At 40.8% G+C, this 71118-nt stretch overlaps 5 protein-coding genes across 8 annotated transcripts; 4 read left to right on the top strand and 1 right to left on the bottom strand.

Annotated features, from left to right (window-relative positions):
* The first annotated feature begins 2006 nt into the window (after positions 1-2006).
* hsf2 (heat shock transcription factor 2) lies at positions 2007-9297 on the top strand. The gene is made up of 12 exons (XM_064340131.1): positions 2007-2186; positions 3084-3192; positions 3316-3443; positions 3736-3860; positions 4343-4418; positions 4942-5003; positions 5140-5218; positions 5922-6046; positions 6129-6371; positions 6603-6702; positions 8125-8194; positions 8438-9297. Exons 1-12 carry the CDS (start codon positions 2094-2096, stop codon positions 8755-8757), a joined length of 1530 nt encoding a protein of 509 aa, XP_064196201.1. The 5' UTR covers positions 2007-2093; the 3' UTR covers positions 8758-9297.
* A 146-nt stretch (positions 9298-9443) lies between these two features.
* Positions 9444-16185, bottom strand: serinc1 (serine incorporator 1). Its single transcript, XM_064340132.1, has 10 exons — positions 16027-16185; positions 14917-15078; positions 14419-14612; positions 13762-13841; positions 13279-13416; positions 12701-12870; positions 12166-12256; positions 11776-11917; positions 11353-11580; positions 9444-10638 (listed from the first exon to the last, which is right to left on the bottom strand). The coding sequence occupies exons 1-10, from the start codon at positions 16063-16065 to the stop codon at positions 10500-10502; spliced, it is 1383 nt and encodes a 460-aa protein (XP_064196202.1). The 5' UTR covers positions 16066-16185; the 3' UTR covers positions 9444-10499.
* Positions 16186-21772: 5587 nt separating this feature from the next.
* On the top strand, positions 21773-46162 carry pkib (protein kinase (cAMP-dependent, catalytic) inhibitor beta). Of its 4 annotated transcripts, none has more exons than XM_064340127.1 (4): positions 21778-21927; positions 42021-42105; positions 42887-43058; positions 44908-46162. In XM_064340127.1, exons 3-4 carry the CDS (start codon positions 42914-42916, stop codon positions 44991-44993), a joined length of 231 nt encoding a protein of 76 aa, XP_064196197.1. In that variant the 5' UTR covers positions 21778-21927; positions 42021-42105; positions 42887-42913; the 3' UTR covers positions 44994-46162. The 4 variants fall into 4 exon arrangements, with proteins under 4 accessions (XP_064196200.1, XP_064196196.1, XP_064196197.1 ...); XM_064340128.1 differs by lacking the exon at positions 42021-42105 and adding an exon at positions 31675-31754; XM_064340130.1 differs by lacking the exon at positions 42021-42105 and having other exon boundaries at positions 21773-21927; positions 44911-46162.
* A 2359-nt stretch (positions 46163-48521) lies between these two features.
* On the top strand, positions 48522-50467 carry fabp7b (fatty acid binding protein 7, brain, b). Its single transcript, XM_064340125.1, has 4 exons — positions 48522-48698; positions 48928-49100; positions 49553-49654; positions 50189-50467. The coding sequence occupies exons 1-4, from the start codon at positions 48533-48535 to the stop codon at positions 50237-50239; spliced, it is 492 nt and encodes a 163-aa protein (XP_064196195.1). The 5' UTR covers positions 48522-48532; the 3' UTR covers positions 50240-50467.
* Positions 50468-51256: 789 nt separating this feature from the next.
* smpdl3a (sphingomyelin phosphodiesterase acid like 3A) lies at positions 51257-57930 on the top strand. Its single transcript, XM_064340124.1, has 8 exons — positions 51257-51478; positions 52261-52474; positions 53082-53226; positions 53964-54060; positions 54278-54441; positions 54753-54933; positions 56225-56349; positions 57200-57930. Exons 1-8 carry the CDS (start codon positions 51337-51339, stop codon positions 57506-57508), a joined length of 1377 nt encoding a protein of 458 aa, XP_064196194.1. The 5' UTR covers positions 51257-51336; the 3' UTR covers positions 57509-57930.
* The last annotated feature ends 13188 nt before the right edge of the window (positions 57931-71118 follow it).

Here is a 71118-nt window from a genome sequence, read left to right as displayed (position 1 = left end):
TAGTTTCAGGCCACTAGAGAAGGACAGACATTTTTTTTTCCCACTTCCTGACAGCAGAATATTCTCTTATTCTGAAACAGCTACCGTTTGTTACTGTGAGAAAGCAAGGTCACACAGTTCCACAATAATAGATAATTTACACAAGTGTATAACAAGACTACAACACAGGCTATGAATGCAAGTGTTATGTGCCTTATCTACAAGCTATAATCAAGTACGTTAACAAACTGACGAACAGTCGTGTGTCATTTTCTGTAATCTGGACACTGACATTTTGATGAAGCACCATGCAGCAATGACTCATGTTTAATTGTTTTTGTGTTATCCTGTTCGAAGCTGATATGTCATGGGCGATGTTTACGTAATTCACCAACCAAGTATATGCAAACATATCTGTATCTGTGATATAGGTTTAATAGCATTAAGCAAAATGCATTTTAAATCATGCTCAAAACAGTATGTAATAGGCTAATTATATAGTAGAACTAATGTGAGAAGGGAGATTAGGTGAATTTATAAAGAATGTATCCAAATCTTTTCATGATTTGTGAAACAGAATTTAACACTCAAACGATACCAATGAGGCTTTCCAACTATTCAGTTACATATAATGTAATACTAATATACTTAAGGACCTGTCACAAATAAAATATACCAAGCTGGCCCTTTATGCACCAAAATGTAAAAAAGTGTATCAAACCAAAGCCATGCACAAGTTCCTGAGAGGAACAGAGGGTCTCGCTTGTTTTAACCTGATACTAGAGTGGCATCTAGTGGTGTTATGCATTATATCACACAGCCAGTCTCCAATGTGAACATCTCTGGCTAACTTCACTGGTGTACTTAGCCAGCATAATCATTTTAATGTGCAACAGTACAAATTAGTTTTAAAATGTTTGCATGCAGATACAGTAATATTTAAAAACCACCTTCTGAAATATAAGTTAGTAATTGTTATATCATGATGTTTCCAGAAATTACCCTGGCTAAATTAGCTAATTGACTATGTACACTGGTTCACAGAGTAGATCACAGTAAAAGGTTTCATATAGGGCCAAGAACAGTCTTCAGCTTTCATTCATGATTTTACCAAGAAATATAGCTAAAATGTCAGATGGTGTATATGTTAGGGCTAATTAAGTCATTAAGGCCCAAAGTCGGCATGAAAACCAGAAACAGATTTGGCCCTTGTTGCTCACCTCTGCTCTAGCTCAAAGCAAAGTCTACTGCAGGGGTGGTCAACCCAGGTCCTGGACAGCGACAGGGTCTGCTGGTTTTTGTTTTTACTCTGCACATAATTGTAAAACTAAAGAAGTTGATGACACAGTTAACTCACCTCGCCTGGTTTCTTTGGCCGAAGCGGTTGCCGTAACAGCAGACCCTGTGGCTCCTTAGGACCAGGGTTGGCCACCCCTGGTCTACTGGAATTCACACTCAGCTACAGTGCTTCCTCTACAGGCATGACTGGCATGGCAGTGACATGGGAGCACATATATTTTTTTGTGAGCCAGCAAGTTATTAACAAGTGTGGCCTGTACAGACTACTGTATTCAACCAATCAGTTACATTTTTCCCTGTGTAGTTTTTCCCCATCACTTCAAAGAACACTTGTAAATGTCTTTTCTATTCCCTGTAAAAACCATACATTTCAGTAAGTCATACCCAGCTTCTGCTATCTGACAGGCTACGTGGCATCAACCATGTCACAGGTGATATTTTCTCTGGGCAAAAAATTGTGTGTGGTCACTGTGTATCTGATGCTCACATTGCTTTATCTGTAAGATCTGTAGGAAATAATGCGGATGTCGACGACGCCTCAGTCTTAGAACTTGCAGGCCTCTTAGTCTTCATGCATTTTTTTTTTTTTAGGAATAGTGAAACTAGGATGAAACCTTGCAACAGCCACATCGCTATAGCTGCAAGTACATGCTATTCCACGTGATAGAATTTACGTAAGTAAGTTATGAGCCAATCAGCGTCTTTCTTGTTATACAGGAAGTTGTAGTCCTACGTCATTATTTTCTTGTGGCCTTGTTTGTTCTCAGAGAAAGGACCGCCATACATTTGGCCTAAAACATTTTCTTTATGCCAAAATGAAACAGAACTCCAATGTCCCCGCGTTCCTTACCAAGCTTTGGACTCTAGTGGAGGATACTGATACAAATGAATTCATCTGTTGGAGCCAGGTAAAATGAAATATTTCTGGAGAATCAGACTGGCCTCCTCAAGAAAAGCTAACGTCAGTTAGCTATGATTATAGTCGACACCAAGCTAGCTAGCTAACAAAGATGCGTTTGGAAGAGTTGTAGAACCAAGTTCGTTATCTAACGTTAGATGTCTTTAAGATTATGTAGGCCTTCGTATGGTATGTTCATAGTTGCATGGTTAGCTATACGGAGGTACGATAGCTGCCGTTACTTGTAGCTCTTTCGCCTCATTTGTGTTTTCGTGTGGGTGTTTTCCTTTTATTGCGCGAGACGAGCTGTTTTCAGACAACGTTTTAATAATGTTATAGTGCTTCAACTACCAGTAAGTTATGTAAACAAATCTTCAAGATTGCTGCACATGCAAGCTAATTCACGTTTTCCGTGTATTGCTATGGAGTATTTCACATGAACGTTATTTTCTTGCATCATATTTTTCTGAGCTGCTGGCTGCTAACCAGTATTAGCTGTGTATGAGTGTTTACCGTTAGCTCAGCCAGGCTTCTAGCTGCCTACTATTACTGTTGAAAATAGTCTCGATAGGTGAAACGATTTTGCAGAATCAAACTAGTGGTGATGAACGAACTGTCAGATGTTCAATAATTAATTATAGTTAATGACATGAAATTAAGCTTGCTGTCTTAGTAATGTTCTTTTATTTGAGACATGTCAGATCGCTACGTTTCTGTAATTTTTTTGCAGTATGTATGGATATTATTGTTTTGTTGGTGATAGTGACTGGGCTACTTGAAATACTCTCAGGTTCACAACGTCTTACCCAACATTGCAGGGCCTGCTCATAATTAATGGGCGATTTGCCTCGGTGATGCAAAGAAAAAGAAAAAAACGTATCTTATCTTTCCTTATTTGTGTTTTAAGGAGGGCAACAGTTTCCTGGTGTTGGATGAACAGCGTTTTGCCAAGGAGATACTCCCCAAGTTTTTTAAGCACAACAACATGGCCAGCTTTGTCAGACAGCTCAACATGTGTAAGTCGTCAGTGTTCTTTCTCATGCCATCACTGAGAATCTGTATGAATGTTTTGCTCAAAATACATAAATTTAATATATTGTTAAAATACATAAATTTAATATATTGTTATTTGTCCCCAGATGGATTCCGTAAAGTTATGCACATCGACACGGGCATCGTGAAGCAGGAACGTGATGGACCAGTGGAATTCCAGCATCCTTTCTTCAAGCACGGACAGGATGACTTGCTGGAAAACATCAAGAGAAAGGTGTGTAGAGACAGAATTCCTCAACAGTTATAGTTATTTCCCTTTGGACAGCGTTGTTCATATGGCTAATTCAGTGGAATATCAGTGATATTACATTGGAGGTTATTGATGATAATGCCTTGTTTTGATTGACGTGAATGGTACTGCTGCATTGCACTGTTGTGATGTCTAGCTTAATGACACTTTGGACGTATGGTACGTGCTAACCTATCGTTTTGACAAAAAATAATTTACAAAACGTTTTAACGTGCTTGTATATGTTTGTGTTGTTTTGACATATTTCCTGGTATAGGTGTCGTCAGCAAGGCCTGAGGACACAAAGGTTCGGCAAGAAGACCTGTCAAAGATTCTGCTCAGCGTGCAGAACATTGAGGGTAAACAGGACAGTTTGGATTCCAGACTTGCCACGCTAAATAGGTACTGTTGCGTCACCTTTTTTTTTTTTTTTTTTTTTGGGGGGGGGGGGGGTGGTTGATGATCACAGGATTACCTTAGAAGTGTTTAAAAATGGTTAGCTTTGTAAAGAAAAAAGGTCGTCTTTGGTAAAGTAACCGTTGGTGAGATGTAATGTTTGTATTTGTTCATGTCCTGGAAGCACTTACCTTCCTAGGTTTTATTTATCTTTTTTCACAATATGAGTTTTTATTCCAGAAAGACTAATTGGATTCTGTGAAGAGTGGTTTGTCATATTTTCAGTTATGTGTTTTGCGGGTGAGTAACGGTAATCTTAAAGTGACCATCCTATGACGTTAAAAAATTAAATGGGGTTAGCTCAGAAGAGTGGGTTACAGAGGTTTCCTGGAGGGCAGGGTAATTTTGAAATGGACAAATAAGTACAGATGTCTAACTTGTTTTTTTGTTTTTCTTCCTTCACAACCCTTGTAACTTAATTGTTCCAGAGAGAACGAGGCTCTGTGGAGAGAGGTGGCAGACCTGAGGCAAAAGCATGCCAGTCAACAGCAAGTCGTAAAGAAGGTCCTGTGAATCTTTGATCATTAAAACTATCACCCGCTACGTGAAGGACAGGCTGATAATTGTTACTGTGTGCTAGACACATAAAACTACATTATGACAAACTGCTGTAAAAGATGTCACTCGCATGACAAGTAGTTTATTACAGCTATGCTGATTATATTAGGGGAATGAGCCCATAACCAGTTATTGAATTGTAAATCTGCAAGTGAGGTTTATTGTTTAACAATGATATATGCATGTTGAAAAAGCCAAGTAGACCAGAGGTTGTTGAGGCTTTGAAACGGAAGCTCAGTAGTTAAAGAACAAACCTTTGTGTACCATTATATTGCACATTAAACTGCCATCACCAAACAAACACATTATAAATGTGAATTCCACTTACTTGTCTCCTTGTGGACTTTTTCAGGAATTAAGTTGTTTCAATGGCAGAATATTAGTAGCAGTAGAACATGATCATTTCTACAGTTGATTTGTCAGATTTGTCAGAATACATATTTAATTTAATGTTCTCATTTCATTTCAGCTCGTACAATTCATCATTACACTCGTTCAAAACAACCGTGTTTTGAGTTTGAAACGCAAAAGGTAAGATGGTCCTGCTCTTCCCTCGACTTATTTGCAGAGTATTTACTTGCTCTAATTTTGATCCACACTAGGTTGCTCTCTACGCACGCACAGAATCTTGTGAGTTTGAATGTCTTCCTTCCTTCCCCGTTCCTAGGCCTCTCCTGATGAACAGCAGCGGGAAGAAGCCCAAATTCATCCATCCCATTTTTGATGAACCTGTGGAGCACAACAAAGTATGTATTAAGGGCTACAATTTCATTTATTTTATTTCCTTAATGTTGTCGAAGGGGCCCAGACCAGGCTTTGTTTTTGAAGCTCACTTCCTGGTCTTGATGAGAGGCATTGCTCTCCAGCACCCACATGGTTGGCTCCAGTATTGGCCTTTCACCACCCGATTCATTAGAATCAATGGTAGGCCTGCTAATGCAGTTAAAATGCGAAGTCAATATTTTTTCCCCAGAAGAACATGTGGTTGCAGTAGGTGTTTTTGTCTTCATCTAATGTCTTCCCCATCACCGATTTTTTAAGTGATTGTGTCATTTGAACAATATTTTAATATGTTGCGGACCGTTCAGGGGAAGTTTGCTTCACTGCCTAGCCACCGTGCATATCTCACATGCTAAGTAATGGCCCCAGACTGTCAGTCACACTCTGCCTGGACATAACCATATATGGTTCCATACTTTGCAGTCTCTGGCTCCATTTTGTAGAACATGGCAGCACAAAACTGCACTTCTTGTGCTTCAAACCGCTTTTCAAAGAGGCAGTGGGAAGTCTGTGGGTGACATTACAGTGACTTTGTAAAAGATCATTTTCAGTCTGATTTTGTTAGACAAGGTGCATTTGCTGCTTGGAACCTTTTTCTTTTTATGGCTCGCTTTCATTTTAATATCCAAATTTCTCAGCATGAATCATGTTTGCAAATGTCCCCTACAGGGATCCGTCAGCAGCCTCAGCGGTTTAAAGAACAGTTCTGAAATCTCTGACGACGTCATCATCTGCGACGTAACCGACGAGGACACGGAGATCGTGGACGACCCCTCCAGAGCTTTGGATCAGACGTGAGCATTCTCAGATGTGTTTTAGAAGCCCAATCAAATACAAGTGGTGTTTCGTTTGTTATAATTACCTTTTGTGTGTTAGGGATGTGGAAATTGTGGAGGTGAACTGTGGGGACGACGCAGCAGTGGAGGGCAGGGAATTGCAGGGCGTACTCAGGACAGAGTTCGAGGAACCCCCCAGAAGCCCCACAGATATCCCCCTGACCAGCAGCGCCCTGCAGGTCAACAAGTCCCCCGGGCTGAGCCTGGAGGACCCCCTCAAAATGATGGACTCCATCCTCAGTGAGAACGGGGCCATCTCGCAGAACATCAACCTTCTGGGAAAGTAGGTTTCAGCCTCGTAGTATGCTATCTTCACGACAGTCACAGTGTCAGTTAACCTTGTCTGTTTGAATTGTCAACTTGTTTTCTTGAAGTTTGTGGAAGTACAGTGTGTACTCTGTTGGAAAGATCGTAAATCGAAATGTACTTAATGTTTTATATAGGACATTTGACGTTATGCCTTTTTTAACTAAGTACTGGAATCCATAGCAATGTCAGAACTTTATTTTTCCAGGGTTGAGCTGATGGACTATCTGGACAGTATTGACTGCAGTTTGGAAGACTTTCAGGCCATGCTATATGGGAAACAGTTTGTTGACTCGGACATTTTAGAGGTAAAGTATGATAAAGTTATCGTTGCGTCCCAGCCTGCAGTTCGCAAAGGGAATACAGTGGCAGTGAGAACAATCCATGCAAATTTGATTTACTAGTTGATAATTTGGTACAGAATAACATCAAATGTGTTAGTGATGTGTGCCTGGCATGAAGAATGCTCTGTGTTTGGTGTACATTGTTACTCTGACTCAGTGCTGTTGTAGCTACCAGTTCTGTTACATTACAATCTACACATGCTCACACAGAGCATCATGTTGTTCATGCAGTTGTTTATCAAATGAGTTATTAAATGATGTGGCATTTCACATTTGCCAATCATTAATTCCTGGTACCTGTAACATCATCTAAGATTGTAAGGCATAGCACGAATTATTGTGAATTATTACCATTTTTGACTGGTTGTTTTTATGGCAAGCTTCCTTGGACAGAGTTCAGGTGGCCGCTGTGGACACTGCAGCTGAGGCAGTGTCAAGTTTCAAAGTGGCTGTGTGTTGCTTAGCAACGGCAGCAGGATTCATAGTAGCAGTGCTGCACTTTTGTTGTACGTTGTCATGGAAGCGCTGGTGTCTGACTAACTGGTCTAACTTGTCGAAGACAAGTGAAATGAAATGTTTGAATATACAAAAATAAATACACATTCTGAAAAATCTGTTTTTGGTTTAATCTCTTTAAATGCAGCATTGTCTGCTTATTTCATTGCTGCCATAGACATAACTTGTCAGTTATAGAGCTCAAGTAAAAGTGATTTTATTTGTGGCTACTGAAAGCCCAGAGAGTTCATGGTGAGTGATATCAGCTTAAAGACAAGTTAACTGGGTCACTTTGGTGACCTGAGAGAGGGAGCGTTGTGACTTCATTAGGGTGGCTGTGTAGGCAAATGGTTAGGGAACTAGGGTTGTAACTGAAAAGTTGTGGCTTTGGTTCCTACCTGGGCCACTGCTCTTGTACTCTTGAGCAAGGTAGTAGAATTGCTTCAGTAAAATATAAAATATGTATAAATTAACATTTGCAAAATCTATGTTTCGTTGGGTAAAATGGTCTGCTAAATGTTGAAATTTAATGTCATTAAATTTCTGCTGAAATGCAGTAATTTAGGAAATTGCAGCTTAAATAATGCAGTTCAGGTCTTGATGCCATTGTGGAGTGTGCCACTGTGGGATCCCTGAATGAATAATTGATCTTTGGCGTTTCTCCCAAATGGCTTCTGTCAGAATGACATGACACTGCTCTGCATCAGTAGGTCTTCTTGTCCTCCCAGAAAACCAGAACTGGCAGCACATACAGCACATTTCAGTTGTACAGAAATACAGAAGATATGAAGTGTAATTAGTGATCACAATTGCAGTTAATTACACAGATTGGTGGGGGGCCTGCCATTTTCTTACCTCTTATCTTTTTCTTTGACTTCTTTGCAACTCCAGGAGACTGACAGCTCAAAAGAAAATGCTGCTCAGTCAACCAAAGGGATCAAGTCTGATGCCACTAACACAGGTGGGCGAACGATAATATTTTCAAAAGGAGCTGAAATGAAATGAGAACATTAAATACAATGTGTGATTTTCAGAAAACTTAATTCTTCTGGGCTATTCCGTAAGTTTATAAGCTGGTCTACAGCCAGTATTTTAATTAGATGTCAATATGTATTGATAATCATCTGGAAATGTTCCCACATCTTGATGCTTGAGAGGCATGGATGCAAAGCCCTAGTGTTTAACAGTCTCCGCCCTCTTGCAGACAAGCAGCTGATCCAGTACACTACCTGCCCCCTGCTGGCCTTCCTGGACGGCTGCACCCCGCTGGCCCCCGAGTCGGAGCCCTCGGGCGGCGAGCTGGGCGAAGCGCTCCTGGCGCCCGGCCTGGAGACGGAGGAGCCGTCCTGCGGGGCCCTGGTCCACCTGGAGAGCCTGGCGCAGGAGGAGGAGCCTCCGGTGCGGAGCTCGCTCATTCGCCTGGAGCCCCTGACTGAGGCAGAGGCCAGCGAGGCCACCCTCTTTTACCTGTGCGAACTCAACCCGGAGGTGCCCCCCGCCGACACCTCCCAGCTGGAGGTCTGAGGGGAGGGAGGGCGACGGTAGTGGGGGGGGGGGGTGTGTGGGAGGAAAGGAATGAACAAAAACCTTTGTATATATTCATCAAAATGATGATCTATTTATTTGCCAGTATCTTTTGGTACATTTCTGTCCCAGAGTTCAGAACTACGACATTCCTCATCGTTCAAGCCGACGTCGCATCGCAGACCTTGTCCGCAGAGCGCCCGAGATTCTGTCGCCCTGAGCCGACCGAGGGCCCGCGATTGGTGCTGCCAGTTCTCGTCACGGAATTTCCCTGAAGGATTTCCTGTCTTATTCGGTTGAAAGAAACAGTTTTATAAGCTCAGTGTGCGAAGGGTTACAACCGTCTTTACTGTATAAAGATATAGAAGTGCCTGTATCTTATGGTTATTGTAAAACTTCAGTGTTCCGAATTTCAAGTAGTCCAGCTTGTAGCACTAGATCAAGAAACGCTTGGAAAATTCTCATGTGATTTGCTTATCTTGTTGGCTTATTTTTCTCCATATTTTCAAGCTTGGCAATAAATAAAGAGTTGGCCTCTTATTCACTCTGTGTCATTGACTCAGTTGGTAAAGCAGTCACTTAAAAATGTATATACTATACTATAAAATGTATAATACCTTTTTTTTTTTTACTTTCTTTTTTAAAGCATTGGTACATTTTTGAAACTTAAAACCAACAGCCACAAATGAAGAAACACTGCCTTTATTGAAATTAAATGAAGATAGATTACAATGCACTTACGGCAAATTGAAATGATTGAGGAATGCTAGCTCTACTGCCTTGTGCAACCACAATACAAGTATCTGCTGCATCTGGATAAGACACATTGCACAAATGAAAATGGTCCACTGGTACGAAGCCTTTCTCAGCCATTTTCTACAGTAAAAACAAGTATTAAAAGATGCAACACTTTAAAAGTAACCAGTGCAAAGTCTAACATGTGTGGCCTAATAAAAAAAGCCTGGTGAAATCAATGCCATAAATTAGAATTTTTTTTTTCTTTTTTTGTGCAGGTTTGGTCATACAGGGTTAATACAAGTATACCCAATTCAAATGATTTACATTTACAATGTATACTGAGATTCTTGTTACACATTAAAGGAAAGAAAGTCACAGCAAATTAAACACCACAAAGAAGAGGGTGGTTGCTTTTGATGGTAGCAGGTAATCATGCAAATGTTACGCTACATGTCTATCAACACAGAACAGCTCACGCTAAAGGAAGTGGCACAAATAAAATCAGGAAGGAATGCACATACTGATTACAATAATCTTGCAATGAGCAGCATGTACCTACTATAATTAATTCCATTTGGCTTGTCACAAATACCGTATATATTTCAGACGTTCTAGGGTGTCAGACGGCAAGCAATTTGACTCATTTGCTTTTTGTGTACAGAAGTTGGCGCTTCCTGTTGGAGCCCAACACCTGGAGCGGTGTTCAGTCCCTCTCCGAGTCGGGTGTTAAACGACACATCTCCTACTAATGACTCTCTTAAGCCCTGTGAGTCTCACTCTTTTCAGCAGGTTTCAACACTCCATGAGAAATACCCACCTCATCTCCACATGCAGTAAAAAATAATAATAAATGTGTAGGAATCAGCCACTGGGATAGCGCGTACAGTATTTACAAATGCGATGATGAAGCTCGTCACGACATACGCTGCGGGTTATTCACAACGAGGGGGAGCAGGGGGGGAAAGGGGGGCGGGCGCTCGGCTTCCGGGCTTCGGTGCACGCGCTCAGTCGAAGTCGCGGTTGGTGAGGACCATGGGGGCCACCAGGGTCCACACGTACAGCCCCACGCAGATCCAGCTGGACGAGATCTTCACCCACACCGCCGGCCACTTGCTCGTCATCGTCTCGTAGCTGGCGTCGGGACTGAGACAGAGACGGGGGGGGTTAGTTTCAGACTGAATTTAGAAAGGGTGTTGGTCACGAGAGACGTCGTTCACCCGAAGCAGACCAAGTAAGCCTTGCCTCAAATGTAATGTCATTCCTTGATTTGCATTTCATTTCTTGAGCCATTTCTTTTCTAGTTATAATGCCTTTAAAACCATGTTACAGTATATTATGTTATTAAATGAACTGTAGTATATTTAAAAATGTATTTTAATATGATTTCTGTTACAGGGCATGTAGAGGTGTTCTGTGACCGACACTTTCATCATATAACAAGAATTAACCGGAGCTTTATTACAGCATCATTAATACAAACAAGTACACAATTGAATATTGTAGAAAATATAATTATAAATGCTTGGTAAAAATATCATAATGGCTGATTTATACCCATTGTGTAGAAAACTGATTTATTAATTCATCCCACAAAATACTTTTTGGGGGTTTTATTGTATTGTAGTCCCGCTCATTATGACCTACATAAACTAAGACGTATTCACCGGGATTAGACTAAATATGTATAGCCGGCCTTCTCCAGTGTCTTTTGAAACATCTCCACCCACTGTCTCAAAAAAGTGAGTCTCTTACAGCAGGTATTTATGAAGAACTCTAGTGAAACCTGTGGAGTTGCGTCGCCAAAAGTGACGGCGGTGGACGTGGTCAGAAACGGGAAAGGGTCTCACTGCTACACACCTGTACCAGTTGGTGAGGGTCATCATGATGTACAGGGAGGCGAGGAAGAGCATGAAGTGAAAGAAGGAGTAGCTGTAGGTGACGCCGTCCCTCTCATTGTCCACGGCGCGGTTGCCGCTGTCCGCCTCCTCAAAGTCCTCCGAGTGGTTGGGCCCGTCCTCGATCAGGGCCGAGTCGTCGTTGGTCAGGGTCAGCTTGTTCACCTGGCTGTTGGATGAGTTTCGGATGCTGTGGAAAAATAAACAAGGAAACAAATCTTTATTAGCAACAGAGGCCAAAAACCGTGCGCATTATTTCTTTGTCAAGCTTTTGTTAATGAAGATATATTATATTTTACATTAGCACAATACAATTTTCTTACAATAAACCTTCTAAAATTCATACTTTTTTCTTTACCTTTTAAAAATAGAAGCGATTCCTTACCTGGAGTACAGAACACACATCAGGAACAACATCAATCCCACAATTCCCTGGGCATCCCACCACTGAACCGCTTGGCCTTTGACAGCTGGGGTAGTGCTGTTGAGGCCAATTATGCCAAGCAGGCTGGGGTTACACTTCCTGTCTGAAGAACACAGGAAGCAAAAATGAGCAAGTCAGTATGAGATGTAGGTGTGAACATACCATAAACACAATGCAGCAGGGTAATTAATTAATCCTCCATCCACTGACTATGAAACAGATTGTGTGTCTACCAATACTTAAATCCCTCTCCAATCACCACACACTGAAAATTAAAAAACTGGTCTAAGATGTTAGAACTGGGTTACCTCAAAAAATTTTCAGAAAGATTTGTTTTGTGAAGACACTTACCAGGCTCATTAGTCATGGCTGACCAGGTGAGGTACATGGTGTACAGGGTCACGATGGAGGACTGCAGCAGTCCAGAGCGGGGCTGAGACTCCTGTTGAAACAGCACAGGAACATTGCGCGTTTTAGCACAGTAAACATGCAGGACTGTACACCTGGGGCCTGTGGAGGACACACCGGGATCCTCAAGCAAATGATGAAAAACGTAGTCTTTCAGGTAAAATAATATAATCCTGACATGCTTCCAATATTCGATTCCACTCGTGTGTTCTATAGCCACTGCATTGCACCATTTAGGCATTATATAAGTTCCCAGCAGTGGCATAAAATTAGAGTGGATTTATGATGACTGTATTCAGAAGGGGGTCCTCAGCCAAAGCAGGATCATTTCAGGTGAAAGAAGGCATTGAGTTGAAAGCTTGGGAACCTCTGCATTATAAAGTATAGCCGTTTTCATTTGTCCAAAACCGGCCACACAGTGAATTGATTAGTGATTGTTAGTCATGATGACACAGCAGTTCCAGGGCTCCTGCATCACCTGGATCTTGGGCAGGATGGACAGCACGGAGGCCCCCACACACAGCAGCATGTTGATGCTGATGAAGGCCTTGTTCTCGGTGCAGCCGTCGGAGTGGGTGTAGTAGACGTAGAACATGACCAGCGCCACCATGGACAGGACGTAGTTGAGGGCCGTGGCAGAGAGAAGGGCTGCGCAAGAGAAAACGGCCGGCGACATCACAGCGCTGTACAGAAAAATACGTCTTTCCCTACCCCTGACTCGGGGCGGCGGTGTAGTACAATGGGCAAGGAGTTGGTTTTGTAACCTAAAGGTCACAGGTTCGATTCCCCGGTCGTTGTACCCTTGAGCAAGGTGCTTAACCTGAATTGCTTCAGGATATATCCAGCTATATAAATGCAATGTAATCACTGAGTAAAAAGTTGTGTAAGTGGCCCTGGATAACAGCGTCAGCTAAATGCCTGTAATGTAATGTAAAGTAATGAGTTACAGTAGGGGCGTTTATCATGGCCAGAGCCAGCAGTGTAAATAGCTGCTGATCATTCAGGAGCAGTTGGTTTTTATAAGCAGAGTAACGCTTCGGGAGCTGCTTTTCGTACCTGCGTACCAGCAGCGGGAGTTCCCTTCCTCCATCTTCTCCACCCAGGACTCGTTCCAGGAGTGGGCGAAGTCGATGAGCAGCACCAGCTGGATCAGGATGAAGCAGGCGGCACCGGCCATGCCCACGTAGAACCAGACTGCAAGAGAGGAGAGGGGGGGAGGAGACTGGGCTGTGAGGGTCACTGCCTGCCAAACGATGGATCCGCACATTACTGCTCAAATTGAATTTCAATTCAGAGAAGGGTAGGCCAAGGGAAATCTCAGCGGACATTTCTCTTTTTTGAAAACAATGCTGTACCGTTTCATTGCGGATTACAATGTGCACTAGTAACGACAAGATGAGTCAAACTACTGAGCATCTGAGCAGGATTAATTCTTAAACAGCCATTGTGGAACAGAAAAATTTGTTGTGGAAACGAACCGATTGTGTTACGGAATACGAGTGCATAATTGCAATGGCCTAGCCGCTATGAAGGCATTACCTGTTGTAAAGGGCCCCTCTGGAATGAAGAATGCACCAACAGAAATGGCAGTCGCAGCAGCAAACTTGAAAAACCAAAACCTGAAAGAGAAATGCACATTTTCCTAGTAAATTAGAACATTTCAGCCAGCTGCAGGACTATAAAAGACCCCCTCCACTTTTTTTTCTCCCCAATTTAGAATTGCGACTTGCACCACTTGATTGACCAAGTTCTGCATCACTCTGGCTGATTGATACAAATTTTGTTGATTAAACTGTACTGATAACACCAATCTAAACTGAGGTAATCATTATTTGTAATGAGGTTCAAAGTTGCTCAATGTGCCCATCTGATATTCTTTTAAGTGGTGATGATTTATTATCGATAATAATTCATTCTTTGTAAATTCTGACTGGAATTCTCATAGGAGCAGCGTGGCCCACACAAATGTTGCTTTTTGTGCTCCCTATGGCTTCAATGCAAGCCGTTACGCAAGTGACACTTATAATGAAGTGCAACTCGAAAGTTTCGAAACAGGGGGAGTGTTTAGGAGGTGAATTGGGACCAGGGGAACGACTATTTTACACCCTACAGGCCACACAGCCTTTTCAGTGCCCAAGAGCCAATCAGACGGCTTCCAGTTCATCTGGGAAGAGCCCAATTGGCTGAGCTACATACCCGTTGTGGACAGCAGCTCGGGGATCCTGGCTGCTCTTGACCTTGATCATGAGGAGGGAGAAGAGCAGGAAGAACATGGCCATGCCGAAGCACACGCGGTACACGGCCTTGTAGCCCACCAGGATGTCGCAGTTCACCTGACCGTGCACGCCTGGGATAGACGACCCTGAGCCTCCTTCACAAAACCCAGGAATCTGGAACAAAATGGGGGGGGGGGATTACATTATCAGATACATCAACAAACCAACAGTGTGAACATCTATGATCAGTTAGCCAATGAATCCTAAATATGTGTGGCATTTTTTCAACTGATTGAGATGGCTACTTGTTTTCACAAAGTGCTACGGTTACTACTATATATCAACTAAAGCACAGGACAGAAATCTCTGCCCTCCTTGTTTTTGGGAGGACGTCCTTGACTGAAGACTATTAACACAATCTCATGGGAAGTTATGCTGTACATCAAGTGACTGAAACCGACTCGGTTCATTCAGTCACCTTCTTCAGTTGCCCCTCCATCCCTGGCATGAGCATTATACAGGCTACCCCCACGCCCAGCAGCATGAAGAAGGCGTAGATGAGCCGCGTCACCGTCGAGTTGTTCCCACTCGGGCAGCATCTGCACAGCAGGCAGGGAGCGCTGCCGCAAAGGCAGGGGATCTGAGGGGCACAACCACGCATGTCAGTACAAACGAACGAAACGGTCAATATGAATCTGGAATTTGAAATCATCCATTTTAGCGACGCAGCTCATTTTATCATAGGCGTGACGCTAGGTTGTGAGTCATCAAATCCAGTAAAGTCATACAGTGCCATGTAACCATTAAGTCATATAGCGTTACCCAAACATAAAGTAAGTGTAGCTAACGTTAGTAGCTAGCTAAGTTACATAAAAACAAAGCTAATTTCACCAGTCAAATCGCTAGCATACAAGGCTCGATCGCATTGAAAATCAAATTGCATCAATTCTAACTCGCCTAGGACCAGGATTAGCATGTATGTGTACGATAACTACAAAGCTTACTGTATTTGCTAAAATACTGCAGTTTGCAATTTAGCTGGCAGTCATTAGTTAGCTAAAGCTAGGACGAAGAATCCAGGAACTGCTCGATGTCAACTCGCCAAATTGAGGGAAAATACCAAATATAGCTATATTATCTGAACATGGCACTGGTAGCTAATATTAGCGAGTTGGGTAATGTAGTCAAATGAGGAGTACGACAGACAACCAAGATAGCACGGTCGGGGAAACACCCTTCTGCGGTGTGCGCGTCAAAATGAAAATGAAAATGAAAATTAATGTATGCTAGTAGCTGGTTAGCAAGCTAGCTATAGCCAATGCTTAAGCTAATAGCCTAAGGGTCAGATATTGTATAACAGACAAAACAACTTTAGAAACTGTAAATTAACTACAATAGCGCTAGCTAAGTTGACTCATCGCTGAGCTACCAGCATCTCGAAGAGCGAGGCACCATTTTTATTCTTCCTTCTCCATCTTCTCAGACACACTAGTTGGGACGAAATAATGCGTTTTTTCTGAACAGACCGTGTCGTCAACGACGCAAAGCATTTATCAACAAATGTTATATATGATGTCAATACTCTTACCCAGCTTGCCATAGAGCACAATCCAAGAACAGACCCCATTTTGGGTTGTTAGTTCCCGACCTTTCAAACTCAGACTAAAAAGATGGATACCGTCCGTCTGCTTTATTGTTTACAACCCCAGTGCCACTTCCGTTTTATTTCAAGCGAGAGAACAGTACTGCGCATGAGCCAGAAAATAACAGGAAATTAAGGCTGTCTGAGATCATGTGGGTTTCGTTCACGATGTGTTTAATTCCAAATTATTTCTTTGTTTTTACACGAGAGGACAAACTAAGGGTACTGAATTAATAGTTCGTGATGACTGAGATTACTTCGCAATTGTTATTTCTGTTGGAAGCCCTGAGAACTGGTTACCTATTTGTGCGTAGCATGGCGTATGCTCCTCTAGCGGATAATGATGGATGGCACCAGAGACCGTATAAAAATAATGATGGATGGCACACGCAGCCCAGTGGTCTCGGAGATGTGTTGTGGAGCTACAATGGCACAATGATCTTATACTTAAAAATATACAAATGTTGTAATTGTTGCAGTGCAGTTATTTCAAACCGAATTCATTGACATATATTAATACATGTGCATGCAATGAATAAACCAAATCTCTTGTTGTGTATGTAGTTTAGTCTGGACTGTCTGCACCATTGATTCAGTGAGTGGACAACTAGACAACCCTTCATGATCATGGAACAGACAGTCCAGACTGAATGCATCCCATCGACGAAGGGTGGTGGATCAGGGCAGCTGAGGTTCAGCTTGTGTTCAGCCATGTTTGGCAATAGCAAAGCTCTTGCGTTCTCAGGTCCTGTGCGATGCCAGCATACTGCACATGGGCTCAGTGTGAGGTTACTTCTTCATCCAGTGTTGTGCTAAATCACATTTTAACATCAGGATACTTCCGGGAGCTGTGGTTGGCCTAGGGTTTATATTGCGTTGTACAGAAATGTTTTTGAGATATTGGAGAATGCAGCGGGTTCAGAGACACAGATAATTTACTTGTGAAGTACTGAATTAAGATACAGAAATTGTCGTGAAAAAGTTTTTGTCCGTCCCGATTTCCTTTCTTATTGCATATTTATTACACTGAATGGTTTCATATTTTTGGACAAAATGTAATATTCAAACGGAAACTGAGTAAACAAAAAACACATTTAAAAAATATATTATTTCATTCAATGAAAAAAGTTATCAAATACCCATATCACCCATGTGAAGAAGTAATTGCCCCCTTAAACTAAATAACTGGTATACATACAATCAATGTATGTCATGAGATATTTACTGACGTGATTTAGGTCAATTACTTTGGTCAGTGGTACTCCTACCGAAACCTAGGAACGGCAAATCCAGTTCCCTAACCGATAGGCAATAGTGTTATTGACATCTAAATAAAGACACAACTAACAAAGGAATGTGCTTTTGATCACCCCAAGGGACTTATCCATCAGCCTGTCGGCATTCTCCAAAATGACACTTCACAGGGAGCAGATGAACCAAAATGTTCCTGCTTTTTCAATACCGTATATATCAGGTATCATCCTTGGATCTAAGGCCAGAGCTTTGCTAATCATAATTTTGAATTTCAGTGAAGGCCATCAGGGAAGTTAATGATGCAAAACGCTCACACAGCATGTGAGCCCTGCTTTCATTCTGTCTTGTAGGTGAAGGATGCTGCATGCTGTTTGTCATAAATGTAACCAACCATGAGGCATTTTCTCACCTAGAAGAGACTGTTCTGGAGACTGTTTTGCTGAAAAATCCATCCCTCTTTATAGATGCTCATAATGCGCACACAGACAATACACTCAATAAAACATTATGCAAAGTCATTGTAATTGAATTTTAATATCCTGAGATACAACACAGTGTGTGATAACAGTTGCTTCTTGATTGTGCGGAATGGATTCACAATAAGCTCTTCACGTTGTTTAATACATGCGCTGCAAGGTAGTTTGAGCACATGAACAACAAATATATTCTGAAACTGACTGTTTGAAAACTCTTATCCTAGATTTTTATCAGGTGTTCTTAATCTCCTTTCTGTTCTGCTTGATCCTTTCAGGCTAGGGCAATGACAACTATTTTGCCTGGTAGCTAGTTTCAAAGGATGACAGGCAAGGCATTTACAATACTTTTGAACAATTTAAGTGTTACCATACATGTTATGAGTTTTGTATTTAAACATACTATTAAGGCAATTAGTGATCATTTATGTCATGGATGGTGCTAAATGTTTTCAGATCATTAAAAAACAAGACCAGGTCAAAACCTAGTATATGGCTGGACTGGCTGACCAATGATGTAACTTCATAACTCGGCCGACCAATGGTGCAAGTTCATCACTCAGTCCCTCAGTCCCTCAGTCACAGACATTCGCGTTTGTAGCGCTGGCCCCGCTGTTGCAGTCCAGCCAAAAATGTAAAATTAGACAAGGAAAAACTGAGTAGACACAAAACAAAATTTTTTTCCATTTATTTAATGAAAAAAGTTAACAAACACCCATATCCTCCATATGAAAAATTAATTGCTCCCTTAGTTGCTTAATCAAGCAATTAACCACATTTAATAGATAATTACATCCTGCTGATTGAACACAGCCAGGCCTAATTGCAGCCAGCCCTGTTGAATTTAAACCTCACTCACATTGAACCTTACCATCCAAGTGAAGTAGTCACCACAAAGTTTCTACAAGCGCACTATGCCACAATCAAAGACAATTCCAGAAGAGATGAGGAAAGAATTATTGATGCATATCAGTTTATCAGCCAAATGTGCAATAATGAAGGAAATTAGGAAGGGAGCAAATACATTTTTACAGCACTAAAATATACATTTTTTAGAGAATGAATTTTCCCAATTTGTGCCTGGTCCAAAATTGGCTGGTGACAGGTTCAGTGGTTATATTCATGTTTGGATAATCTACCACAGTCCCTTTCAAGGCTGCTCTCTCCTTAGACGGCAATCATTTGGGTGCTCCCTCGATGTTGTGATGGATGGCACATCCCATGCCATGTGTCCAGCAGAAAGCTGTATTGCCGGATGGCATTCTCATGACTGGAGAAATTAAACAAGTGGCGGTCCTCCCTTACCAAAATATCTAAAGGAATAATAAGGTTCAATGTATCATGAAGCTCAGATGTTAACTCCATCCTTAAATACCCTGCAGAAGCAGACAGGTCTGTGTAGGAGTGATAACAGCTGCAACACATCCTTGACACTGCAAGGTCATTTGTAGGAGTCTACTATTTATAGAGCTGGGCTGTTTTCAAGGAGACCAGGCAGAGCATCATGGAATCTAATTTAGAACATAATGGAAAATCAATCTTCTCAGTAATTAGAACAAACACTTTTATCATTCATATTTAAAGTATTGATATTGTATGTCTGTATTTTAATCATTTGCATATATATATATTTTTTTTTTAAACTCATGCACATCCACTAACGTAATTCACAAATGCATTACATTAACTATACATTATAAAATGACCAAATTAAAATGACTCATAATATGGTACAAGAAATGGAAATCAACAATATAAAACTATACAACTATGAATATAGCCATGCAGTTTTTTTTTTTACTGCTGCCATGTCTTGAATTCAGATTTAGATTCTCAGTCCTGTTGAATCATATCTGATAAAGGAACTTGACTTATCAGGACAAACAATTCTGGTTTAATATAGCCTTGGTGCTTTTAGGATGACTAATTTCATTTGTTTGCGTACTGTAATTAAATTAGCACTGCTAACATATTGTATCATGAAGGTATATCAGTATATTTTGGTTGGGTGCGGGAAATCACAAGCTGGAAAAACAAACAGTGAAATTCCCTTTACATACAAAATCTGATTAAAACTTTATTTATAATTGCCGCAGGTTTGTTTGTCAGACTAAAATTCAGAGGGAGTACCACACACATCTGAATCTATTGTCGGCATAACCCTATGAGACACTGAGACAATTCTAGAATATATGCTAGAATTACATAATGTTCTCCTCAGTAGACTTAAATGGGGTATGCACCCCATATCTTATTTCTTTTGTCCCCAAAAATAATAAATACATTTTTAAAAAATTATGATAATAAAATAAGCCCTAACCTTGCAAGGCATGCCTCATGTGGTAGTCAGTGGAATCATAGGCAAGAGAATAACACTAGTGACATGACTTGATTTGCATGCAGCAGTTCATCTGATGAAACCAGCAGATTTGCTTATACAGTTGGGATTGGCCTGTCTGTTGTCCGGAAACGAATTGTATTATTGTGTATTACAGAAGATTAGGGACACCATAGCCTAATTCTTTCAGGGAGCCTTAAGAATCATGCCTACTTACAAATTTACAGCATCACTCATGATTATAAGAACACTATATCCTTTCCAGATGTACATAGATTTTCCTAGGAAAATTTTAGATTTGGATTGCACTGAGATGAGAGTGGCATTATCAGAAACATAAGCATAGATCAATTAAATTAAATGAGATCTACAATAGTGATTACATTGTTGCGTACATAGAAATTTGTTTGCAAATATCTTGTATACTTTGAGTGTAATGCAACTGCCACAATTCACATTTCAAAAAAATTTTGAAACGTGAATTGTAGATGGATTTATACATCAGCTGTTGTTAAGGAAGGACATCTGATCATATCTTTCAACCAAATGTGTTGCCTCCACATTAATGGGCATATAAAGGTTCTTTGTAAAAAGCTAGGGAGAGGCTATTGACTTATCTATTGCATCTCTGCCAAAGTGCACTGTGAACTGACCAGCACCAGCCATTACTGAAAGCCAAGTTGTAAATATTTATGCTTTTAACAAGAGATCAGCAGCATGAGGTAGACAAGTCAGTTTTCCATATAGAGCAATTAAAGAATTATTAGTGGCTTTCTTGGTGTGTTTTTTTTCCTCGTATTTTGACTGTTTCCTTATGTTCAGTTCAGAGAGTCACATCTCAGGAAGTGAAGTGAGAAAACAGACCAAGCATTTTAAAGCGCTAAACTTGGATGTCGCTGAAGGAGTCTATAAACGCGAGTTTATTGCCACTACATCAATATAAAGATCATATTTATTTTCTATCTAGAAACCCTCCAATAAATCTCATGACAGCTATCAGGAAAGTATGCGTGTGTCATTCTGTACATGCATACATATTTTAAATCGCAATAGTAACAAAAACATTTCCAGTAGTTGTCGGTGCAAGGACTCTCCGTTAAAAACCTGTTATGTCCCCTGAAGCTGCCATAGCTCATTTTTACTTCAGGTGGTGCGGTGAATGTGATGGTGTCATTTTCCTCGACTAATTAAACAGAGCAATACGTTGGATCTCACATTTCTAATGATTACATGGTAGGCTACACAAAAGCAAAGCCTGTTGACTATGCCTTCTTAGAAAAAATTAAAATCTAATTTATTTGCTGTGTAATAATAAGACATTGTTATTACGACTTGGCTAGACGACTACAAGATGACTACAAGACTGATATTAACTCACTATTAAAGATAGTTAAGAATTATATAACTAGCATTGACCAAATTATGGAAGAACGAACCAACACACTGATCAACAACACACAATAAATAAATAAGGTAAAACTTCCGCCGTCTTCTTTCCAATTCACTTCCCACCTCGCAACTCGTGAGCGAGAATACTAACACACACAATATGCGTTATATTAATGCTTCTCTCAGCGCGCACCCTACTGTGGATATGGAACGTGCCCGCGTGATGTCACTGCCGAGGGGGTAACTATGCTCGCACTGGAACTGAATATATACATGAATGACAATGACAGGGATCCCAGCTCTCAAAGTTCTCCCCATGGATAGTCTATTTATTTTCAGATTTTGAGTACAAAGCCAATACTCTTGTTCATCACCATTTGTTTTGCATACTAGGTAAGTGAGAGTCAATTTTGGATATTTGGCATTTCTGATCTTAAATGAACCGCGTCTATTTGCGTGCTTCTTGGATAGCTAGCCATAATGTGTAGCTAAGTTACATGGTCAGTTGTAGCAAGCCACTGTGGCTTTTGTTATGGCATTGCTCTTTATTTGAATAATGTAATTAATGGTATTCTGCAACAACTGTCGGTGTCTTGTCGTGCAGGGTCGTGTGGAATTGATGAGTTATTTATTTTGTGCGGTTGGCAGATTTTTACATTGTTTTTTTGCCTAGTTTACCAATGGCATCGAACACAAAGCATACGATATATGTCTATTTGCAATACGTGAACGATGATTGTCTTTAAATAACGCAGGTAGCTATCACAATGGACGAATTAACCAACTACCAAAACCGTCAACGCAGATAAGCGCAAGCTTGACTGAGTAAATGCAAATCATGTATGTTAACTGCCCACAGAAATGTGTTAGCTTCACAAGGAGCTAATTATTTATTTTCTCGCTTTATGAAGAAACGGAACACTTATCTTGTCTGTCCTACATGGCGAAGCTGTTTATCTTGCTCCCCCAGGTTTAAGTCTACCGTAATTATGGAATGGAAACTTTTGATAATAAACCCCGTTCAGAATTAGTGAGGTACATTTCTTGGCTTGCATTAGTTAACCTTGTTGCTACAGTATCAACAGATTTATTTATATATTCAAAATAAAGTCTAGTACTATCTCTAGCAAAAGTGTACCACATTTTTATTTATAAAGGAGACATAAAAAATAATAATAATAATCATTTAGAACATCATCAACTCAATAATGATAACATTATATATGTTACATATGATTGTCTCTATATTATTATTATTATTATTATTATTATTATTATTATTATTATTATTATTTAATTTCATGTGCTTGTGTGTAATTGAAATATCATCTTGTTAGTGAAAACAGCTGAAGTAAACTGTAAGACTATAAGCTGTGGTTTTCATTTGGCCAGAAACAGAAAAAAAAAACATCTAGCATAGAACAAGAAGGATGGATTTACTTTTGACGTGTTTATCCACCAGTGAATATATTCTATTTTTATTTGCCAGATCCTTCCTGTTGCTAAGAAGGTAATCTTTAATCGTGTTTAGTCACACTCTCAATTGACTCATTTTAGAACTTCAGTGTCTGTCAAAGTAAAGTTTATGAATGGAATTACTAAGAACAGAAAATATCATAAAGCAATTTAAAGGGTATTGTAATACATTTTGATCTCACCATGAAGAAATAACAGCTCTTTTAGTCCCCCATTTCAGGGCATCATAATGTTTGGAAGAAATGGGTTCACGGGTGTTTCTGATTAGTCAAGTGAGTTCAATTGCTCCTTTACTGCAGGTATAAGAGATCTTTCAGTATCCAGTCTTGATTCTAGGCTTTTGACTGACTTTGGAGTGTGTTATTGCCATTTGTTAGAATAAGGACCAGAGTTGTGCCAGTGAAAGTCAAGGAAGCCATCATGAGGTTGAGAAATATGAAAAAAACAGTCAGAGACATAGGCCAAACCATATGCTTCCCAAATCTACCATTTGGAACATCATTAAGAAGAGAGAGAGAGCACTGTTGAGCTCAGTAATCACAAAAGACCTGGTAGGCCAAGGAAGAACTCTACACTTCATGACTGAAGAATGCTGCAACCTAAAAACTTTTGGATATTTTTAGTTCTGTTCCATAATTAAGATTATAAATGTGGAAATGGGATGTGGACACACATCCACTGTGAGAGCTGAAGTTGCTCTGGACTGCTTGGCCCTTCATTGTTTGTGCTCTGCTTGGCTGAATAAGGGTCCACCCTCCTCATCTCAGTACCCTCTTCCCACCAACACTTCAATCAGCACAGAACTCCTCCCTAATTTTAAAAGATGACCAGTCTATTTTTAACCATGTCTTTGAAAAGGAATACATCATTAAATGTAAAAGTCCTCTCTCACGAGGATGCACAGTACTTGAAGAACTGTGCACATAGCCTGTGGTGAAAGGATAATGTAGCTCACATCGTGATCAGCACTTTGATGATTTATCTGCTAAAGTGTGATGTGCTGGACAAATACATTTCCCTTGACGTCTGAAATGCAGTGCAAATGTTTGCTTTCTGGAGTAGATGTCAATATGGCAATTACGGATGGTCTGCGGGAATTGCAGATTGCAGATTCATTTCAAAGCCAGTTTGGATATGGGACGGGGCCTCATATTGAATAAAGCACATCAGCTTATCAGATGACAGTTTATAGTTTATAACCAGATGCTTTCATGTCAGTGATTGCAGTGAGTATTTTACTGTCATATAACATTATTCTCTATAATGTAATTCTCTCTCTCTATCTCTCTCTCTCTAAATGGGCTAAAGTCAGATGCAGATTCGTTATTTATCATTATTTTCATATCACTGTACCTTGTGATTAATTGGCTGCTATGAATGTGTTAAAATGGCGACGCCTGTTTCCTCGTTATTTTAACACATTCATTGCAGCCAGTTTCACGCGTGGTGCTGTCACATCACATTTGCATTAACATTTCCCTCTCTCTCTCTCTCTCTCTCTCTCTCACACACACACTCTCTCTCTCCCCCCCTCTCTTGCTCTCTTAAGTGAGGTGCAGATTTATTTTTCATTATTAGCATGTAGCAGTTACAAGCTTGTAACTGGCAGCGATGTATGTGTTAAAATGGTGAACATTTGATCAGGACCAACACACAGGTGTTACAAAATCGCCATTCGTTTTCATGGCGTGGGTCACAACAGCAGGGTCAGATGCTGGTTTCATGCAATGCATATTTTGGTTTCAGAAAGGCCATTATTATTATTATCATTTTATCAGTTGTCTGAACCAGAGCAGCTTTAAAATGGTGTTATACTAGTTATCAAGAAGTGCAACGTTTGCAGCTGCTGTGAGTTCATTAACTCAATAACAGGGCCGTGGCCACAGCGTCTCCAGTAATCGCCGTGTTTGGCAAAGGTGGCGCTTTAATAGCTCACTCACAGTTCGGTCTGGCTTTTCACAATTAGTGGGGCCTGTTTTTAATTACAATAATTAGCCATTGTTTGTGCGTGAACGGAGCGCTTCTAGCGTTTTAAATGATGGAAACTATTACTGTCCATTTAACATAAGGTTCAAGGCCAGTAGTAAGGAGTACACAACTGCTTAAGGTAACTGGATTTTTAATCAATGAGCGGTCATTACAGTTGTTATCTACCACTGTAGGTATTTTCTTAAGCATACACAATTTAAATTGCTTACTGTGCTTGCAGAATGGGCTAGTATTCAGAGCAGATACATGGACTCAGAAACCATGGGAATTCTTTATGAGGAGGAATGCAGCAACCATGATCTGAATTTGAATGATTCAGGAAGTGAACAAAAATAGAAACACATGTTTCTGATAGTGAAGAGTTCTGGTGGTTTGTAGCGGAGAGGGACACTTTTGCTGGTACGGTTTAGAGGCACTCAAACCCAAAGAAGGCGAGGTCAAAGTCGAGGTCAAAGTCAACTGTTCTAAGTGATTGTCTGTTAAAGCATTTCTTTTCTACAGAGTGGAATGTCTTCTAAGGTTACAATATCCCCGACCACAAAGCATGAGTAGTCAATGGTTAGAGGAGCATGATGCTGACATAATAGAATTGTCAACGCCTCCTCATTCACCATGTTTGAAACCAATTAAACATTTATAGGATTTTCTGGAAAGACATCTGAGACCGTGGCTCTGGTCCAGTCTGTTTAAAGATATGCCCTCACGCACTTGCGCTCGCCACTTACACTTAGGGAATCCCTTTACAGTCTGGAAGTTCACTCATATTGACTGCAGTCCAGTCCATTAACAATGCAAGGGAAGAATGTGGAATTATCCCTTCCTCTCTCAATATCGCACAAGGGAATGAGGCTACAAAACTGCAGACTCTAGGCAGCGAAATTGCACAGAATCCTTTGCGACTGTTTATTTCTGTGGAGGTTAACCTGTTATCTGCTTGGAGAAACCCTGCACAAAATGGATAAACTGCTCACAAGTGAAATTATTTTTAATAATGCAAATAGGAACAATGAAAGGATAACATTGGTTTTGTGATTTACATGGTTTGTGGGTTTTGTGGTTATCTCTAGCTAATCGTTTGATGTTATGTTTAGAATGCACTGGAAAAGATTTGCTGCACTGGCACCCCAATAGAGCTGGTCATTATTGCTGGATGATATCTTCAGAAGTTTCTTGAACACTGCTTACTTTGTGCTTTGCATTTTAATTAGCAAGGCCATTTGCTTTTTTTATACATGTGTTATCGGCAATTCTAATTTGTAACTATGAGCTACAGCAATGTGCGCAGACCAGATTTGCTGTGACGTTGTATGGTTTGATGAAAAGCTTGCACAGGGGCATTGTTTGTGTGGTAATTGTGATGGGATTAATCTCAAAACAAGAGAGAAGGGCCACCAGGCCAGGCAGATGTTTTCAGCAAACAGAAGGCAGTGACAAACAAGGTCAGTCACAAACAAGGGATGGTGATGCTTAATTTGTTGTGATCCTCCAAAAAATAATCTTGGAATGGTACTTGGGCTAGCAGCTGCTGTATCTAATTGCACATGGGGAAAAAAGCGGTAGAATTTTAGCTGCACTTGTTTCTGCAGTCACATCACTTCTTTCATATGCTCTAAAATGTAAACGTTGAGCACTTAATTCCAAAAACCAAACACGCTGAGGAAGAAAGAGAAGGCTGGCCTGCGTACCGTGGGGTGGTTCGGATAAAAGGCAGATAGAGGCTTTTAAGATACACGACTCTCCTTATCTGAAGCCTACAAAGCAAGGCCTTTCATAAGGGATATCTGAGGAGATCAGCTGGACAAATGGCAGCAATATAGCAGTGTTAGAAACATTGGGCTTTCATTTGCAGAACTCTGAAGGAAAGCCAGTTCCAGTCGGGCTTGATTCTTTATCTGAGGGTTCTTCAAGGCATCTGCGAGTGTATTTGGCGGATTCGGCGGATTCTGGGCTGCTATTTCACAGGGGAGGTCCCGAGAGGGGTTCTCACTCTGATTTTCTCTCCTACGGTTTAGCTCATCCTCATTCGGCTCCGGTAATTGGATCTCTGGATGCCGTGGGGTCACGGCACTTATTGTACGTCGCTTTGGATGAAAGCGTCCGCCAAATAAAACGTAATGCGATGTAACGCAATGCTAAAGGTGCTCTCTGTGTCAAATCGATGAAGTAGCCTAATCATGTGCCCACCCTCTTTGAACAAGGCAACCAGAAAGTGGTATTGAAATATTGAATCCCGTCACTTTGTTTATGTCTGAATTGAAAATGTGCAGAGAACAACCTCCTTCGTTTAAATTCAACAATAATCCAGTGGAAGCACACTCATCTTGTGTCATTTCAATTTGTGGTTTTTAATCAGCATAACACAGAACAGGAATCTACATAATTATCCATTTGCTACCTTTTTTGGCTCTTAGTGAATAAAACATTTCCTTGGTCAGTGCGTAATAGATAATCAGTAGCAGGGTTTACAGTAAAAGTACATGAGTGTTGCAGTACAGTACCCTGTACTGTGATTGTGTCAGATTTTTTTTCTGGATTTCAGCTCGGAGTGTAGTTGTTTCTATGGATCCAGTTCCAGACGTGATCGTTAGACGTTTCGCCCGCTGTGATCCACATTATAGCTGAGCTGTTCCTTTTCTCCAGGCCTTTCCCCGTTCAGCTGCCTTTGTTTAACGGCACCTGGGGTCATCAGCAGGCTGTTCATTACAGACGAGCGAGCCCTGGAGCTTGAAGTGACTGTGCAGAATCACAGCCACATGACATCATCTTGAACTGAAGTGCAGTGTCGTATTCTTTCCCGTTTTTTAAACACACACACACACACACGGACACACTCACACACATATTGGCACACACATGGACACACACACACGTATACAAGCACACACACACTTAAAAAAAATAAAATATAAATATAGAAGTACAGATGTTGAACATGTATATCCGTGCAATTTTGCGTATGTAATGCATTTCTGGGAGAACATGATATAACACAGAGTGGAAGCCTGTCGTTAGGTTATGTCCTATATGAAGCACTAGTAGGGAAACGTGAATCAGGTAAACCCAGGACCCTAATGCCTGTATTTCATAGTCCGTATGTTCACGATGTGAGTCACCGGTGAAGGGGCGGTTCAGCCTCAGCCTGAGGCTGATGATAAGGCACTGCGCTCTAAAACGCTGAAAGGGAACGGTATTTTCTGTCAGTCTCGCCCTTTTGAAGGCTAAGAATGGGGGGCGGTAAAATTGCAAAGACCCTGCTGTGCTATCTTATATCAGCGGATTTGAGCGAACCATAGCTGAAGCTAAATATAAACCTGGTCAATCTGGAATCTAATTCCTCCTACTTTTATCCTTGGATGTACTACAGTGAAATGGTGGAGGGAAGCTCTTTGTAAACAAAATAACAAAAAAAAAAAAGAAACAGTACATGCCTATTTTGTTTTGTTTACTGTACAAAGCTCTTATTGAATTGCATATATACTCTTTTATTTGCACATTTACATTTGTGTATCATGTTTTCAATTCAGCACTCAAGGATTTTATAATCCACCGGGAATCCTCTTGATTTCTAAATATGAATTATTAATTCCTTTCCACAGCCTACCAGCCTGGATCATCAGGGTTGCCTTAAACATAAATATAATTACGAATACAGTGTACAGATTCCAATAGTAGTTCCCACATGTTCTGCATAGGCTATGTAGGTTAATTTATTCATGACATAAAGTCATGCATTTTCTTTGAACATTATTTTAGCTTGTGTTTGGCCAGGATGATCTGAAACATGGGTTCAAAGGTTAATGATGGACCATGGCAAATGAAAACATAGGAAATTAAAGTATTGTCATTTGGAAGAAATGGCTATAGAATACAATGTTGTGTTTGTGTGTGTGCGCGTATGTGTGTGTGTGTGTGTGTGTGTGTGTGTTGAGGAGAGTGGGGTTGGCTCTATTTAGCATTTTCCCATAAAAATTCATGTTAATACTGTCTGCCATTTTCAAATAAGTGTTTTTGAGTGGTCCCATCACCTCCATCCATTTGTACTCAGAGTGTTGTGAAAGAACACAATGTGTTTTCATAGCTTTTATATAATTTTAAAGCTGCTTTGACTGTATTTCATTCGGCTCAGGGTCAAGCCTCCGGAATTGTCCAAGAAGGTGATGTAAATGCCTGCACTTCGCTTTGGATGGCTTTTCAGGAGGGTCGACCCCTCCCCCCACCTCGCTTGAATTTCTCTCCTTTTTGAGGTGCTCGTAAATCTTTTCAAGGTGATGCTTTGCAGAGGTCTAGGGAGGCAATCTCAGAATCCAGACTGCAACAGAAATTGAGTGGCCACCCTGATAGGTATGACATTGCGTTGTTGGGCATTACACCTCTCATCTAACGTTCGCCACTGTTCCAGGCTGTGGAAACCATTTTAAACAAAAAAGCGAGTCCGGACAAGCCTGGTTGAGTTGAAAGGCTCATTCTCCTAATCAAATACTCTTATATTCTTTTGCTAAAATGCACTTTCCATTTCCATTATATTTTAAGCTGTGCAGTTTTATGGTGTGGTATGTATGCTATGTGTTTGAGGAAAGCATATTTTTATTCACCCTAACTGTTTGGGGTGGCTAATATTGTGAAATTGCATGCCTAAATTGCATCCAGAAATGGTGTATAACTGGTTCTGTTCATAACTTCTGCACGTAGGAGGGCATAATAAGACCTGATGTAGGCTTTGCATAAGTAACACGATTGTTGTTATCTCCTTTTAGCTGTGTTAGCTAGTCTGCTGGCTAATTGTTTCTGCTTCCTTCAGTCTACTAAAGTTGCTCCCATTGTTTTAAAGTCCTTTTTTGAATGTTTCATACCTAAGCCTGTGTATGTACATCATGAAAAACACCGCATTTATCCTGCCAGCTTAAAGGCCTGCTGGCAAAATGGCACTCAGGTTAGTTTCTGTTCCCCAATTACAGCTCAGTGTACTTCTCTTCCCTTACTGTTTTGATTACTTCAGCAGCCTTAGTTCCCCAAGTCGTTACGCTGATTGTCTTCTTCTTTTTTTCCCCTCCTTTTTCACTTTGCTCATTTAATGTCTTAGTACAGCGAAACAAATAAAGGGGCACACATGCGTTTCGTTCCAAATGTTATCGCGGCAACAGCACTCCACAGTCCACTCTGGTGGTAATTCACGTCAAAACTCTGGAGCACTGCCCAATGCTACGTTTGGAACCAGGCCGAGTTGGTGCCATCCACTGTATGCCACACTCATGCATGACCTAGTTAGTGAATCAAGATGCACAGAGTTCTGTTAGCCAATATTGAGTCCTTAACCACATTTGCACAAAGACATTCTACTTCCTCCACCAGTCAACATTAGTTTGTCTTTCATTTGTATTTGCTGCCAAAAGGCTGATAAGTGTTTCCCCTTCAACATTTCAAAAGATTTTCACAACTGGCCATGCTTGATTTTAATAGGTGTAAGAATCCGTTAATTCTAGTAAATATGAATATGAATGTGTTGCTAAATGTGAAACTGCAGGATGATTCAGAAGCACGTGCTTGCTTTCTGCACTTCAGAGTACCCAGAGATGCACATTTGACTGTCCTGTTCAAAAGAATTTCTGATAACCTTGTGGGATTTTCTTTAGCTTTTGCGGTTTCAATAAAATGGTTTGGCTTTGTGAAGCACTCTATTGAAACTGGTGAAGGTGAGAGCTGAAAGGGAATACAATGCTGTCATTATATAATAGAATATCTCTATCGGCAGAGTAGAGATGTTTATTTTTCTTTTATCTTTTTTTTTAACCACAGAATGTACAGTACGCTTATATGTCAGTACATTCAGGCATATTGAGATATTTATTATGACAATTTAATGGCGTTTCAGTGTTTGCATTGCTTTTGCCTAAAAGTGATGCTTATTATTCCTGTGTTCTACTCAGTGTTTTGCCATAACTTGCACATGCAGAGAAGATGACATTTTATTTTTATGTGCTTTGCGCTTTGTGTTGCAGTAAAGCAAAGTAGTGTAATAACTATTCATTGTTTTTGATTATGATTGTGGGCTGTGCTAATTACTGCTGATAACAATCATGCGTAATTATGATCATCCTTTATGATATGCCAATGATGAGTAGACAGTATGGGGGCTTTCATAATATAAAACATTGTGGGATAAGATTTTATCTTGGGTTTGTAAAAGCCATGGGTATTTATCATATTCATTTCTATTTACATTAATTAAATTTGGATATTAATTAGAATGTATCAGTAAGCCCAAATACAGTGCATACATGATTGCCGAAATGTATAAAACAAATAATTTACTGCTCACTTATTAATGTTTAAAACACTTCTAAGCGACATAAATATATATGGCAATCATTGGAAAGCACATGATGTATATGCCACTTTGTATGATATTTGTAGATGTCCTTTTTGATGTTATTATTTTGGACCCATAGGAATATGGGTACCGTTAGAATACATTGGGATTTAAGCATTTTTATTAGCCACTGCTGCATGCTTTCTACTTTGTACGTAAATTTAACGTATGTTATACACAGACTAGCAGGGAGTCATGTTTGTTTAGGAGACAAGCAGTAAAGACCTCAGATCAATAGGGAAGCAATCGATCTGTACAAGGGGGATGGTGATTCCATGAATCATGTCTAATCTGTGTTGTTCCCACAGCCCACTGCCATTGGCTTTGTTCCATGGCCGCCCACCCCATCTCTATCGTTCCTTACTGATGTCGGCTCAGCTATAAATAGGTCAGGATTAAAACCCTTCATCCGGCTAAACTGAGGTTCCTCTTCAACTCTCCTAAATATGTTGTTTTTTCTCCCTTCTCCTCCTGCTCCTCCTCTTTCTCTCTCTCTCTACTGATAAGTAAATCAGTTCAATAAGAAGTCATTGGATACCTCAAGTACCACTTTTTTAAACGTGAAAGATAAGTATTTCCAGTATGCAGATGTGAAGGAATAGACAGATGTATCTTAGAACCAGCCTGCGTGAGACTTTTGTATGATAGAAGAGTTTAAGCGGAATTCTGCCATTTGACTGAATTCATGCATCAAGTAGGCGGCCGATTGGATGTTTGACATTTGAGTGACAGCAACAGTAAACACTGTGAGCCATGTCCTCTGGGTAGCACAAACCAAAGAAGGCCAGCGTCTCCAAATATAGCTACATTTTGAAGCTGGCTAGCACAAATTATGGAAGCAATCTTCATAATCAACCATCATTGTAAAGTCTGTGCTTTTAACAAAGAAAAAAGAGAAATATTGTGACTTCCCCCTACAGCAGTTGCTGCAAATATGATGTTCAGCAGTCAGCATACCATGATTAAGCAGGAAATGGCTGTCACAATCTCTTAAAGTAACCCAGTAAATATAGCATTCTTGGTACAATAATGTTGACATTGTTCATGATTAATTAGTATTTGTCTTGTTTCTCCATTCACAGTTTGCATCCTTCTCTGCCATATAATCATTTTATAATATTAATTAGCCTTGTTATTTTTACATGTATTGATTTGCTGTGTGGCTCCAATTCCCCACTCTATTATTATTATTATTATTATTATTATTTTTAGGTCAAGTGTAATAATTAGACCATATTATTTCTGCTGCAGGTTAATGAATTGTGTGGCATTTCCATTTGTTGCAGTTACAGGCCAGCACATCATTAATTCCCTGGCAGTCTCGCTCAGACCTTCATTTTCTTTTGTTTACAGCTGTGAGAACTCCATTCATGCTGAATTTTTGGTATCTGGTGCTACTACACAGTCCCTTAATGTATACAGTGGGGAGGTAGACTGAGGTCAGGTTCCCTGTGCTGACGCAGTTATACCCAGCCGGGAGAGGGGGCCCTGCTGTGTTTGGTAGGAGTGATCAGTCACCCTGCTTTCATCTGAATGGAACTCACTGGGATCAGTGGGCGCTAAACAACCCCCCCCCCCCCCAGACCGTTTCTGTCTGTCAGTCTTTCCAAACAATGAATATGAGTGGCTGTGTGAAAACAGTGCGGCCTGTCTAAACTTTGATTAGTTGCATTGCATAATTGAATATAGGATATAGCTGCCAGCGCTGCAGTTGGGGCGGGGGTGGGGGGGTAGGTGGGCAACTGGGACACTTTGTCCCAGGCTCAGGCCTGAGGGGGGCCCTGGATATGGGGAGTAGCTGTATTTCATTTGTCACAAAATATGTATGAGGGTGGGGGGGGGGTCCTCCCAATATATTTTGTCAGGGGCTTGAGAATTCATAGCTGTGGCCCTGATAGCCGCCATAGTGTTTGTTCACTCGCATTCATATAAATCCAAGTTTGACAGAGCCTGAGCTCTCAGGGAAGTGGAAGTGAGGTGGGGGGGAGGGGGTCTGTGTGTGTGTGTGTGTGGGGGGAGGCGGTTCTGGCCGTGTTGTGGCTGTAATGTCTAATCCATGAGTGCAGGGTACATTAGGGGGCTCATCCACTCACCTGCATCTCCGGTGTGTGAGCTGTGGATGGCTGCTGTGTGCATTTCCATCACTCCTCTCCTCACAATGGGAGGCAAATGATGGAAATAATGGAAAATGACGATGGGTGGCCCAAAATAGCAGGTGCCCCATTATTTAGAAGTTTCGACAGCTCAAGTGCCAGTGGTTTATCATCAGTACCCGATTCTCATTTTTATTCATCAAAAATACGGCCATATAGAGACCAGGAGCCAGTCTATATCTGTCCTTAAACTTAACTAATTTGCAAATAAAGGTGATACTTTTCTCAGCACGAGGACAATTATTTTCATTAATATTGCCGATTACTAAACTGGCAAAAATGATTGCACTGAAAAAGGTAGGGACAAATGCTGAGTCATTCTGGTTCCAGAGTTGTATGCTTCCTCACTGAGAACTATGAAATAAGCACCTGTGTACATGGTAAAACTTTAAAAGCGTATGTCAAACGATTCTGCGAAACACGTATGGCAATAAGTGTCAAATTTTAAATAGTGCAAATATCTTGTCAATTTTGAAAGCACACAGTGTCTTAACACTTGGGCCTAAATGTTTTGAAATACAGTTTTACAGTTGAGCACTGAGACACATGTCATACATTCAGGTATTATCATTGTCACTCAAATGCATTATGATTTGTAATTCTCCCTACTGCTTATGCTGAAGATGGTGATGATTACAATATCACTTTCTCAAAGCTAATAAGCCTTCCTGCACTGTAGGCCTATGCATATGTGTTTTTTTTAATAGTAGAGGAGGAATTACTATTCTTTTAGAAAGGGATATTATAATCATTGTCATCATCATCATTGGCAGAATCATATTTTATTTTAATGACAATGTTATTATTTGAATGTTCATTATGCGTCTGACTGCTCAACTCTAAAACTCTCAAAACATTTCAGCGTTAATACACTGTACACTTTCAAAACTGACAATATATTAGCACTATGTATAATTGGACACTTATTGTTATATACGAGTAACTGAATCGTTTGACGTATGCTCTTTGCCAAAGTGCTTTTAAAATGGCAGAGCAAGGAAAGGTGGCATGATATAAAGTAATGCTAGGAAAGGTTCCCTTTAATATGTTTCACAAAGTGTACAGTTTTTCTCCTCTCACTGCTGAACTGCTCAGGAGAGCGCAGGCAAAGTGCTCAGTACCAACCACTGCTTCTTATTCTGCCACAGTTCACAAGCCAGCCTCACACAGACATGAGTCTGAGGAAGACACTTAGTGTGCAACTCAATGGACCAGCAGGGATAGCTGGTGCATGATGAGATGCTTTCAGCCCAGCTGCCTGGTCCAGCCAATCGTGCATGATCCTTTGGGGCTCCTGGCAGCAGTTTGCACTGGTACCGTCCATGTTCAATACCAGACAGGGAGGCCCATCTATGTACAGGTATGATGTCTTAAAGAGATTGATTACTACCTGAGGGTTTTTTTTTTAGGTTTTGGTGTATGCTTTCGTTTGGCCAAAACAGCTTTTCTGCACAATGAAGGATAGCTTAGATATGAGGTTTGTGGTCTAAAGCGACAAAAACTATTTCCTATGGTATAAATGCAACAAAATGAATCGATTCATATGTATAGCCCCCGGAAACATGACATGTATTTTCTAGCTCTACAACAAAACCCCTCAATGCCTGTGTTCTATTGCCATTATAAAGCCAGCTGGTGGTCAGAAACATCTGTGACATCTCTGAGTATTCTTCATTACAACAACACCGTGTGGGCCAGTTGAAACATGCAGTAAACCTCAAATAACATCTGAAGACCCTAGAAAGTGAACCATGGACAGCCCAGCAGCCCTGTTGTTTTGTCATGAAACTGGGCGTGGGTGTACCTGTGCCCCTTTGTGTCCTAAGCCCACAGACTATTGTGAGATTAGAATTCTGCTCTGCTGCATTGTGAGGTTCTGCTCTTTCATCGTACACTTTTCGCAGACCTATTGGACGCTCGTCTATTTAACCGCAGAAGCTGAAGCATAAAGGTTCGCGTCAGCTTCATGGTCGGCGGCTGTGTGGCTTCAACGCACCGTATGCATGTGCTGACAAATGTAGGCGATCTACAGGGCATGAAGGGCAGCGTAAGCTTGGGTAATCACCGGTTTTGCATGCCGTGGGTTCCCCTTTCAAGTCTCTGCCACTGAATAAATTAGCATTCGTCCTAGCTTCGCCTTTCAAAATCCTAAGGGAGGGGAAAAAAGAGAACCTGCTACTCGTTTACTGTCCTGAGACTGGATCATCTGTCAACACCTGTATGTGGCCAAATAATGTAGTTACTGCAGTCTACATTCTTTTGACCAATATTGCCTATGGATAGAAACTCTTCTAACATAGTCATGCATTTGGGGAAGTGGTGCTTGACTGTTTTTTTAAGCAGTTCAAGAAAGCAAATAGAAAATATATGTAAGATTTCAAATGATTTTGAAATCAGTCAAATTTGACCCAAAGACCCAGGTGGGATAACTGTGCAATCAACAGCTCTAATTGGTCAATTAAAGGCTGCATCCAACTGCTTGGATACAGACTTGTTACCTGTCACTGCTGTTCTCTTTAAGAAGTAGCACCAAGCCAACCTGGGCACATTCTCCAATCATATTAGCTTTGTCATTGGGATCTCTCGAACAGGGTGTTAAACAAAGCTTGGTTATTAAATCCCTTCAATTCAAAGGCTCAGGCTCATATTTCACAGCTCACAGACAAAGCCTCCTGTAGCTTGCTGCTATCCACAAGTCAGTGCCTCACGATCATTTATTAAATTCATCTCACATCTGATTTACATCACAATCACATCACATCAAAATCAACTTTAAATTCAAGTCAACTTCAATTCACTACTCCCTTTTTCAGTGGTAAAAAAATGTGTTTTTTTTTACATGACCAGTCATCACCACTGCAGTTGCTGAGGTAAGCCTGAAGCAAAAACACCCTGAAAAGAAAACCATTTTTGAATCTCCTGACCCATAGCGGGGAAGAACATGAACAGAGCCACGTAACAAGACCAAGCACTGAATCAGAAAGAACAGACAGCCCTTGTGTTATTGACTCCAGCTCTTTTGATGGAAATAAATACTTGTCTTTCTAAAGATTTCTAAAGGAAGGCTCCAGTAATGGACAATATGGGTCGCTTCCTTGACATAAAAGTAGAGGCCTGCCTTTGTTGGCGGGCAGTGGAGAACAGAGCAGACATATTATAGCCTCAGACTGCCGCGTGTAGTCGTGCTTTCGCCCTCTCCCTGTCTGATGCGTTACTGTTCCTCCGAGGGAGTGAAAGCCATCTGCGAGATTGCAGGACTGCGTTGCTGCGGCCTGACGCCATTCCCCGGAACATATGGTCACTTCGCGCACGCACCAGTTTTAAGCCAACGGGGAAACCGGCAAGACATATGGTTGCGCAAATCTGCTTGGTCATTTTACGCAAACTGGGGAAGTGATAGAATCAATGATAAGAAAAGAGTGTAACAAATAAGAATTCCACGTTCATGATTATTTGTGGCTTGTTTCTCAAAACTGTATTGTAATTTATTTCGTTTGGCCCAGTATATGCACTACTAATACTCAGTTGCTTCAGTATTTAAACAGTAGCATTAAACAGGTGTTGCCTAGCCTACGTTCCTTCACTCACACTGAAATAGTTAACAAACATAAATGTAGCATGTCCGGTGCTCATTATGAAAATAACACGAAGGCTTAAAATATGTTTAGTTACTTAAAGCACGTTGACTTAAAAGAGTGGTGTGCAATGAATCAATTATGCCTGATGTAATGTACATGAGCAGAAAACAGCAGGATGCTTTTAGAGCTAATTTGTGGACGGTGTGTTGCTTTATCTCTGTAATGTATTCCGTTAGCGATAAACATCAAAGGCTGCAACATTACAAGTCCCTGCATGTTCTGCAGGAGTACATTTCAAGGTCAGCGCCATCTGGACGTTAATAAATTGCAGAGGTTGAGGTTTTAGCCGAGAAGAAAATTCAGTTCAGCTGCGGTTGAAAAGAGCAGGGGGAAGTGAGTGGCTGCCTACTGCTGTTCTTAGAGACAATCATACATAGTAAAGCATTTGATAAAATGCACTAAGTTTGAATTACTTCAGTATTGTTTGTATGGTTGTTTATTTCATATATGCCTGTTACATCTACCTTGCATTTCAGCAAGGTTCAAATTTTAGAAAAGTATTGGCATTTCTTAATAAAACAAAGTAAATTAATTTAAAACCCAGTGTACATATACACATTACGTGGTAATCGTGAATTGAACATTGGGTAGTTGTGCTTTAAAGCTAGCCATCAATTATATTGTCGTATGATTGGCTATTTCAGCAATTGAAATAGCCAATCACTGATATTACAGTTCACTTTGCCTCTCCTTGCACTCATATGCCCTTGTTTGGGCAAAGCATTTTCTAATGGATACATGAGGATAGCATGACTACATTCGTAAAAGGATCCGCACTCATTTTTCATGTCCATTTTTCCAGTAAGATCAGGCCAAAGATTCAAAGATCTCTGCAAGCAGCCTTCTTCAGCGAAATGGTGTTACATGTCGACGCCAACCATCTACCCCATTATAAAACATCGCCGCAGGGGTGCAGGTTAATTAGAGAGGGATTGCCAATCACAATCTCTATTTTTAGTCTGCTAAAGAGTATTTAGCTCGCGGCAGCCTATCCAGAACAGCTTAACAATTTATACATTGAGAATATAAGTGAACTGCACTTTTGTTTCAGGATTCATAAAATCCTTACAGATGTGTGTGGAACAAAATAATTTTGCAAACTGATGTTGTCAATATGAATGTATTGAATGGTAAAATGATGCGTTTCTTTATATATCACAAATTGTCATCTTCAAGGATGGTCTATTTTGGAAACTGTTCCACTGTTCCTGGCTCGGTGTCATTCTTTGATGCTTGGAGGTTATGTCTATTTTTAGGTTTGTACTTCCTGGTTATCTAGCAGGAGGTGTTAATGGAATTACTATTAATCTCCATATTAATCCTCAGGCTAATGACTCATATGATGAAAAGCTTAATTAGTACCTTATCCAAATGTTGAGGCTACAGAGATGCCTTGTGGACAATCAGCAGACTGTATTTTGTTGAACATGTTTGAGATTCATCTTGGGTCTGATCATAACAAAGATAAGAGATATTTAGCTGCATTTAAAAGCTGAGCCGGCCTGACTCTTAATGGAACATGTTTCAGCCCTCTTTTAAAAGAAATGTCTTTCATTAGGAGCAAGAGCAAGTGTTTGCACTTGCAGCCTTGCACAACTGAATATTGGAATTTATTATTACCGTATCAACAGCCATACCACCTTATAGTCCTACAGTGCAGGTGGCGGAGAGATTTGGATTCTCACACCGGGATAAGTTTTGGTTATGCCGAAATCTTTTTATTAATTTCTGCTTACCAGACACTCTTACCCAGAGTGACGTAAATAGCTTAAATGCAGCATACATTTATACTGTATGTCTTTCTTATGCAGTTCAGGTTAAGCACCTCAATGAAGGTAGGAGTTGTAGTACTGTGTAAGTGTGGACGTACTGTGGAAGAAGCATCCCAACTTCCTCCCTGTACATCTTACTCAGATCCAGTCTTACCTGGACATCTAAATCTAGCTGGGCTCAAAGTAGACTGCCCTTGGGTGTACTGGCTACAAGAGGAAGTGCGTGTAAAAGGGGAGATACTGGCGGATGTGCAGATGGGCTCTGACTCATGGAAAAACAAGGCATCCACTTCTGGCGGCAGTGTAATATTGAGCCTCGCATTCAAACGCTCGCAAGCTGTTGTCTCTTGGCTCTCTCACCTGTGGACTCCCTAGCCATGCTTCCACCGCCATCTTCTCCCTCTCAGCTGAAGGAAATGACTCAAACGGTGCCAGGCTGATGCCGGCTCCAGAACGCCCTGCGCCCAACGATCGAAGGATTCTCCGCACATAACCTTGCGCGACCGTGAAAAAGCGCAGCGAGCGTGTGCGCTGGGAAGGAGAACGGTTCAGAATTCAGAGCCGTTAGTAAAATGCTTTACGCCTCACAAGATGATCTCAGAAAATGGAGTGCAGAGAGAGAGGGGGTGATTCATTAGCAGCAGACACCCATGTCCGCGGCACCCTACAATGCACAAGGTAATTGTGGTAACTGATGGATGAGAAAATAAATCCAGATTAAAAACCACATTTGAATGATTCGACACAATATTACACATGCTGAAACAGAAATACAGTTAATCAGCGAGCAATTAGATACAGTTCAGAGTTGTAAATATGACAATTGGGGAGCAGGGGGAAAATCCAGGTGTTGCTTGAAGGGGACAGGATTTAAGGGGCGGAATTTAAGGTAATAAGTGATTATGCAGTTATAATATTGGCTGGCTCCAGAAAGAAAGGGGTGGATGAAATGATCTACCAATAGTCTTATTTTACAGGAGAGATGAAGTACAGGAAAACATGACAAATTTACGGTGAAAAGAAGGAAAATTCATTACAGCAACCCTAAAATCAATGGAGGGAATACAGTAATACACATTGTATGTATTGTATATTGTATGTGAAATATTGCATATTGTATGTGTGTATGTGTGCATGTATTTTTGTATGTATGCATGCATGTATAAATATTGCTACATGCACATGTATATATGATGTATACAGGTATACAAGGCCTAAAGAAAGTGGTAAAAATCTTGCAGAAATGTTTAAGCAGAACTAAAGCTACCCTCAAAGCCTTCTATTACAGAAGGCTTTCAAACAGTAAAAAAAGATCATCTTTTATCACCTGCTGGTTCTGCTGACTGCAGATACAACAGATAAAATATGGAGGCTCTATAAAGGGAATTTTAGATAGCAGGATGTGTCTCAGGGCCAGAGGATTATATTAATTTATTTAGCTATTTGCACTCCTCCAGAGGGACTGACAAGGCTGCGATGGCAAGTGACATATAGCTGTGTATCACGGATTGGTCCAAATAAGAGAGTTTGGAGAAAAATAGTGTGATCAGGATAACAGTTGTAGAAAAACAATGGGTAGAAATAACAAATCAAAGCAATTGACTGCAAATGCAGAGAATAAAGGACCAAGCATGGGTCCTTGGGGAACACCTGTTTGAGGGGGTTAGATATATCCTCCCTAACTAACTTGGTAAGGAGACATTGAGGCCATTGTATGCTCTGCACAGTGAGCAGCTGTATTGTAAGCCTGTTGCAGTATATTGTAAAAGCACAAATTTATAAAGTGCCCTGCTGAAACCACACATTACTTACCCACATCTATCTGTCAGTGAAAACCTACTTTCCCCACTGCCATGAATAATCCATCAGAGGGAATGCTCAAAAGCACATTTTCCCATGGGGCGAATTTTGGATCTGCTGAATTGTCCAAGGACAAAAATAAAACATGACATATCGTGCGTAACACTGACAGCACCACGCTTGATATTATTATGAGTCAGGTACATCTGAAAGCGGGGATGCTGTGACAGTTCGATATGTCACAAATGTTCCCCTGAATCAGTGCCGGCTTGCAAGTGAACAGCGGCTCGCTCGGTGCAAATTTGAATGCTGTCGATTGCAAGTCACTGTCAGGGCCGGCCCAGGCATCGTTTCACATGGAGGCGCTGATACACAGAGTAAGCAAAGCCACTCAGAGCAGGCCGGAGTCCTGCTGCTTTCAGGTTTCCTTCATATGGATTTCATACTTCGGGTGGGGTGACTCTCCTTTTGAAGTTATGACTCCAATTAGACAAATAGAAGGTGAAGGAGAATTTTAAAATGACCAGACTCTCTAAGACTGAAGTTGCCCTTCCCTGGTACATATGATCAAAGCAGACCCTTGAGATCTCTCTTGGTTCTCATCCACTGTATTGTCAGGGGTATTAAAGAGGAACAGGCCCGAAAACTGCTACTGTGACAGAGGATTGAAAGAGAATAATTCTAATTTCCTTTTTGCTTTTTGCATCGATACTTTATTAAAAGTCATGCTGTTCTACATGCAGTAATTGATTACTCAGTTGTGATAGTGCTCTGACTTTGTGTGCAGCCATACAATTAATGCCAACAAAGAAATCTTAATGTATTCGAAATGGAAAGGGAAGAAAAGACTTTCTGAAATGGTGACTGCATATCACAGTTGCCATCGTCCTATTGTCCTTTTTAATCACAGGAAAAAGAGCCCTCTGCTGGCCAAAATGATCTGATAAACAGCGAGTAACCAATAAAGTCATTTCTGCATTCGTGAAGAAAAATCCATTTAATTGACGTTTGGATTCCGCGGTGCAAAGGGCATGCTCTAATTGGAATAGCATTTTGGTGAAGGGGGACGCTGGAGGATACATGAAACAAACCTATCCGGCTAAGTCACATAATTTACCATAGCTGTACTGCACCCGGTATATTGATTAGAGCCGGTGGATGAAAAATGTCTCTCTCACAGTCAGTAAAATATCCTTCATCGCTGGATCATTATAACAAAGGTCATTTATATTTTTCGCCATGATCAGTTTTGAACTGTGGACTGTGGCTGAGTGACTTGTAACCCCAACAGAATACAAGGAGAGATGCTGTGAAATTTATCACGGGCGCCATGGAGACCGGAACGAAAATGTTTGCCTCGTGGTGTGGAAAGGAAGGTATATTAGGTTTGGATTGACAGAATAAGGTTGCTGTTCCTTTTTATTATGTTTTTATGAATCCAAGTTGATACAAGATTGATTTTTCTCACAGTCTGTTTAAAGGCATGACATGAGAAGTGCATGGGGTGCGTATCAAGGGTCTGAGTGCTTAAATCATGCCTGATTGTTTTTTTTTGTGATTTTTTTGCAGTGTCTGCTTTCTATGTGTATGCCATTTTTACAGCACATGCGACTATGTACAAAGCAGCAGGGGAAAGTAGCTTCATACAGTATAAATCTGATTGTGTCGCTTCTGATCGGGTACAGTTCTGACCTTCCTGCCACCCCAGGCAAGATTGTGGAGCGGGGGGTGGGGGGGTAGGGGGGTGGTGTTGGTGGGTCATGGGGGTGGACTGCCTACTCTCGACTATCATGGGTGCAAGCATGTATTTTTATTTTTTTTACCCCCTTCATTTGGTACCCTGCAGATGAATAGCGCCCTAGGAAACTGCCTTGTCCATGCAGAGAACTAACCCTGATTCTGATTCTGAAAGTCCTTAAAGGCTCCTGAACCAATCCTAACTTTCAAGCATTAATTTTTTTTCATGAAATGACATTTTGTAATAATGGTTGTTAGTCATCTTTATTCAAATTTATTTAAATAACTATGGGTTCAAGGTATCAGTCCCTCAAAGCTGAGTCACCAAAAAAAAAAATAATAATAACATGTTAGCTGCCCTTGGGCTGCCATGTCAGAATAATGCCAGCACATACTGTAACAAAGCGTGTTCTCTTCCAGGCGAGGCTATGAGGAGAGGGCCCAGCGATGACTGATGTGGAGCCTGTTGTCACCGATTTCGCAGCGACAGGGAGGACCGGGCGGCGAAACGCCCTTCCCGATATCCTAGGGTCCACCGCTGGGGCCGGCACCGCCGACCTTCCGGACAAGCTGGCCCAGCTGTCCGTCAGTGGTAAATACAGCAGCTCCGCTTCGGCACAGGGATGAGAAACATTAAAGGAGCCCCGAGGTCTCGTTCAGCGGGCCCTGTAAATTCCGAAATGAGGAGAACGTGCTCCTATGACCACATTTCTTATCCAAAAAGCCGTGCGGCTGAGCGTCCAGCGAATGCGCGCACAGTGGAGTTCATGAAAGCATCAAACAATAGGAGTTAATAGCTTCATTATGAAATCAGTTGATTCCAACCAATTGAAGCAGCGTGGAAGTCGAAATTGCTTTGGCTGCTTCGGCTCAGTCCGATTTTAATGACCCCGTTCGATTGAGGATTGAATCACTTCAGTGTGCGTTTGGCACAAGTTTTGGCGACGGCGAATCCGATCGTGTTTCTAAACCGCAGGGGATTTGTTCAGTGGAAAACTACAAAGGTTTCTAGAAACACAGCATTTAAAGTAACTGCCAGATAAACCTTTGTTCCGATTCATTTGAACTTTAAAGTTTGCGGAGCCGTTCAAAGGAGCCAAGGCAGCACGGTATAAAGCAGAACACAGAACAGCTTTTCAGCTCCCCTCTTCAGAGAATGGCCCTGAATCACTGTGGCATGATTCCCATTTTAAATCAAAGGAAGTTAAGGGCGTGGCGGTGTATAATCCACAGCTGGGCTAGGAGAAGGGAGCATTGGGTGGGGGTTTTTTTTCCTCAGGTCGCTCCTCCCGTACAGTTAGCAGTCCTGCACTTGTGACCAAATCCGCTCCTGTTAGCGACCCCTGCCAGTTACACCCACCGCCCACCGCGTGGCACACAACGACACCTTACAGCAGGGGTCCTCACCCTTATCCAGAAAGGGCCGGTTTGGGGGCGGGCTTTCATTCCTACCGAGCAGTTAACTGATTCGACTAATCAACCACTAGAGTGTTTGCTTAGGACCTTGATTAGTAGAATCAGGTGTGTTACTGCCTGATTGGAACAAAAGTCTGCACCCTTTCTGGATAAGATTGAGGACCCCTGCCTTACAGTCACCCAGTCTGTGTATATCCCTCATGTTATGGTGATCAACAAGTGGAACATCACACTCTTTGTGATTTGATGGGGAATGGTACAAGTATTCGGTATTCCTGTGCTGTGTTTGAATTCCGCAGTGAATAGCCACACAGCAGCATATAGTATAAAACAGTCATAGTAGCTACCAGCTTGATCTGTCATTCGTCCCAGCGTTCAGAACCTCACCTATTACTGGCGCAGTGACGTCTCATCGCTGATTCAATGTATATACAGGACCCACCACTTTATTTACCCCATCACTCGTGGGGTGTTTGCGCACTGGGCGACGAACCAAACAGTGGAGTGTTTGAATACTTTAACATGAGATCAGCTTTTCCTGAGGAGTTTGTGCTGGGAGCTCTGGTCCCTGAAGAACCTCCCCAAAAACAGGATGTGCTGCGTGGTAAATTAGTGATGTAGAAAAGTGTGCCAATTTAGAGCCTATAGGCATATCTAAGCTGAGCAGTAGGTCTGGATCACTGTATGTTTTATTATTATTGTTACATTGCAGTTTTAGGTGTTTCTATATACACACTCTGCGCTAATTGCTGTTTTCATATTGCCATCTTACTGTATTTCACCAGTTGTTCGTTTTGTTTATGTGACTCATTAGAACTGTGCTTAGGTTGTAGGAATATGCTATACAAATAAAAATGATGACTTTATTTGTATTATTGTTGTGATGATTATACACAGTAATAATATAATAATATTAATAATAATAATAATAATAATAATAATAATAATAATAATAATAATAATAGTAATAATTCCACTCACAGGTAATGGGGAAAAAAGACAGAATTGTATCTCTGTGTGCTCAGCAGATGACAGCGAGCAGGGTGCAGAGGGGTCAGCGGCGGAAGCTTCCGGAAGCTCAGACGACAAGGAGAAGGCGGAGGGAACGTAATGGCCTGAGGGCGCCCGGCGAGCTAAGCCTGTGACCCCACCCGAAAAAACAAGAGACCCATGGGCCTCCTCCTCACCACCACCACCCCCCCCCCCACTTCCCCCCTCCCCCCATAAATCTCATTGACCAGACAACTGTAACCTACACGTGCAGTGCTATGCAACATCGCCAACAGCTGCAGCTGAATCCAGGCTCCGGACAACGGGAGGCTGTTGTTTTCGCTTGTTGCAGTCAAGCTGCGGGATGTCAGTCAACACACAGTCGATAAAACACCTGGATAGACGTAACTCGGAGATGGCTTCGATCCGTCTTTCCGCCCGTTACCGCGTGCCGCAAACCAACCGAGAGACCAGTGCCAGAGTAGCGCCATGCGTGGAAGTGTGCAGCGTTCTTTCTGTAGGTGAGAGAGGGGAGTTCTCCCATGTGACAGGTGTAGCATTCCCCCATTTGACAGGTGTTGCAAGAAAAAGCGTTTTCGCCGAATGTCGACTCGTAGTTGCAGCAATGTCTATTTTTGCACAACAAAGGTATAAACATTCCTTTTGGTGACGTGAATACAGTTTTTATCTTATACTCGTGGTTAATCTGTGTGCTTCAATAAGACCTCTACCTTGTGTGTTTTATACTGTCAAATATCCATAATTAATTATTATTACTGACAGAAAGTTGTTTAAAGTATATGGTAGTTTTTTCCCCCCCCAGTACTTGTTAAAGTGTTTACATTCTGTTTGCAACTAAAGGCATCACTTTAGTGCCCATCAACTCTTATAAAGGTTACGCTCCATGTGCTGCAGTGTTGTCAATACTTGTCAGATCTAACTGTGTGAAACAGTCCGTGACTATTGGGTCAGCTGTAGTTTGTTGTCATCGTACAAGAAGAAACGATAAAGGACCATCCAATTTCGAAGTTCCTCAATGGACCGTGGACCATATTATGGTTATGAACAACCATTAGACGAGTAGGATGGAACAGATTTTCTGGATTCAGTGTATTTATTTTTTTATTTGTTGAATCTAATTACTTTTTACAGTGTGTTGCAATAACAAACCTACAGATTTTCCTCTGGTTGTTAACTTGGCCATGCTGTTACTAGAATGATATTGTCTGTTGTAAGTTACACATGAAATACCAGGTGTAAAAAATAAATCCTGTACTTAGTTTTCTTTAAGTTTGTGTGCCTATTTTTGTCTTGATAGCGTTCATTGTTTTGACCAGCAGAGGGCACCACATATTTCAAGATTCCAGATCAATTGAACAAACATTATTTCTCTTGGTTTTAAGCTTGTACACATAATCCTACCACCCAACCAACAATACATATGCCTTGATGTAATTAAATCTGCAATAGTCTACAAATTCAAAATAAAACCAAAATATAGATTATTCCTTGATTAGGATTAATGGAAATAGTTTGCCTTTAATAAAGTCTGTCAGTGTAGTCTTTCAAAGAGCACCCTGGGGTAATCAGGAAAGTTCATTTTATTAAAAGACCTGGATACAAACCATTTTCTTCCGTGACTAAATGCACAATTTAAACAGTACATTGAGCGGGAAAGGCTAATACGCCCATTACAATATATCTCTTAAATCTATTTAGGAAAGGAACTGGGCTTGTATCCTAAATGTTGCAGGTCAGATTCCTAGGTAGATCACCATCGTTGTCCCCTTGAGCTATTACTGAGCCTGAATTGCTTCAGTATATATCCAGCTGTATAACTGATAATATGTAAAAAAATGCAAAGGTTGTGCAACAGCGTCTGCTAAATGCCCCTGATGCAATGTAAACATGTCCACCACAATACAGACTCTACAAAGAAAAGTGCACCAGTCCCACCAACTGTTGTGCAATTTAAATGTTTTATTATTATTCTTATAATTATCACAAATATGAATGTACATAAAGATATTCACAATAAGGGGACTGAGAATTGTTTCTAGGTCTTTGCAATGTAATTTCATACACAGTTGTATGCGTTTGGCACGAGCAAACTTTATGGCAGTGTCCTGTATATTGATTTATTTAGTAACTGGAAGATGCACTTCAAATGATTATCAATTGCGTGTTCAGTGACATTAAATATTTTGGAAAAAGTGGAACAAATCGTGCTACTGTACACTTTTTTCTGCTGTGTTTCATGTAGTTTCATGAGTGAGCAAGCAGTGTGAATAGCTTCTGCAAACACTCCTCTGACATATTTGTTGACTCTCAGGCCTGCAACTGCATTCTGCTCAAGAAAAATGAAGAAAATTCCAGTTAAGTGCAGGAATGCACACAGCCATGAAATGCATGTTTCCGAACAGAAGGCGTTTCTTTCTTGATCATGTAACTGAGCATATTTGTTCTTGCATTTTTTAAATAAAAGTGTTGTTTTCTGTGTGCTTTTGTATCATATATCATCCTGACAAATACCCAGCAAAAGTAAAAACACATATCGTGTTGCAAAATGTTTTTAAAATAGCTTCTTGGTTATTGGGAGATAGTAAAATGGCTTGTGGATGCTACTGCCTTCCCTTGCATTAACTGTACATTACATACGTTGAACATGTCAAATGGTAGATGGGCCTAGACTCCATGACAATAGCAGATATTTCAAACCAGAATTCCAAGCCGTACAATGCCCTGCATTATCAATCTAATCAAATGCCCATATGACTATTGTCAAATCCCCAATCAAGCTGTACCTCGTGCTTCAATAATGGTATCTTTGGACTGAGTCCAGTGACAGAATTGAATTCCAGTTGGCTTCTTTCAAGAAACTGGGAGATCAGCCCTGACTTTAAGGTCACAGCAAAACACAACATTCACACCCAAAACATTGAGTCCTTGTATGAGTATGGCAAAGATTTCTACCCTTGAATGCACTGCAGCGCAATAATGTTAACATCTGCCCTCTGCATTTATTTACTTATCAATCAATCAATAAATATTGGGAAGTAGTTTTGAATCAATTTCTGTGTTCATATATGGTGTGGCTGTAGGACACTGAATATAGGCAATTTAATGTTTAATATAATCCAATCTACTTTTTCCAAGTTGAAGTGACTTTTCTGTACATTTATAGCTGTAGGTCTGAGGTAGGTACCTGAGTCCCTACCTCACATATGATGATTTTGCTGATAGTAACGGCTGTCGTTGTTGTTACAAGGCTGAAAGGCTATCATAACCCCAATCAAACATAGATGTTATTGTAAGAAAACAGTGTTCGGTTCAAAACAGGAAAACAGTAAATTATAATGTGTAATTGTATGTACAAGTGCAGGGCGAATGCACGTCTTAATTAATATTATCTGAGATAACATGGCAGAAACAAATCGATACACTGGCGGTCTTGGTAAAGCAGAATCCAGTCAAAGCCCAAAACAATAAATGTAAAACCGTAGAAATGAGCAACGCACCATTCGCGCTCACACATTCCATCGAAACCAATCAAGATTCACAGATTTCCCCCAAACAGCCAATGAGGATGTGCAGCCACCTTCTCGCCATCGTCTCCGCCCCCTCACTTGAGTATTAATATTACATTTAGAACTACTTTAAATGCACAGGGACCCTGCAGAACGAGGCATTAGCTTTGTGAACATCTACTTTTTATTCTCCGTTATCTGCTTGACAGCTCTTCAACTTTTCAGCATGGTTGATGCATTTTGTGGCACCTGGAAGTTGGTAGACAGCCAAAATTTTGATGAATACATGAAAGCTATCGGTGAGTTAAATAAAATGTATTTAACATGTGTACACTTCGTAGCCTTTAACGTCCCAATAATGACCTGCGCTATACCGCGTAGCGGGAATAAAACATACAAGTCCTATAATATATACCGGTGTCTTGCGGGTAAATCTTCCCGGCGGTCTGGAAAAAACTGCATCACTACATACTTGTGCACAATAGCGTTCGCTATAACTTACTGCTATTTTGTTTTATCTTCCTGCAGGAGTCGGATTTGCAACAAGGCAAGTTGGCAATGTCACGAAACCAACAGTGATCATTGGCAAGGACGGAGACAAAGTATTTGTGAAAACACAGAGTACATTCAAGAACACTGAAATATCCTTCAAACTTGGGGAGGAGTTCGACGAAGCTACTGCTGATGACAGAAACTGCAAAGTAAGTCTTTTTGTGAATTAGATGTGATAAACTCAGAGTACGGTAAAATAGAAATTGCACAGTGCTCTACAGTTTTTTCTATATATTGCTTTAATAATAACAGCACACATTACGCAAACCCTGCAGCAGTGCAAAAATGCACAAAGCACAACTCTGGCCGCACAACAATATCTATCAGCATTTTCACATGACCTGTGCCCTGCGTTTTGTCTCTATAAAACATTGCATTAGAACTGATTTTACCAGTACATAACAAAGATCATATAAAACACCTGAGTTATGTTTTGTCCATATTGTACTCAGGTATGGCACATTTTATCTTTTGGACTCCTGTGCGTTCTTAAAGTGTTCTGCCCTTCAATGAACACTGAACATTTTACTCTGCACAGCGCAAGTAGTATCTTTAAAAAAAATTAAAAAAAACTTAGCCCTATGCATTTTGTGAATTGTAGTCTGTGCTGAACATGGAAGGAGACAAGTTTGTGCACGTGCAGAAGTGGGACGGCAAGGAGACAAAGTTCGTCCGAGAGATACAGGACGGTAAACTGGTCATGGTAAGACAAAGATGAGAAATTATCACCCCCAATGAATCCCTTTTGATAGTGTCTATGCCCGTTAGGCCCCAATAGGTATTTAACCCTTTTATGAGTTTTTTTTTTTTTTTTTGGAATCCCCCCAAAAATACATTCAAAAAATATGAGTGTGTTGAACTTGAACTCCATTTCTTTCAATTACCAGTAGTTATTCTAACACCAGCATCATAATGTTCAGTTAAGACCATTCCTAATCACATATTTGGGACGTTAAGCTTTTTCCAGACGTAGGCTCTGCGGCTTAAGCAAACCAATGTCGTAACTGACCCAATACGGGAACAATTTCAGTGTAGGGGGGAACATATCTTGTTAGTCTTTTATTGTATTGCGCTTGTGTTTGTGGTTGTTTTTCCTATATTTGCTATTTGTATTAAAGAATAGGCCACGGGAAGTGCATAAAGTCATTATTTAGGTATGTAGACCTATTTAGTGCTATAGGCTACATATGAAACCCAGTTTAGCGTGTAGCCTTATTCCTTTGGTATTTTTCCGCAGAAACTTTCGTTCGAAGACATCGTGGCTGTGCGCACCTACGAGAAGGCATAAATTCTGAATCAACCCCTGTGCCACCCAGTCTTTTCAGTCCTGTTTACTGGACTATGGACGGATTTTTTTCTACTGTACGCATATATTTGCACTTCATTCGCCCAAACGTTTTATGGCATCAGATGATTTTTTAAAATTTTTATACAAATGACTTCAATCTTTTCATACGGAATCATGATGTGAATAAATGTGCAAAGTAAACTGAAATAAATGACCTTAATTAACTGATGTGGTGTTGCCATTCATCGTGTGTGTGTTTGTGTGTTTTTGGGCCATGCTGGGATTTAAAAAAACTGCTAATTATAAAATAGTCTACTTCAATTTAATGCAAATCATTTCACTTGATGTATCCTACATCATATCAATAACATTATTATTATTATTATTATGATGCACACCCAGTGGAATTGGTGTTAAACTTCAATGCGCACACATACCTACATACCTGTCTAAACAAGACAGGCATTGCTCATTACAAAGGGAAAAAAGGCCTTTTCTTTATTCCAAAGGTTGATATTTTACTTTTTTTTTTTTAGATAGATACATTTAAAAAATCGATAACAGTATTTGATTCAATAATAATCCTTCCCACTCTGTATTATGAACGATTATCAATAGCCAATTGTAGTACCTACGAGCTAAACTGACGATGGGCTTTAGATTTAACCACAGAGGGCTTTTTGCATTATCGACACCTGTGTATGCTAAATATTTTTACTAAAATAACACAAAATAACACAAAGAAGACCATTTGTATTTTTGCACAGGTCAGAACGAATCGTAGCCTACAACTTATTTTTAGTGCAAGCACGGTAAAAGCGGCCGTTTGACTCGACTCCTAACCCTAGAATGCATGTTTCGGCAAGAATATGTATGCAGGCAACTAAAAACCACAGGGCATGATTATGTTGTCAAAGACGACTTATGTCTGATCTGCAACGCAAGTGTACACAGTTTAAACGACGTCACTTACCACACAAACAAAAGCACTTACAGTAGACAACCGCTCTTCCAGTGGAGTGGCTACAATACAGTCACGTGACTAGATATGCTTCCTGTTTGTGTCACATGAGAGCTTTCACATTCCATAGATGTAAATGTTAAAAGCTAATTTACTACTGGCGAATATGGGACCCGAGCTGGTTTTGTACTTGTGTTTGCTGGGACTCCGAGGTCATTTGTTGGTTTCAGCTGTCCCGATCGAGAATCGCCCACAACGCATTCAAGAGACAATTTCAGGTGAGTTACTGAACGACAAAAGATACATTTTTAAGTGCTCTACAGTTGAGTAGTGTTTCATCGCACCGCACAGATAATGCCAATCAGACAGGTACAACACGAAGTGTGGAATTTTGGCCTACTGTTGATCGAATTAAGAATTAATTACGCGTAATATAAACAGCAATGTCCGTGTACACATTCATAGAAATCACAATGGGTCCGTCCCATAATCCAATAGACAACATCGTATAGACTGAACAGGACAACTGGGCGCTTGATGTTCCTGTTTCCTTTTTTATTGAGTTTGCTTTTAAAGTGAGAATATGCTCATTCATTTAAACTTGGTACAGCGATTTACAACAACCAACAAAAATAAAGATAGCCACTGCCCGCATACTTTCACACAAGCCTCAGTGTCACAGGCGTTTTATGCTTTGTTTACTGCACTGAACACTTCCTTTGCTAACCACAGAAATAGAGAGAATGGAAAAATAATGGCGTGCTGAAAGGTTCTGATTTATAATCACACTTTGTTTTTGTTTTTTTAAATAATATTATATGCATCAATCAATACCACATCGTTTCAGTCCATTAAGCTCTCATGACTGCCTCATCCATCATATGTGTGTTCATTCAGTTCTAAAATCTAGAAATTCTATGGAACAGTGCATGCATTTGCAATGTATTATGTGATATAAGATCGAAGAAGCTATCAACAAGCTGACAAGAAGTTGCAGAGCATGCAGTTTCTCATTCATTATGGGCGATGTGAATTTAATTATCGGCTTCTTTCTCTGCAGGCCGGTTCTGGCACATCTCAGATTTGCATCTGGACCCAACCTATCACATCACAGATGACCACACCAAAGTTTGCTTCTCCTCCCAGGGTCAACCGGCCTTGAACCCTGGCATGTTTGGCGATTTCTTGTGCGACTCCCCTTATGAGCTCATTCAGTCAGCCTTTCGATTCATGAAAGAAAAGGACCCACATCCAAACTTCATCATATGGACGGGGTTGGTAACAGGGCAGAACGGTTATGTAGTGTACAGTAAACTGGTCTGTTATTGTTCCTCTTTTTTTCACAGTATAAAATAAAAGAGAAGTCGGAGTAAAACAGTATGCACCGTAGGCCAATCATGAACATGTCATTTACTGTTGTCCAGTAACCGAGAATGCATTCTGCTCTCAGCATGAATTCACCCGAAAAACACATGGCATAATGTTGACATTTGCACAATCACAAAGAACTGTTTGAACTAGAGGCTTTTTTTTATATTCCCTCTTGTGTCTATCTGATATCTTTACCCGTATAAATAGCTGAAATATGTTTCTGTAGTTTTACTCCAAAATATCTGAAAAGAAACTAACAAAACTGAAGCTATTTGTAATCCAACAGTTCTGTTTCTCTTGAGCTGGTGAATGCATGCTTAATAGGCTGTTAATCGGTTAAGCTTCTGATATGTTGGCGTGTGTTTTGCTTGTTCGGCATAATTCTAAGTTTTGAGATGTAATGTTCTACACAAAGATTAGCTTTGGCAAGTGACAGGTGAGAGGATTTGGGGGCATACAAATATTTAATTTTTTGCTTAATTTTTAAATAAAGTTTTCTTCATTTTTCAGAGACAGCCCCCCGCACGTCCCAGAGCAGGAGCTTTCAACCGACACAGTGATACGCATTATCAGCAACATGACTCACACCATCAGGGAGTTCTTCCCAGATATCTCTGTCTACCCTGCTCTTGGGAACCATGATTATTGGCCACAGGTATTTAACCGTTTACCAGAGAACCTTTGGAGTGTGTTATTTTGTTTGCTCTTGCTCAATGTGGAAATGAGTTATCTAGGGTTTTTATTTATTTATTTATTTTTGTTATTTTATTAAAATGATCCTTTGGATCTCCTGAGCCCAAAAACGTTGGTACATTTACATAATCTAACATATCTTTTTTTTCTCTGCTATTAACTGTAACAAACACTACAGGATGAAAACTCATTTTGACTGGAAATGATAATGACTGCTTAAACTTCAGTTATTTACCCACAGTTTAAGTGGAGTGCTCCTCGAGAGACTTCAGAGTAATCAACATAAAACCTGAATGACAGAAAACTAATAGTCACTGCTTGAAAGAAGTGCATTCGCACAGAGTGATTGACTTATAAACAAAATTCAATGGCACTTAAAATGCTGACTAGAAAAACAGCTGCTTTTGTATTTTGACCTTTAATCTCTTGTGCAAATTGATTTTGAAATAGTCCCTCCTACATTTGGCCTTTCAGACAATTTATCTGAATCATCCTTTTAAGTTAAGGCATGTCTTCAGGTGAATTAAGAACATTATAATTAGTATTTTCTGTTTTATTTGCTAAGATGGTTCTGTAATACTCATGAATTCATGAAAACAATAAAGAAATCGTTTAGCTGGTCATTGCAGTTAACTGACGAAGGCCTGGTTAATATGGTGCTGCAGTCTCTATTCAAATACTGAGCCTGTTTTTTTTCAGGATCAGCTTCCAGTAGCCACTGATGAAATATACCAGGCTGTTGCCAAACTTTGGGAGCCCTGGTTACAACCAGAAGCCCTCCCAACACTGAGAAGAGGTAAAAACGTCTGCACTGCTGCCAGTATGGAACATTAGTAAGAATTAGAGGGAAAAGTTCTGACTGTTTCTAAGCGTTTATGCAGGAGCACCATATAATGATTCAATCATTTTATTTTATTAAAAATGTTTTCCCCACTCGCAGTTGTCAATTAATGGAAACCGATGGTTTGCATACAGCCCTGATTGTTATTCCTTTTCTTTTGTTTCATGTGAAGGCGGGTTCTATTCACTAGTGATACTTCCCAAATTGCGGCTAGTTAGCTTGAACACAAATCTGTACTACAGTCCAAACAAAGTGACTGTGAACATGACGGACCCGGCTGGACAGTTTGAATGGTTGGAAGCCACCCTGGAAACGTGTCGACAGAGTGACGAGAAGGTAAACCTGTCCGTGGTGGAGCCTGGCACTGCTTTTTAAATTTTTTAATTTTTAAAAAGAATTTGGCTCAATAAAAAATAGTTGTGGAGAGGTTTTAGCTGAAGAGGAAGTGAAACAAGCACCATTTTATTAGGTATCAGTTTTTTTGACACATTACATGAGTACAGTGTCATGGTTTGATTGTTTTGGCATTTAATATGGAAGCAGGTAAATATAATCATGTAATCTGTGTATGTAATTCAGTTAGCTATTTTGAAACTTTGTGAAAAAGGCATAGTACATTTATTTAAAAAATGCCTTTTTCTTTGTAGGCTTACATTATAGCTCATGTTCCCATTGGTTACTTGCCCTATGTCATCGGGACAACTGCTATGAGAGAAGTCTACAATGAAAAGCTTGTGGAGATCTTTCGCAAGTACAGTGATGTGGTTGCTGGGCAGTTCTACGGTCACACCCACAGAGACAGTATAATGGTCCTATTGGACCATGAAGGTAAAGCAAAACCTTTACAAACCTTTAAAGCATTGCATTTTTGTTTTCAAATCTTCCATATTGTTCAGCAGCCATGGTTCGGGGTTACAGCTTCTAACCTGTGTGCATTGACATTCTTCCTTTGTCCCAAAGTTACCACAACCTGTTGAGCTGCTCTCAGGAACTCAGTGGTACCCTTATCAAATAAACACATTGGTTGATCTGAAAGTTCTCAAAGTACAGTGTATGTGAACATTTCCTTAATACACTCTATGTAATATTGCAAAATGTCAAGCATGCACTGTTTTACAACAGATGTGTATTTCTATCTCATTTTAAATGGTGTTAGATTTCCACATTTCCAAAAATCACCTCTGTCAGTGTGAAGAAATGTGCTGAAGAAATTTGAGCATTTTTCAAACATGCCCCTTTTGAACTATTTTCCCCCTTATTTCTGTTTTGGAATGTCTAGATGTGTTCATCAGCTCTCATTGCTGTACGATGAGCACGTTATCACCTCTGAAACGTTTGTGTTGTCAGCCTCACCTGTTATCACACCACAGTGTCCAGTTCAGACTCCCATACATGTGCGTCAAAGGAATTCATTCATTCATGCTGATCGCGGATGCCTGATCGACCAGCAGGGGTCACTAGTGTGTGATCAGATGCTGGCCTCCCATCCCACTGAAGCACTCCCTTACCTTGGCTACGTTATCGCCAACTGGGCGTCTCCCTCCCGGGCTGCTAGCCTATGAGCACTTGCATGGTTAGGATTCAAAACCAGACCGGAGTGGCTATCCATGCACTGGCCATGTACCATGTACTGTGCCTTAGCAGGATGAGCCACCCGGCAGCCCCAAATGGTTGTACGTTTTAGGCTGGATGACCCGTGAGGGAAAGTATTCACAGGGTTCCTTTTTATTTAAATATTGAAGATGTGTCCCTTGTTGACCCATTCACATTTGCGCTGCGCCAGATGCGTAAGGGGTGAGCTTCTCGCTGAGCCCTTTTTATGGCGGTTCAGCTTGTTGACTCAGGTGTCAGCTCTCACCTTTGTCCGGCTTTGCCTAAAGCTGGTCACGCAGCCAAACATCACTTCCACTCAGAGCATTCCTCTGCCTGGCGGTGGGTGGCAGTTCTCACAATGACTGTAATTTTTGCCTCCAGTCACTGCTAGCAATGGCAGGTAAGTGTTATTATGACATTGTAGTCAGAAGAGCGCCGTGGTGTTTGAGGAGTACCTTTTAAATACTGTCTTTAGTCCTTAAATACCCATTTAACAAAAATTATATGTGTGTGTTTTTTTTTAAAGGCCAACCTGTTAATTCAGTGTTTGTCACACCGGCTGTTACTCCATTCAGACATGCCAATGAACCTTACTCAAACAACCCAGGCCTCCGGATGTACTACTATAACAGCCCAGATTACAGTCTACTGGTAAGTAGGGAGAGATCGTGATCTTTTGTGATGGTATTGTATGGCGGAGGGCCACTTAAATATCTCTCCTTGTAAATTGGGTGAGTAGAACCACAGATATCATAGCTTGACCTGAAGGTCAGAGAACAGTTCTCACAGAGTGACATATGTTTTGAAATCCACTTGCATTGTAATTGAAACTAAAACACATAGCAAGTGTTATTTTGGCTTTACTAGTATCATTGTTAAATACCCTCACACACAAGCTTGGGGACGGCTTGGTTTTCCTTGGAGCTGATTCCAGTTGTGGTAGCCGCTGGGTGATCCTGTATCGGCTGTGGACAACCTGTTTCCCTCACCCTTGACACTTCTGGAGTGAGAATGCTAAACGCAGCACAGGAGTACTTTAACGCAGTAACAGACACTCAAGTGTGGATCTCAATTTCTGACATAGGTTTTTTTTCAAAAGGACACATTTGAACAACGGAGAAGAGAGCTTCTCAGACGGAAAGAGATAAATGAAATGGCTTTGAGTGCGCCTGATATTCGTCATCTGCGTGCATTATTGTAGGCTCGGTACAGTCGCCCCTTAATTCTTAATTTAACTGTGTTGTTACACATTTCAGAAATAGTTGTGTTTGATTCGTACACAGAATTGATCAGCAGTGATGTAATTAAGGAAAACAATGTTGTGTAAGCAATATGAAAACTGCATTCGTTTAAATGCCTTGCAAAGGTCATCAAAGTTAGTAGAGAGTGGAGAGCTATGTCAACGTAGATGCTCCACCTCACATTTAATGTTCGTTGTCACACCCTGCGCATTGTGTTGCATTCTGTGCTGTATTCTCTGAGATGTGTGTCCTCTCTTAAGGATGTTTGGCAGTATTACATGAATCTCACTGAAGCAAACTTGGAAAGGAAGCCAGACTGGAAGCTTGAATACATGATGACCAAAGACTACAACATTGAAGACATTCAGCCAAAGAGCTTGTATGGACTTGCACAAAGTTTCAGAACACCCGATAGTAAGACTTTTCAGAATTACTTTAATCATTTTTTGGTAAGTTACAACAACTCTATTGTTTGTAAGGGACTTTGTAAACTGGAACAGGTCTGTTCTGCGCTATTCTTGGACCACAAGTCCTATTTCGATTGTACCTTAAAAGGGAATTCAGATTGATTTGATTTGATTTGATTTGATTTGATTTGATTTGATTTGATTTGATTGATGCAGAAATTGATTGTACTAATCAGTGAAAATTAGTGCACTATCAAACTTGAGCACTTTATGCAGAATTTTTTTTCTTTTTTGCAATGCTGTTCTTCTTTTATTTCTAACTTGTAAATGGGAACAGTGTGCATTTTTAAATATTCTAAATGTAAAAGGGAACAATGCAATTCAGAATTTGCGGTAATGGGTACAAAATATAACATGAATCTTGATTCCTGGTTGATCAACTGTGCTGGAAATTGATTGATTGAGATGCTTTTATGAATGTACATGCATTGTCTTGGCAAATCAATAAGGAAGAACACTGCCGACATACAGTATGTGTTTATGTTTTTTGATGAAGAAAAGCTGCAATAAACATTAAAAATGTAGACCCTGGAATGAAGTATAATTTTGTCAATTTGCTGTCACCTTTTGACACTGTCCAAACTGTCTAACTTTTTTTCCATTATATCTCTCGATTCAGAATGCCCAATCACATCTGTAGGCCCATTTCATATCTGTGATGCCACTCAGTTTGGGATAGTGTAGGTAGAAAAACGCTCTCCTCCACTCACTTCTCCTCTCACTGCCTTTCACACTGAAGTCACCATCCTAACTGCCCAGTCGTTGCATCATTGGGTGATGCTTTATGTGAATTTTGGTGCCGGCGTCTAAATCAACCAATGGAGTCGCTCTTATACAATCAAACAGGGACACCCTGCCAGCTAAAACCCCGCCTCTTGGGGAGAAGCTGCATCCACTTTGGCATCCAAGGTCGTCAATGACACAGTACACTTGTGTGTCACAACACTGAGGAACATACGACACTGAGTGCTTTAGCAGGAAGTGGCACTCGAGAGCCCCAACTCAGTGTCTTTGTGCTGGAGTGAAGTACTTTATTGGGAAATGAAAGACTGTCTTTGAGTGACAGTGACTGTGGCACTGGGGTTTAGTGTCCTTGCGCCTTGAACCACGCCTATACATCTAAGAGGTTCTCATGACCTTAAGACAAAATTAGAAAATTAGGTCAGTCTTAGTGCGTGCAACTTAGACATGAGCAGCTCGTCGAATCCTAGAGAAACCTTACGTTGCCTGCTCTACATGTGAAAGAAACTCGCTAAACTTGATACAGTACATCTTGAGAAACCGGCAGTTCTTTGGCTTAGGATCTGTAATTTCTTCTTTCAAAAGCCCTTCTGTTGGACTCAGCTGGATGTTTTCAGCCATAGTGTGACTGTTGTTATGTTTTATTTGCCCTCCACCTGCTTACTCTGTAGCAGGACTGTGGGAGAGGTTAACTCGTGACCTCGTATGAGGGGAAAGAAGGTAGGAAAACTCTTCTGCTTGCCAAATCCTCTCTCTGCAGGTGGTGGGGTGAGGAGTCAGCCCACACCAGCCCCCACCAGCCCCCACCCCCAACCCCCACCCACCCCCGACCGCCCCGGCTCCCTTCGTCTGTGGTGTGGCCCCCTCTCTCCGGCCACAGACAGCCACTTCAGGACAAACCGCTCCCCTGCTTTTGGGAGGAAATCTTTCGACTCATCAATCCCCCCCCCCCCCCCCCTCGTCCAATGTCATTAGCATTCAGGGGCTAAGAGGGACTCGGAGCTAAGAAGGATGGCAGCTGTGAACAGGATTTCGGGAGTCAAGCAAACTCCTGATGGTGAGATAATGGGTGCCCGGGAAACCCGGGTGGAATTCGGGTTCCAATAATCGCTTTCCGAGACGTTGTAATTAGCATTAATCACCGAGCTGCCCATCAGCAGTGCAGTATTTCTCAGGGAGGCACCGCTGTACTGCTGTAACATAGAAAACAAACTGGGGATGCATTTTTACCCCCGTCTGCTGTTTTTTTTTTTTTTGTTTAGTCTTTTTTCGTTTGTTTATGTTTCGTTTTTTAACCACCCTCCCGGCGCTTTCCTGACTTGCTTCAGGCAGGTCTTTACAGCAATGTGTTACTCTCTGAAGAGGTGGTCGCAGACAGACACCCCGCAGTGGGCAGTGATGGATGTCCCCTTGTGCCTCTGCTCCAATAATGGCTATGAATAAGCCTTGTGCTTTGGCTCCTCAGACTCCGGCGAGGTGATTTCATAACGGAATGGGGTGATTAATCAAGAGCCGGACCCGGGCGCTGAGGACCTCTTGTCTTGCAGACGCCCGTCTGACTCAGTCTGGCATCGTATTATTTCGAGCCAATATTTACTGGCTGAAAACAGGTTAAAGTCATCGGTCAACCTAACCTTGATGCGCATTATCCTTGTTTAGTAACGGGTTTATGCAAACATTGTGACACCATTTCTTTTTTTTTTACCTCGGCGCCTGCTGAATTCAGAACGTTGTACAAAAGAAAAGTAATGCTTGCTGAAATCTGTTGCTCAGAAAAACACTGTCAGAATGTATAACCGCTAGCCTGAATCTGTGTTGAAGTATGCATACAGAAAGCTGTGACATAATGCTTTTCAGTTAAGTGCTGTCGTAGTCAGTGCACTTATCTGGAACCACCTTCCTTATTACCATACATACAGAGGGAGAAACTGAACCCGGTGCACCCTCTTTCTCAGTCCTGGACATGGGCAGACTGCAAATGGCTGTTTCTCCCTGGTAATAATGTCTCATTGTGCCATACGAGATAAACTGCATTCATTTAAAAAGTTGCAACTGAAAACACCTGCCGAATAAGGGGAAATGTGCTCGTGTTTATTTGAATTTGGGCTGTAAGCCAATGCTCTGAAGGTATTAATCGCAATCTGTTTGCGTCTGCTTTCTTAGAAATGTACATTTCCGTGAGCTGTGCTTTTCAGCTAGAACTGTATCATCGCGTGCACACTAATGATACTAACGCTGCTCTCCATATTCAGACGTTTTATAATGGAGTCTGGAGAGCCTGCTTAAAACATAAGAGAGAGGTCAAGGAGAAGGACTCCTGCAGGTCAAGTCTGCGTTAATTACTGGACCTCATTACAGGCCGCTGACCCCCGGCGTCAGACGCCTGTCTGCAGACTGTTTTTTTTTTTATTGCTGCCGACCGCATTTATCCAGCAGAATTTAATCTGTGGATTACTGTCAGGCCCAGGCAACTCTGCGGAAACCCCAGGGATACTGGAACCCTCGGGATGTGCCTTTTAATTTGTTAATTTCAAGGAGGAAGGAACGCCGGAATGGATGGTGGGGGACACGTGGGGATTACTGTATGGCGGGGGTTTCCAGGCTCGATCCTGAGGACCCACTGTGTGTGCTGGTTTTTGTTTCTGCCGAGACTGACAGATGAAATCACTGAAAGGTAATTGGTGAAAGGGTGGAGACCTACCTGGTCACTGAAACTTAACTATTTGTGAAAAGTGGAGAGTTCAAATACAAAGCAAATGAGCCAAATCTTTGTTGTGCTGGAATAAGTGAAAGTATAAAGCTATATGAAAATTTATACATATATATTCATCAGCTTTAATTGATCAAAAAAGAGGTCAATTAACTAAATTCAGCATACACAGTCAGACTCCAGGACCGAGTTTTAAAACCACTGCTGTGTGGTCCCCCAAGTTTGATCAGGCTGCTTCTTGAGCCAATGCAAGTTGTATAATGCGATGTGTAATGACATCATTCATCATATACCATTATATCCATCTATACCCGTTTATCCTCGTCAGGGTCATGGGGGTCCCAGAGCCTATCCCAGCTTCCATTGGGCGAGAGGCAAATTTATATCATCATGCTAGTTTATTAAAGCATATTTTTACTATCAAAGTTTCTCACAAACAATAAAAACATTTTGTCCATTTTCTCCATATGCCCACTGGAATGCCTTCCATTGCTTTTCTGTTGAGGACATCTTCTTTTGCTCACATATGCAGGGAAGGGAGATTTTCCCTTGCTCCAGATGTAATGGCATGAGGGTGAATATTTTTAGGATAATGGGTGAAGTCTGATTCAATTACTGAAAATTGATCCTATGACTACATTTGCAACTTGGTCTAAAATCTTTTTTTAGGTCAGAAAAGTTATACTTTTTGAAATGCATAAAATTAGTCATTATGTGCCATGCACCACACAATATATTTGCCAATATGTCTGGGGAAAATTGAGATATTTGGAGTGTATCACATTCATTTTCTTCTCAGTATATTCATTACTTGGTAATGACTCCATTATTTACCAGTGATACCCCCATATTTTCCTGTTTTATCCTGCTACGGACAGAATGCCTTTGAACTGGAACTACTTACCAGGATCAAAGGACTTAATGGGGGTGTTTGGGGTCTTCAGCCAGACTGCCTGTACCACACAAATCATACATTTTGTCATATAAATGGAATAAAAGGGTATACGTTAACAAAACTTTGATCGCATGAGTACAGTGCATACGGATAATTTATGAAACACCCAGAGATGGTAATGATTCACCAAGAACAGAAAACCAGTTTTATTATTACTTTTATTATTTTTTATTTAATTTTATATTTATTTGTACATTTTTTAATTAATTAGCATTTATATCTGCCCATTAAACAAGAAGAGGCCAAGCTCATCTACGCCTACTGAATTACCTCAAAAAAGTGCTGTGGCCATGGCGACTGGGGGATTATGGGAAACAGCTGTGCATTGTGCTCTTGTCCCATTCATCTTGGCGGTGCCTCTTGGACTCAACGGGGTTGCTGCAGTGTAGGGAAATGTCCCACAGTAACCTCTTACAGACGTCTGTAAGCACGGACTCAATGGCGAGACCCTAAATTAATCTGGTTTGGAATTAATCTTATTTTATTCCTGGTCTAATTCTCTGGACAGGGCCACCAACTCTGGGTCAAGTTTTTTGTACCTGTATATTGTACTTTAATATTATTTTAAGAAAGAAAACCAGCATATCATAGCTTTTATAGTATGGATTCCATACTCGTCTATAACGCTAAAGTGTTAGCATTTCATGTTTTATGATAAATCGTTAATAGTCGTTCCCTCAGCTTAATTACTTGGTGTGGGTGATTACTTTGTTTATAGTTAGAAGTAACAACAACATTATAAGTATTACTACAATTAATCTGTTTTTTTTTTTTTGTTTTGTTTTGTTTTGTTTATTTATTTATTGTTATTCTTATTAGTATATCCTCACGTGACATTGAAAAGATCATAGACAACTTGATACCGTACACTTGAATAAGAGTTTTGCTGGATAAGATCTGCTGTTTTCGACGACAGTTCATCGTTCAGCAGGTCCTTTTGTCCTCAGCTGACCCCTTCTTCGCCTTGCGACAACGTTCACATCTCTCCCACAGTTACCTCAGAAAGGGTCCTTTGTGTAGGAATCTGCTGCCTGCTCAGGCCTTTTAGCCCCATTACGGCTCTAACTCACTAAAATGATAACTGAATTAAAGGCTTTTAAGAACAGTCCTGGAAGAATAGCACACGCTGATTGAATGCCACGGTCCACATTCATTATTGTTCTCCAGGTAAAAAAAATTTAAATGGCCGTGTTATATTGGCATTTTGGAGCCATTGTGTCTGCTGTCTCACTGAAGCGCGGTGTGCTCAAGCGGTTTCTTGTCTTAACTCTCGTCTTTCCGGATCATTCCTCCGACAGTTCACTCTACGTCATATGGGCTGTGTTTGTTACTTAAGTCATTATGTCATTAGGTTTTGCCTGTATTGAGTGCAAGATGCTCTAGCCATTGTTTGCATTTTCTATTGCCAGTGTTTTACACACTATTCATACTTTCTATGTCAATCCAGCACTCTATAATGATGAAAGTGGGAATACCTGTTTCATCATAAACATGGTGAGGTGCTTTATTTTACTTTGCCCTGTGTGAAGTAGGCTGCACCATTATACCTTTGTGACTTCACCAATCTTGCTGCCCAGCCTTGTCACAGGTCATTGCAGATATATCCCTACCTGGCCTGTTCTGTCCACTGCACCTCTGGTGTTCCATAAGTCCATAAGCCACCACACAAGCAAACTCTTTCACATGACCAAAGTAGAGGAAATAAGGCTGGAATCAAATGCAGCTTATAGACTCACAAGTGCAAATAAAATCACTGCCCAGCAGGTCTTTATAATCCCTGAATAAGCACATTCAGTGTATTAGAGAGCATGCCTTCGCAGGGATAAATGGCTTACTGGTGTTGTTTCTTCTCTGGTGAGAATTTGCACTGTGGGCATGCATCCACCTTGAATGGCCACATTTGACTGGGTGTTTTTTGCATTTTGCATTTTGATTAAAGAATTGTTTTGTATGTCATTATTTTTACATAAACATATTGCTGACAGTAAATTTTGTTTAGCAATGTTTTTGTTTGTCAGTGTTTTGTTTAGCAAAGCCAAACAAAACTGCCCTAACGGAAACAAAAATGGTAGTGAATCATGGCACGCACCAATATTCCAAAACATTAATTGATATTCAGCTAATAGGAAGCGATGTACCATAGCAGTGCATACCTCAGTTATGCTTTCATGCAGGATACTACTTTGTTCCTGTAAGCTCCAGGGCTCAGATGGGCCTGCTATGCAACAGCAGGTGCTCTTGCTGGTGACCTCTGAACCCTGGTATGTATTTATCTGAAGACCTAATCAGCATTCTTCGTGGTACGAGTGTTCCATATGCCATTGTATTTATGTGTCAGTTAGTGACAGAGAATCAGAGTAATATAGTAAAAGCGTGCATACTCCAGTATATTATTACATATTTGCAGCTATTGGCGTTATTTCATTTCTGTAAGTTTTAATCTTATGCACTCACATTAGTTCATTGATATTCAGCATTCACAAAGGACGCTTGAATTATAACGGTAGCAGCAATAGCATAGATGAATTTCTTAAACCATCTACTCATGGTCTTTTATTCATGATTATCATAATTTCACTTACTTAGCATGCTTTAAGACAGTTTTTTTTTTCTTACGGTTCAGTCTTTGCAAAGAATGAAACACATTCAAGGTCTGATCTTTGACAGTAAAAATTTACATTTAAAGTGAACAGTAAACTTCAAATTCTGGAAATAAGATGGGTACTTGTGTACTACATGGAATGAATCCACATATTATATAATATACTTATAAGCCACAGGATCAAATTCCTTATGCATACCAGATAGTGAAACTACTTTCTCAAAGAAAACATGACAAGCCAACAATAAAAAGACTTTGCAACCACCCATACATACATATACAACTCAGTTCAAATGATAAAACGCAGTTCATGAGCAGTTCATAAAAATTATATGTATATATGAAATTCAACAAAAGACTGATGGGATTAAAGCAGGAGTGTGTTCTGGTGCGAGACGGTATGGCCGTTTCGTTCTTTTTGTCTCGGTGTGGAGTACCGCGTCGGTTCTCCCGACCCACATTTCCCTCCGGTCACTGGACCTGGCTCGCGTCCAAATCTGAGCGAGCGCCCGAGAGGTGAGACCCGCGAATGGCTGGGAGTAACCCTCCTCTCCTGCGCAGATAATCCTCATTAGGGAAGCGCTCCTAAACCTCGCTAACAGCTCCGCTGAATGGGTGGCTTTCTGAGTCGCGGCTTTGATATTCCCCGGATCCTCGTATTAAGAATGGCATGCTCCTCGGACCAGGGCCTCCCTTTGTTCTTCGCGAGGACAAACTTTTCATTCGTGGAGGAGGAGGACGGGGGGAAGGGGGGAAGAGAGGGGATGGCGGAAAAGAAGAGGAGGAGGGGAGGGGCTGTCGGTGGTTATCGCAGCTGCTCTGTTAGCTGCTCGGCTGTTTGTTTTGCTGGTTGCGCATGTTTTGCACGGAAAAGCTGAAAATCTGCCTTGAAGACGTCCTTTTGAAACAGTGGGGAAAAACGTGTCAAGTTGTCCTCTTAAGCCACAGACAAAAATGCTACTCTTCTTATCAGTTTCCCGTGTGTTCTAAATGAAAGGCAAGCACTTTGTGTCTTGGCTAAAATAAGTTAAGACTGTTGCTCAGCGTATAGCCTATTTGTTTTCATTTATGTTATTATTTAATGGGATTTTAAGGAAGAGCAAGAGCCTTCTTTTTGGTTTGTTCCTCTTCATTTTCACAGAACTTACACTTCAGTGTAAATCCTTGTCCATGTGTTCTGTATGTTTTAATATATTTATTGCTACAACAAAGATAAATGCCTGGAAATAGTCTCTGGGATGAAATATCTGGATCTTGTCAAACCTGGCGGTTGGTGGGAGGTTTTTGACCCTGGTGTAGGATTGTTTGCTGAAAACTACATACTGGAGAGAGATGGGTAAGGAATTTATGTCATAAACCAACTGAAACAAGACGGAGACTCATAATTTATCTTCTTCGATGAGAAAATCTTTCTGTGGTTTGAACTTTAACTAATGAAATTAATTAGGCAAAGAAGAATCTTTTTTGAAGAAACTGTTCTGATTAAAATCTGAAAAATTTGAAAATACAAAGGGAGGAGGCAGTGCTGCTAGACTCCATCTAATACAAAGAAAATAACACAGAAAATTACAAATGGATTGTTTTCAATACTTTATGATTGGTATGTTTGCTTTTTCAGTTTTGTAGCCACAACAGCCATTTGTTTGCTGAGGGACAACATTGAGTTTGATATCATTCAGATGAACAATGTTACACAATAACATTATTGAGTCTCAACAGCAAGTATGAAAGAAAAAAAAAAAAATTAAAATGAGTCTGAATTCCTGTTAAACTCTAGTGGTGAGAAGCCAGGGCCAGCAAGTGCTTACGCAATGCTAAATTCACACCGCATGTTAAAACTTAAATTGTCCTGGGAAACACGTAGATCGTGCTATTCATAACATGCGCCATTCATGAACACCGGTCTGACCATCCCCCATGCGCTCAACCTCCTGCCACTCAACCTCCTGTACATAAAGAGGTGGCGTGTCTCGGATTTTTGAAGCCAAGCCTGGCACGGACCGCCCTGTGAAAAGCCTGGTTAATTGTGCTAGTGTTTCCGAAATCTCCTCTGACCTGCTTCCCATATGATGGGGAGCAGTTTCAGAGACGGAACATAGGCTTGAGGAGCGGGGGGCGGGGGGTTTAGGGTTGGGGGTTGGGGGTGGGTGGGTGGTGGGGGGGGCGGGGGGCAGGAACCCTGCCTGCACTCCCCCTTTTCTCTTATGCTTCAGTGGCAATTTGTCAGGCAGCATGAATGCTCTCCTTCATGAGCCCTCACGAAGACAGCCAGGGTTCGTATCTGATTGAGCTCCGCGCCGACCATGCCCCCTTACACACGGTGGGCTGAGCGTAGCCCATTCATCCGGCAGCCAATCGCCTCTGACTTTAAGCATTACATCACTGTCGGCCGAGGCCTCTGCCAAGCGTCTGAAAGAGACCCCGCTTGTTGTCCCCGTTTGAAAGGAAGGCTGGCTCTCTGGGAAAGAGTGGAACTCCACCAATCTTTCCATGAGAACTGCTAATGGGAAAAAGACAACAGAATCTGTGGGAACAAAAGATAAATTCTTATAAGGGAATATTCCATGTGTGGTAAATAGACATTTGAGTGACTGAGGGCCTTTTAATTAAGACCAAAACACTACAGAAGTGGTTGTCATCAGTAATTAAAATATGGGGCTATGGGGTGAGTTTGATAAAATACATTCCCGTGTTGGGCAAATGTTGAGCCATTGGTTTCCATCACACAAATTTGATTTTGGACTGGGGAAATGTTTGCATTCTTGTGTGTGTGTGTGTGTGTTTGTGTATACATACAAAGCAAGCAACTGTGTAATCATCGTTTCTATGAACGAATGTATAATGCATTTAAATATGTTACATGACCTATTTATTTTCCCATTAATCTCATCAGTTCAGTAATGCTGGGAAGATCTGTAACACTTGATTTACTGATCAAATTTGTTTTGATCTGATGTATTTTTACACACACACACACACACACACACACACACACACACACACACTCACAATATGCGGATGAGTGTGTATGCATTTTTAATATTAAATATTTATGCCATAAGAACAAACAATGGTGGAGAAAAAACATGGTCCTAATATGACCACTACAAGTACAAAGTTGTGTCATGCTGTACATTCTCAGCCAAAGAAAAATATGCTTTTAATTGTATTAACAAAAAAAATATATAGGTCCATACATATTTTGCTACTCTCTCTCATTGTTTTAAGTTTCAGCTGAGGGGTAAATTTGTGTGGAAATAATATTTTTAAAAGACAGCTGTCAGCTCTAGGCTGATTGCATAGATTTACACGTTTTCATTCTCTTCTGTTGTGGACCTCAGAGAGCGGTAGGGTTCAATGAGCTCATCCAGGCTGAAACATGCTGGGCCTGTTCTTTGATCACTGTAGAGCCGGGGGCCATAACCCCTGCTACACCACATTATAGAAAACATACTGACCTTAGGCAAAATTTAGACACGTGACCTCACAGATCGGTTAATGCACAGCCGCAATGCATTTCTTATTCATAAAAAAAAAAAAAAAAAAGATTTGCTCATTCAGTTCCGTTTGTGTACATTCACAGCTTAACTCCCACATTTAATCACTGCATAATGTGCTAAGTAGCCTATATGGAGCAAAGCCTGAAAAATGAATACAGCGTCTCCCTGCACCACATAAAACCACACATTCAGTTTTTCACAGAATTACGAAAATGTCGTTTCTTTTGAGGAACTCGGGAGAAACAGCTTGAATTACCTAAAAGCATAAGTGATTACAGAGGTGAGGTTGTCTATATCGAAACATACAGCTATCTTATACAATACACAATCTTTTGTATTGTGTATCTGCAAGAACAAAACATACGGACTTGATGATGTTAGCTTTCATGGCCAAGATTATGCTGTGTCCCCCGTCTCTCTTCCTCAAAATTATTTTCCCCAGACACGCGGCATGAAAGCGGTCTCATGATGGCAACCACAGCGTGAGTGTGAAATGATATTTGAGCCGCTCGTGATTTGCAAATAATCACGAGTCAACCAGAAAGAAGTGCCTTTTGCCGGAAAATAGTGTTGCTGACCGAGCGAACTGTAGACTGTACGATTGTAAATGTCTCCTTGGCGCACCTCCAGCTTGGCAGCATATTGATGGTCGAGGCAGACTTGCCAGTCATATGGCCAGACCCCATTTTCTTGGCGGCGGATGGGGGAGGGGTTCTGCTTGCTGACACAGCTAAATTAAACAATAGCGTAGTCAACGCCAGAAACGATCAATAACTTTGTTTGACAGGTCTGAATCGATAGCATGGCGCACAAAAGAATACGCTATGCTAATTAAGCAGGGTTATGCCGCCTTGCCCTGAATCAAACGTATCATTAATTCATTGATTATTAACTAACTATAACAACAAAAATAAAAAACTGCACTGACATTGCATAAATCGTAAGTTTCATTTTCTTTAATTTTCACTATCACTCTTAGTTATTACTAGGCTGTTGTTTGTAGTGCATAGCAACATTTGGCCCTCGTGTCTCAGAGGGAAAATAAAAAATTATACCAAGAATTAACTTGATTGAAATGATGCAACATCGCCACCATGTGGTATATCATTGCTGTCCGTATACTTCCAGTATCATCTAGCCATAACATAAGCCATTCCTAACTTTTCAAAAATGTATTTGCTAAACCTCCATTGAGCCCCATCGGACAAAAGGAAAATAATAGTGCAAAAATCTTCAAAATATTACCATTAAAAATTTAAACATTCAGTTCCAAGAAGCCAACATCTGAAAGGTCTTGTTTTAAGGCCAATATTTCAATGGCATTTTTTTTTGTTATCTTTTATCTAAAATGCCACACTTACTGGATAATATATATATTATAATATAAAATCACTAAAAACATTAATGAAAGAATGCTTCATTTAAGAACAGCTCTTTTGATTAATCATATTCAGGTTTTTATACTTCTTCTTAGTAACATGAATCAAGGTTAAGGTTGACAGTCCTGGAGTATAAGCACTTGTTTTACACAGAAGGCATTGCATCCAAGCATCTTTAGAAAAACTTTGAATTCCGATCGATGAATGCTCATTTTGATATAGCACCGAACTTCTAATTATACCTAGTTCCATGTTACTTGCCACTTTCCCTTTTTAAAGTTGTGCTTCTGTTATATTTCTAGTGGTTTTATCCCTCGCATTGCTTATCTAAATTAATGTTAACTAGCTCTACATAACCGACATACAAACAATTAGTAGCTCTGTCATGTACAATAGCACATTATAAACACTTCCATTTAAAAATATGACACACTTTCATTTATTTGTTATTCATGGTAAAGGAAAAATGATTCAATCCGTGCCTATGTGTTTCTGTCTATCTATCTATCTATCTTTCTTTCTTAGTGGTGGGCTAGATTTCCTCTCATTCCATACCTCAGCACCTCTGGATTGCATGACGTATTTAATGGTTAGGCCCGTGCAGGAATAGGCCACTCGATGACCAATTATGTTGTTTTTGGACTGTAGCCCAAACGTGACAGCATGGTTTATCCGTGGACTGTTAATTGAACTTGTCCATACAAATAACACAAAATACGTCCGCCCAGATGTCAGAGATATGCTCTGTTACGCCACGGTGCTACGGGCCGCGTCGCCATATGCCGCGTAATTTATCACCAGTTATCCAGCGAATAAAGCATATTGCTCCATATGAACATGCGGAGTCCGCGCATGCAGAGTCCGTATTAGTGGGGCCTTTGGGCTCATCTTCCAATGAAGCACGTAAATTCAGTAAGCGCCATTTGAATCTCCCTCCGGACGAGCACGCAGGGGCGGTGCCGATAGCGGATCGCCGTTGAACTCAACAGCTGCCTCTCGGGACTGCTTTCAGATGTGGGTAAAATTGGATTTTTCCCCCCGCGAGTTTAAATTGAATTGGTGGAAACTGGCTATCTTAAATTGTACACGTGAGGTAGTTCAGCTGGTTTGGTGATATGCGCTAGGGCACATATTCGCCATGTTTACTGTCGCCCGGGAATTTACTCAGAAACAGGCCACCGCTGCCATCTGTCTGCTCCGATAAGCTCTGGGGCATTCGCGTGGAAGGTTTTTTTTCCTTCCTCTTTTTCTCAGTAGGCCTTCAGTCATGAGACACCAGCAGACCAGCGGTTCCAAGCACACATATGGGGAGCAGCCAAAGTCAACGGCTAAGCATTTAATGATCACTCAATCATGATATTTTCATGGGGCATTTTACAAAGAATTGATTAGGACGAACGAAAATGCCATCCTTGAGAAAACGTCTGTTGCTGCAGTTGCATGTTCAAAAGGCATAATTCGATTATGTAGTTGGGTAGTGGAATATTGTACATTCAATTGTTTTATCACGTCTTATATGTACAGTATGCCAGTATATTGCACTCTACAGAGGTGGTTTTTTATACATGTCTGACCTCTCTCTCTCTCTCTGAAATTTTTTAAATTCACTAACAGTAATATAAAACAGCCGAAATTTGAATGTGAAAAATGTATTATTGATCCTTGAGAAAACGTCTGTTGCTGCAGTTGCATGTTCAAAAGGCATAATTCGATTATGTAGTTGGGTAGTGGAATATTGTACATTCAATTGTTTTATCACGTCTTATATGTACAGTATGCCAGTATATTGCACTCTACAGAGGTGTTTTTTTATACATGTCTGACC

The sequence above is a fragment of the Anguilla rostrata genome, chromosome 6 (assembly GCF_018555375.3).
Source record: "Anguilla rostrata isolate EN2019 chromosome 6, ASM1855537v3, whole genome shotgun sequence".
NCBI classification, from domain to species: Eukaryota; Metazoa; Chordata; class Actinopteri; order Anguilliformes; family Anguillidae; genus Anguilla; species Anguilla rostrata.
Note: the sequence above shows the minus strand (reverse complement) of the source record. Positions and strands in the feature narration are given on the sequence as shown.

Bases quoted from the DNA above. Each gene is read 5' to 3' on its own strand.
- smpdl3a (XM_064340124.1), top strand. From the start codon at position 51,337: ATGTTAAAAGCTAATTTACTACTGGCGAATATGGGACCCGAGCTGGTT. The intron at 52,475-53,081 runs GTTGGTAACAGG...TTCATTTTTCAG, and splicing joins AACTTCATCATATGGACGGG to AGACAGCCCCCCGCACGTCC. The intron at 54,061-54,277 runs GTAAAAACGTCT...TTTCATGTGAAG, and splicing joins CCTCCCAACACTGAGAAGAG to GCGGGTTCTATTCACTAGTG.
- hsf2 (XM_064340131.1), top strand. From the start codon at position 2,094: ATGAAACAGAACTCCAATGTCCCCGCGTTCCTTACCAAGCTTTGGACT. The intron at 6,372-6,602 runs GTAGGTTTCAGC...TTATTTTTCCAG, and splicing joins AACATCAACCTTCTGGGAAA to GGTTGAGCTGATGGACTATC. The intron at 6,703-8,124 runs GTAAAGTATGAT...TTGCAACTCCAG, and splicing joins TTGACTCGGACATTTTAGAG to GAGACTGACAGCTCAAAAGA.
- fabp7b (XM_064340125.1), top strand. From the start codon at position 48,533: ATGCACAGGGACCCTGCAGAACGAGGCATTAGCTTTGTGAACATCTAC. The intron at 49,101-49,552 runs GTAAGTCTTTTT...TGTGAATTGTAG, and splicing joins CTGATGACAGAAACTGCAAA to TCTGTGCTGAACATGGAAGG. The intron at 49,655-50,188 runs GTAAGACAAAGA...ATTTTTCCGCAG, and splicing joins AGGACGGTAAACTGGTCATG to AAACTTTCGTTCGAAGACAT.
- pkib (XM_064340126.1), top strand. From the start codon at position 42,914: ATGACTGATGTGGAGCCTGTTGTCACCGATTTCGCAGCGACAGGGAGG. The intron at 43,059-44,907 runs GTAAATACAGCA...CTGTGTGCTCAG, and splicing joins GGCCCAGCTGTCCGTCAGTG to CAGATGACAGCGAGCAGGGT.
- serinc1 (XM_064340132.1), bottom strand. From the start codon at position 16,065: ATGGGGTCTGTTCTTGGATTGTGCTCTATGGCAAGCTGG. The intron at 11,918-12,165 runs GTAAGTGTCTTC...TGTGTTCTTCAG, and splicing joins AGCCATGACTAATGAGCCTG to ACAGGAAGTGTAACCCCAGC. The intron at 11,581-11,775 runs GTAAGGAATCGC...ATTTTTCCACAG, and splicing joins ATGTGTGTTCTGTACTCCAG to CATCCGAAACTCATCCAACA.